Source organism: Salvia splendens, chromosome 17 (assembly GCF_004379255.2).
Source record: "Salvia splendens isolate huo1 chromosome 17, SspV2, whole genome shotgun sequence".
Taxonomy (NCBI): Eukaryota; Viridiplantae; Streptophyta; class Magnoliopsida; order Lamiales; family Lamiaceae; genus Salvia; species Salvia splendens.
This window is the reverse complement of record NC_056048.1, coordinates 7,415,301-7,487,389: the sequence shown is the minus strand read 5'-3', so window position 1 is coordinate 7,487,389 and position 72,089 is coordinate 7,415,301. Positions and strand designations below refer to the sequence as shown.

The 72,089-nt window shown below is 38.1% G+C and overlaps 1 long non-coding RNA gene and 1 pseudogene across 1 annotated transcript; one reads left to right on the top strand and one right to left on the bottom strand.

Annotated features, from left to right (window-relative positions):
• Nucleotides 1-11,888: 11,888 nt before the first annotated feature.
• On the bottom strand, nucleotides 11,889-14,071 carry LOC121773909. Its single transcript, XR_006044880.1, has 2 exons — nucleotides 13,925-14,071; nucleotides 11,889-13,022 (listed from the first exon to the last, which is right to left on the bottom strand). It is a non-coding gene; the product is annotated as an uncharacterized LOC121773909 (long non-coding RNA).
• Nucleotides 14,072-34,669: 20,598 nt separating this feature from the next.
• Nucleotides 34,670-62,849, top strand: LOC121774245 (annotated as a pseudogene).
• The last annotated feature ends 9,240 nt before the right edge of the window (nucleotides 62,850-72,089 follow it).

Below are 72,089 nucleotides of genomic sequence, written 5' to 3'. Positions count from 1 at the left end.
GCTCATTATTTCTTTTTCCTATGTCATGTCATGACTCATTTTTCAGTTCTTGAAATTTGTGCTTGTCTTTGTAACTTTGGACATCTTGATTAGTAGTCTTCTTTGATTAATCTTTTGTAAGGACAATATTTTGACTTTATGAACTTCCGCCTTTGAGCTTCATTTCTAAAGTTGTTTGCAGTTATGACTTTCAGTACGATCCCATTCCCAAACATGTTTCTTCAAAGGATGGAATATTCTTCTTGGAACTTTTGTACACCTTTTTATTTCGTAACTATGCATGCGGCAAGTTCTTCCTTGCAGAAGTGAAAATTTTTTTTAGCTCAGTTTCACTACACATATTGTTTCATGCTCAATGATTTTTTTTCTTCAACACCAAGTTAAGGCTATTGTGTCTCTTTTTCCTTAACGTGGTTGATCTAGCCGATCTTCCTAAAAAAAGTTCACTTCACGTTGGTTGCAACCCTGTGAATCTATTGATGTGACATCATTATTCAATAACATGATGTCGTCGAACCATGATCAGTGCTACCTCATGACATTTGTCTATGCTTCTAAATCCTCCCACGATTGATCATCTCGTGTCATGACATGTGTGAACCATCATTCATTGATTTTTGCAAATTTGATTTGACAATTGAAATATCTTATTTGGCAGCCTACTATGTAATTTGAGACCTGATTCAGTTTCATCCTGTTTTCAAGGCCTATCTCATATTCTTTCGAGCTCTCGTCAGAAGTAAAGTCTCAACCTTTATGAGTTTATTTGAAACCTTAATTTCCAGAATGAACATGATCAAGATCAATGAAACTTAGACCCTGCCTTACTTTTTCAAACCAATTTCTGCAAGTTGGTGATGAGATCTAAAAGAGTCGAACTAGAAGTGTTGTTCTTGTTTTCTTGATTAATTCTACAACCTTTCTGATTAAGACACCTTCAGCAGTGTTGCTACAATTTTGAATTCAGTTCATATCCAAGTAAGACTGCATGATCAATTTTCGAGTTCTTGATACTAGACTTGGAGAAAAGAGAGGGGTTGAGCTTTTCGAATGCACACGGGGGAATAAGTTTCTATACTCAGACATGCGTAAAAGTGATGCACCAGCCAGAGACAAATTTCTTTTCAAACCCCTGGCGACGAGCCGACTATTTTTGTAAGGGATTTCTTTAAATCGACAAACCTCTATAATCTCCGCATTGCAAGCAACCATGATGATAAGGAAAGGGCGTCTGGCGTATCTTGTGTACTTGAACGGAGAGGAAAGGAAGGAATTGAGAGTGGAAGAAGTGGCAGTAGTACTAGATTTTCTCGATGTGTTTTACAGAAGCTTTGTCTGGACCGCCAACCGACAGACAATTAGAGTTCACTATTGATTTGGAACCAGGGCCTGCGCCAGTATCGAAGGCGCCATACCGAATGGCCCCTAAAGAGTTGGCAGAGTTGAAGATTCAGTTGCAAGAATTGTTAGACTTAGGTTTTATCCGACCTAGTGTGACACCGTGGGGAGTGCCGGTGTTGTTCGTAAAGAAAAAAGGATGAAACGGTGAGAATGTGCATCGATTACCGTGAGCTCGACAAGATGACCTGAAGAATAAGTACCCACTGCCGAGGATTGATTATTTGTTTGACCAACTTCGAGGAGCGGGCATATTTTCAAAAAAAAAATGGACTTGAGGTCGGGATATCATCAACTAAAGGTCCGACGAGATGATGTACTTAAAACTGCTTTTCGCACTCGTTATGGCCATTATGAATTCGTAGTGATGCCATTTAGGCTGACCAACGCCCCGGCCGTCTTCATGGACTTGATGAACCAAGTTTTCCACGAGTATCTTGATAAGTTCGTGTTAGTCTTCTTCGACGATGTTTTAGTATACTCGAAGAACGAGGAGGAACATGGAGGGCATCTGCAAACTGTGTTGGAAACGTTACGAAGGGAGAAGCTTTATGCCAAGTTTAGTAAATATGAATTTTAGTTGACTCGAGTGAACTTTCTTGGTCATATCGTGACGGCAAATGAGATTTAAGTAGACCCCGCAAAGGTTTAGACTGTGCAAAATTTGAAATCGCAGAAAACGCCGAGTGAAATCCGCAGTTTCTTGGGATTGGCGGGATACTACCGATGCTTCATCGAGGGATTCTCTAAAATCGCGAGACCAATGACACAATTGTTGAAGAAAGGAATCAAAGAGGTTTGGACGCCGGAATGCAAGGCGAGTTTCCAACGATTGAAATAAAAGTTGACCACAACACTTGTTCTAACGGTGCCGGCAGCCAACAAGGACTTCGCCGTCTCTACTGATACATCAAAAGTAGGACTTGGATGCGTGTTGATGCAAGATGGGAAGGTGATAGCATATGCTTCCCGACAGTTGAGACCGAATGAGCTGAATTTTCCGACTCATGATTTGGAACTAGCAGCAGTAGTGCACGCACTAAAGATTTGGAGACACCATCTCTATGGAGTGTGATGTGAGATTTATACGGATCATAAGAGTCTCAAGTACTCGAGCAGAAGGAGCTAAACATGCGACAATGACGTTGGTTAGAAGTCGTGAAAGACTATGACTGTGGTATTCACTATCATCCGGGCAAGGCGAACGCAGTAGCCGATGCTTTGAGTAGGAAGAACCAACCGCAAATAGCTTATTTCCTAACGCCAGAGGAAGCGTTGATTCGCGAATTCGATAGAATGAGATTGGAAATAGTAAAAGAGCCCGAGACAGTAGGAGAAAGAATAACGACGCTAGTGATTGAGTCAGATTTGAGAACCAAGCTCATAGAAGCCCAACGACGTGATGAGAAGTTGGAAGAATTTCGTGTGAAGGTGAGAGCCGAGAAGCTCGATCATTATCGTGAGGAGGCGGGTAATGTTTTGACGTACGATGGACGATTGGGTGTGCCGAGCGATGAGGCGCTAAAAGATGAGATTATAAGTGAAGCACAATACGCCTTATACTGTTCACCTAGGAAGTACGAAGATGTATCGAGATTTGAAGCAACGTTTTTGGTGGAATGGGATGAAAGGAGACGTAGCGTCACATGTGGAACGATGTCTAGCGTGCCAACAAGTGAATGCCTTACACCAGCGGCCATATGAGAAGTTGCAACCACTCGAAATTCCCGAATGGAAGTGGGAGCATATAGCCATGGACTTCGTGATGAGTTTGCAAAAGTCACATAAGGGCAACACTGCGATTTGGGGTGATTATCGATCGACTGACTAAAAAGCGCGCACTTCTTACCGATTAAAGATTTCCTATGGATCGGAAAAATTAGCTAAGATCTACGTGAGTGAGATTGTACGTTTGCATGGAGTGCCAAAGACTTTTGTGTCCGACCGCGATACGAAAATCACATCAAAGTTTTGGATGAGTTTGCAACGAGATTTGGGCACGCAATTGAACTTCAGAACTGCTTATCACCCGCAATCGGATGGACAATCAGAGAGGACGATTCAAACGCTTGAGGATATGCTACGAGCCGTTGTCTTAGATTGAGGGGAAAGTTGGGAAACTGTTCTGCCGTTGGTTGAATTCACCTACAACAATAACTACCAAGCGACGATCGATATGGCTCCGTATGAAGCTTTATATGGCAGGAAGTGTCAATCCCCACTATATTGGGATGAAGTTGGCGAGAGGAAGATGTTAGGACCCAACGCTATAAAGGAGATGACCGAAATTGTGCATCAAATCCGCGCAAGGATCAAGAAAGCTCAAGATAGGCAAAAGTCGTATGCTGACGTGCGTCGAACGGAAATCAAATTCTACGTTGGTGATAAAGTGTTCTTGAAAGTACCCCCGACGAAAGAAGTTGTGAGGTTTGGAATGTAGGGCAAGTTGAAATCGCGCTTTGTAGGACCGTTCGAGTTTATCGATGAAGTAGGTCCTGTAGCGTACAGTTTGGCGTTACCTCCCAGTTTGGGAATGTACGTGTTTGACCCCAAGCATGTGATTCGTCAAGAAAAAGTGATCCTAACCCCCGACATGAGCTACGAGGAGAGGCCCGAATCAATCCTAGATCGGAAGGTGCAAGAGTTGCGAAACAAGTCGATAGCATCCATGAAGGTATTGTGGAAATACCATGGTTCCAAGGAAGCCACGTGGGAGTTAGAAGATGGAATTAAAGAAAAGTACCCCGAGTTGTTTATGTAAGACGATCAAATTTCGGGACGAAATTTCTATTAAGGTGGGTAGAATGTAACGACCCGTTAAATCGTTACCTACACGAAAGAATAAACCACGTATCAAATACACTTTCGACAACAAATCGAGACGAAAAGTTGGATAAGAATCGCGTCACATCAGGCACGTTTTCCAATTGGATAAGAATCGCGTCACATCAGGCACGTTTTTCAACGCTGCATTAATTACGCGTCACATCGAAACGAAAAGACGTGAATTTTTATCTTTTATGAAAATATTTTCTATAAATACAACCTCCTTTCATGTCATTTCATTTCTTTCGAAATCGAGAATCCGAGAGAGAGAAGAGAGAGGAGGAGCCGATGGCGGCGGATCCGCGACGGCGGATTCGTGGCCAGCGGTGAAGGGAGAGGGACGAATCGTGTCAACGTTTGTTTCTACCGTTCGTTTTCTTGATTCAAGAAGGTATATTGTTCACTTTCTATCATCCTACCCGTTTTGACCATGTTCTTGAGTCCTACATGCATGTAGAGGGTGTAGGTTTGATAGATCGCAAGTTTAACGGAGGGAAAGTGTGTTTGGTAAGAACTTGTTTGATTTTGCGCTGTTGATTGAAATCATGTGTGTTGGATTGAAATATTTGGTGAATAATATGAGTTTATGTGCAAATATGTGTATGAGGAACGTGTAAGCATGATTATGTGTTATCGAGCATGAAAAATCGGTTGTTTGTGTTGTGGAAGTTTTAAAAACCCTATTTTCGAACTTGAACCAGAAATCTGTGATGCACGACCAGTGACTTATGATCTGTATTTGACCCATCAAACGAACGAATTTTTCTATGAAATTTTTACTGAGTAAACTTCAAGTTGTTTTCTGTGTCTCGTATAAATTTCAGCCCTTTTTGTCGAAAAATGAATTTTTGAAAAATGTTTGAAGTTGACTGCGCAATTCTGCCAGTAACGTGTGTTCTCGGCCAGAATGTTTCGAAATCTGTTTGACCGACCAAATGACCTCCGATCGATGTGATTCTTGAACTAGATGAAAATTTGAAGTGTCTTCTGAGTCTTGTGAAAATTTCAGCCTTATTGGACATCGTATGAATTTACGGTGAATTTTTCAAATGAACTGCGCAGTGCTGCTAGAATTTTATGTTCCGATCAGAGAGTTGCATAAATATTTTGACTGACCAAATGATATGATTTCAGTGTGAAATTTTAACTGGGTGAACTTGAATGTATCTAATGTGTTGTGACCAAATTTTAGCGTCATATGAGGAAGGATGAATTTTTGGTGAATTTTTGAAGTTTACTGCGCAATACTGTCAGAAATTATATGTTCTGACCAGAGAGTTCAATATGTGAAATGACTGACTAAATGGCGTGATTTCGATATGAAAATTTTCATGGATGAACTTGAATGTGTCCTCTGTATTGTGACCAAAATTTAGCATCTTTTGAGGATGGGTGATTTTTATAGTAATTTTTACAAAACGGTCGCGCAATTCTGCCAGTTTTCTGCCTTATTAAAATGACACCTAGTTTCAAGATTTAAAAGTGTTATATGATGCATGTATGTCCAAGAAACGTGTTTAAATGTTGAAATCACTTGTGATCAGTTGAAATGTGTTACGCGTGTCTTACACCTATGTGACGTATGCTGGGTTTGGGAAATTGAGGAAAACGACGAGAGAGAAGCGATAGGACATGCATAGTAAGATGATGTTGTGTGAGGCTGACTTGTGTTGTCATTGACAAGGGTGTTGTGTACTCGTGAAGTCGAGGATCGAGAGTTGCTAAGTTGGGGGGTGTGAATTGCTAAGAGAACGAGGTGGGCTTTCTTTTACTAAACTCTTTTACGCTTTCAAAAGTATGATTATGGAGAAATAAGGGTGGTTTAAAGTGTTATGTCATGCCATGATGTTTGTTTATGAGATTGTTGCCTGATGCCTAGTTCGTCTGAGCTTGCTCCGTTAGGCTATATGGCTGTAATGAATGAATGAAACGAATTCGGGTCTGAGTAGGGCCGCAAAACCCTATCAGGCTGTGTACACAAGTGGGATCGTGAGCCGTCCTTGCTAGTCGGCCGGTCTCGTGGGCGAATAGTGGTGGCCACACTTTCGTCGCACTATGGAAAGAGAATGTGATTGAATGATTGATGAGAAAGTGGGGAGATTGATTGTCTGGCCAGACTTTGAAATATTTTGTGTTCTCGTGATATTTCTTAACTACATAAAACTCGAGATCACTGGTATGGATGACATAACTGTTTTTATAAAAATGTTTTTGGCATGAGCCCATTGAGTACAACAAGTACTCAGCCCTGCATGTGTTTTCCATATGTGCAGGTTGAGCGGGATGTTGCGGTGGATGTTGAGTCGGCATAGGGAATTTGGATGCGTTGTGTCTTCATACATAGGCGTCATCCTTGACTCTCTTTGAAACCTTATTTCCGCTGCTATATATATTTTTGAACTAAAATACTATTCTTTTAAGCTAATTGAGCATTTCTTATGAACTGTTATCCTTAAATGCTATACTTAAATGTTTGACCCTAGGTCACGATCGCCTTGTTTGTAACACCCCTAGTATGGGCGGTCGTGACAGAGTGGTATCAGAGCTTCGTTCTTTCGCTCTGGTCCGAGAGTCTTCTTTCACCTTAAGTCTAGATTAGTAAACCTTAAATTGGAGTGTCATGAAGGCTCAACATCCAAATCATCACGCTCAACCAAAGAAAGTGAGGTATGTTTTAAGTTGTTTAAAGAATGTGAGATAGATGTATGAAATTGATGATGATATGATGAGGATGTTTTGGCAAGTGTACGCATGTGAATGAATGTTATACGTGAAGCTGAATTTTGATGATATGATTATGTGGAATATGAGTACGATTGACATGAAAATTTAAGCACGTGTGGTATGTTGATCATGATATTGTTATGATGTGATTATATGGAGCATGAGCAAGACTAGTATGATGACTAAGTATGTTTTATATGTGTGAAAGTACTACGACGTGAGCATGTCAACATAGGATGATGGAGTGTTTTACATGAATGACGAAAGTTGATGAGTTGTTTTGAGAATGTTAAAATTTTTAGAAAATAAATGAGTAATCTAAGAATGTTGTTTCAAACATATATGTGAAGTGCATGAGTGTTTTGTTTGGAATACAAATGTGTTATGAGTTTTGAAAGATTTGCATGGTTTGATATGTAGAAAAAAAAATGGAAAAAGGATTTTGTGGTTGATGTTTGTAATATTAATGACTCGTTGTCTAGTGGAGTTGATTGAGGAAAAATGTATATGTTATGGAAAGTTGTTAAAAAAAATGAAAAAAAAAATTTGAAAAAAAAAAAAAATTTACAAAAAAAAAATTCCTTTTCGATTGGAAAATTTAGCTATGGAAGTGTGATGTTATATATGTTATGAGGTGCGAAGTATGAAGCGTTTTATTCTATGGAGTGTTTTATACGAGTGATGAAAGTGGATGTTCAAGTATGTTTTGAGTTTTGAGTCAAAACTTTTACTCTAAAGTTGAAAGTGAGATGTGAAAATTTTGATGAAAGTGTGAGAGTCTGAAGAAAATTTTATTTCAGAAGGTTTAAATGATAATGAGAAGTGTGAAAGTGTTTTGCTTTGAGATGTGAAAATGTCGTGTGTTATAGTACTTGTTGTGATATTTTGCTATCTACGAGATGATGAAATGTGTCGTGAACTTAGAGTGCCGAAGATGTAGACCTAGTTGACCACGCGGACCGTAGTTCTAATTTGAAAACTCACCTATTGCTTTCCCGAGCAATGAAAAACGAACGAGAATGAAAAGTGGGGCGAAATTTCCAAATTATCGAGATATGAGACTAGAGTATCGAGATAGAGGATGGAGACCAGTGGACCATGAAATTTTTCTATTTCTTGGAATGACGCTATGAACTTTGTATGCGAACATAGAGTGCCTAAGAAGTATGTTAGATTAAATGATATCGAATTTAGTTGTTGACAACTGCAATATCACTTTTCCGAGTGATAGGACAAATGGAAATATGTGGTGTGAACTCGAACTTTATCGAATGATTACAAATTCAGAATCGTTTTTTCCCTGAATGACGAGAACAAGGAGAATGCGAAAGGACGTAGCATATGATAAAGAGTTTAAGAAAAGAAGAAGTGCAAATTGAAGAGATGTTCCAAACGAGAAAATGTTCGAGGCAAGAAGAGATGCGAAATGATCCTACAACGGATGTAGAGATCATACCTGCGATCTAATAGATAAATCCGATCTTCGGTCAAAAGTAGCGATTCGGCGAAAACGACCGTTATAGCATGTTGAGAGCGCGAGTATAACTACAACGTTTTAAGAAAATGACGATTATCACGTGCAAGGAATATATGAAGATATGGCTTTCGACTACTGTTATTAGTTGTAACGACACGATGAATCTCAACTTGGAATCCGCAATTTAGTAGAACGATGTTACCATGTTCGGCCTCAGAAAGATGAACGAGAGAGTGTGACCCTCGTGGCTATAATGAATGATTTTAATCAGCAGTACTTACTTGGATCCTAAGAAATTCTTTCTACGTTCTTTCGATTAACTGGGAGCCCTGTTCAATTTAAGACTCTGTTTGACTCAAACCTTGCAAGTAATGCTCATTATTTCTTTTTCCTATGTCATGTCATGACTCATTTTTCAGTTCTTGAAATTTGTGCTTATCTTTGTAACTTTGGACATCTTGATTAGTAGTCTTCTTTGATTAATCTTTTGTAAGGACAATATTTTGACTTTATGAACTTCCGCCTTTGAGCTTCATTTCTAAAGTTGTTTGCAGTTATGACTTTCAGTACGATCCCATTCCCAAACATGTTTCTTCAAAGGATGGAATATTCTTCTTGGAACTTTTGTACACCTTTTTATTTCGTAACTATGCATGCGGCAAGTTCTTCCTTGCAGAAGTGAAAAAATTTTTTAGCTCAGTTTCACTACACATATTGTTTCATGCTCAATGATTTTTTTTCTGCAACACCAAGTTAAGGCTATTGTGTCTCTTTTCCTTAACGTGGTTGATCTAGCCGATCTTCCTAAAAAAAAGTTCACTTCACGTTGGTTGCAACCCTGTGAATCTATTGATGTGACATCATTATTCAATAACATGATGTCGTCGAACCATGATCAGTGCTACCTCATGACATTTGTCTATGCTTCTAAATCCTCCCACGATTGATCATCTCGTGTCATGACATGTGTGAACCATCATTCATTGATTTTTGCAAATTGATTTGACAATTGAAATATCTTATTTGGCAGCCTACTATGTAATTTGAGACCTGATTCAGTTTCATCCTGTTTTCAAGGCCTATCTCATATTCTTTCGAGCTCTCGTCAGAAGTAAAGTCTCAACCTTTATGAGTTTATTTGAAACCTTAATTTCCAGAATGAACATGATCAAGATCAATGAAACTTAGACCCTGCCTTACTTTTTCAAACCAATTTCTTGCAAGTTGGTGATGAGATCTAAAAGAGTCGAACTAGAAGTGTTGTTCTTGTTTTCTTGATTAATTCTACAACCTTTCTGATTAAGACACCTTCAGCAGTGTTTGCTACAATTTTGAATTCAGTTCATATCCAAGTAAGACTGCATGATCAATTTTCGAGTTCTTGATACTAGACTTGGAAAAAAGAGAGGGGTTGAGCTTTCGAATGCACACGGGGAATAAGTTTCTATACTCAGACATGCGTTAAAAGTGATTGCACCAGCCAGAGACAAATTTCTTTTCAAACCCCTGGCGACGAGCCGACTATTTTTTGTAAGGGATTCTTTAAATCGACAAACCTCTATAATCTCCGCATTGCAAGCAACCATGATGATAAGGAAAGGGCGTCCGGCGTATCTTGTGTACTTGAACGGAAAGGAAAGGAAGGAATTGAGAGTGGAAAGAAGTGGCAGTAGTAGTACTAGATTTTCTCGATGTGTTTTACAGAAGCTTTGTCTGGACCGCAACCGACAGACAATTAGAGTTCACTATTGATTTGGAACCAGGGCCTGCGCCAGTATCGAAGGCGCCATACCGAATGGCCCCTAAAGAGTTGGCAGAGTTGAAGATTCAGTTGCAAGAATTGTTAGACTTAGGTTTTTATCCGACCTAGTGTGACACCGTGGGGAGTGCCGGTGTGTTCGTAAAGAAAAAAGGATGAAACGGTGAGAATGTGCATCGATTACCGTGAGCTCGACAAGATGACCTGAAGAATAAGTACCCACTGCCGAGGATTGATTATTTGTTTGACCAACTTCGAGGAGCGGGCATATTTTCAAAAAAAAATGGACTTGAGGTCGGATATCATCAACTAAAGGTCCGACGAGAGGATGTACTTAAAACTGCTTTTCGCACTCGTTATGGCCATTATGAATTCGTAGTGATGCCATTTAGGCTGACCAACGCCCGTCCGTCTTCATGGACTGGATGAACCGAGTTTTCCACGAGTATCTGACAAGTTCGTGTTAGTCTTCTTCGACGATGTTTTAGTATACTCGAAGAATGAGGAGGAACATGGAGGGCATCTGCAAACTGTGTTGGAAACGTTACGAAGGGAGAAGCTTTATGCCAAGTTTAGTAAATATGAATTTTAGTGACTCGAGTGAACTTCTTGGTCATATCGTGACGGCAAATGAGATTTAAGTAGACCCCCGCCAAATGTTTAGACTGTTGCAAAATTTGAAATCGCAGAAAACGCCGAGTGAAATCCGCAGTTTCTTGGGATTGGCGGGGATACTACCGATGCTTCATCGAGGGATTCTCTAAAATCGGGCGAGACCAATGACACAATTGTTGAAGAAGGAATCAAGAGGTTTGGACGCCGGAATGCAAGGCGAGTTTCCACATTTGAAATAAAGTTGACCACAACACTTGTTCTAACGGTGGCCGGCAGCCAACAAGGACTTCGCCGTCTCTACTGATACATCAAAAGTAGGACTTGGATGCGTGTTACTGCAAGATGGGAAGGTTGATAGCATATGCTTCCCGACAGTTGAGACCGAATGAGCTGAATTTTCCGACTCATGATTTGGAACTAGCAGCAGTAGTGCACGCACTGAAAATTTGGAGACACCATCTCTATGGAGTGTGATGTGAGATTTATACGGATCATAAGAGTCTCAAGTACTCGAGCAGAAGGAGCTAAACATGCGACAATGACGTTGGTTAGAAGTCGTGAAAGACTATGACTGTGGTATTCACTATCATCCGGCAAGGCGAACGCAAGCCGATGCTTTGAGTAGGAAGAACCACCGCAATAGCTTATTTCCTAACGCCAGAGGAAGCGTTGTATTCGCGAATTCGATAGATGAGATTGGAAATAGTAAAAGAGCCCGAGACGTAGGAGAAAGATAACTACGCAGTGATTGAGTCAGAGTTTGAGAACCAAGCTCCTAGAAGCCAACGACGGTGAAAGTTTGGAAGCAATTTCGTTGTGAAGGTGAAGGCCGAGAAGCTCGATCATTTATCGTGAGAGGCGGGTAATGTTTTTGACGTACGATGCTATTTTTCCATATTAATTACCTCGAGCGGGACCTTTCAATATAATATCTCATTTCCTCCGCGTGAGGACCGATCGACAATCATATCATATATCATATATCATATTTCACAAATCACAGATCCTTATTCCCGAGTAATCAGATATTATTTTATCTTATCTTATTATATATCACAGATCACAAATTACAGATTCTTTATTCAGATGTCATCAGATATTATTTTATCTTATCTTATTATATATCACATATCACAAATTACAGATTCTTTATTTAGAAGTCATATGATATTATTTTATCCATCACATATCACAAATTCTTATTCAGAAGTCATCAGATATTATTTTATACATCACAGATTACAGATTCTTATTCAGAAGTCATCAGGTATTTCTTATATTATCTTATCATTTAGCCCCAATATCAACATGGTTTCAGGCAGGGTACACGGACCAGATCAGAAAAAGAATCAGATGCAGACGCGGATTTTGTCCTCGAGAGGACTCCGCACAGACCTCCCATAGGGTGCATAGCAGAAAGTCAGACCACCCATGAGGGTGCAGACAGATAATCAGACCACCCATTAGGGTGCAGACAGATAATCAGACCACCCATTAGGGTGCAGATCAGACAGATCAGATAGGGGCCCATCAGATAATAGACGATCCTCGCTTCGGTTATCCAGAAGACGAGTGTTCACAGATAATACAGCGCTGCTGTCCTATGGCATGCCAATTGTACCCAACACATATGACCAAGCAAATGGGGCTTTTATTTTATATTCTTCTTTCAAATCTCTTTTCTTTCACATTTATTCCATTTCCAAAAATCACTTTGGATAATCATTCTTATCGTATTCACAGACGTTCTTTTAGTATATACTCTATTAACATTTACACATCGTTCTCTTGTATTCATTTTATTCATGTTCTGCCAACCATATAACTTATTTTTCATATACATACGGATATCTCTTCATAATCTATTCAGACATATTTCACATTATTCAGATCTTCATAATTAATTACATTTCATTGCATATCATATCCAATGTCTTTTATTCATATTCGTACCATGATTTCCGAAGATCATTCAGATTAAAATTAATAAGTATAATAACAATCCACATATTAAATTATAAGCATATTTAAGCACATTGTTTAATTAACATCTCACAATTAATCACATTATAGCACACATCATCTAAACCAAAGGAATCGAAAACCATAGAGAGGATACGCTACCTCGTAGGCCTATGAACACAAGCCTTTATCACCTTTCGATGCTTCGCTACCTTCTAAGTCCATTCCTTAGTGACCTTCTTGTACTATAGATCTATACGCCTTTACACATTATATAAATATCAAACTATTAGTCATTTATTCACATACTTACGAACATATGTCTTATTATCTCATTCCTTAACCATTGCGCCCGTATTTTCAAATTGATCGGCTCTCGGCCCTCTACCGAATTTCTAAAATTCTCATAAATTCACATTAAACTTTATATCTATTCTAAATTATATTTCCATAATCAAATTATCAAAATTAAATCAATAACAATATTATCTATTAATGCCTTTTTTTCGATACGTTCGGTTGTAGGGTACCGACATCTGATTCACTTCTAACGACTTTACGTACATTCCTTACTCACCTCACTAATCAAGATTAGGAATCCCCAATTACCTTAGTTAATCTCTAATTATATAGACTTTCAAGTTGGGGATTTTTGGGAACAATCCCCAAAAAGTGAAAACTGTCGAAACGACGTCGGAAAATTCCCGAAAAATGACGTTGGCTCCAGTTTTCGACGTGGATTCTAAATACACTATCAAATTAACCAATAAAAATACACATCCCATAGATATTGAAGGTCCATATTTCGAACCCTTTCCATTATGATGCCTAAAGTCCGATTTTCTTTCGTTTTTTCGATTCTAAATGCGTTTCTACGTATCGTATAACCTATATCCATGTCCCTTTCAATCCATTAACCATTAAAATTAAACATTATATAACTTTGGTTTTGATCCCTTCTTCAACAACATACCATAGTATCTTATCCTTGATTTAAACTATCAAAACCTAACCTATGTCGCCTTACGATAGCACAAACGTCAATATTTCGAAAATTAAACGGTGCAAACTCCTCAACCCATATTGAACGAAATTTTCAGAATTCACACTCATTAATTCATCAAAATTCAATCTATAAAAATAATATAGAAATATGGAGATACCTTGATTTATCGGGGTTTACGCGATTGTACGTCCGATATGCCGAAAAACGGGGCTCAAATTTGCAATAAAAGCTTGAGATGTCTATGGCTATGGAGGAGCACGAAATTTTGAAGAAGAAATGAGGTTGGAGGTGCTAGAAGTGACTCCAATTGTCTAGAAGGTTCCTTATTTAAATTATGCCTAACTTTTATTTAATATTAATTAAGTTAAAATACTTTATCTTGTAACATTTTATTTCCCCATCAAATAAATTCATTTACAATGTTTCTTCTTACCGTCTCGTAGCATTTTAATACTAGTTTAATGTAAAATTATTCTCGTCCGAAACCTCAAATGTTTCGCCGATCGATTTTGCGAAAAACCGAAATAATCGGCGATAAAAATTCCAATTAACCTCAAACTTCCCAAATCAACTCCTCATATTATTTACATACATTTTAGGTCATTTTCCATAATTTATAAAATTATTAGCTTGAATTTTTGATTTACGATTTTACGCAGGCAACGAAAATCGTCGATAATCGGTTGAATCACTTCTCGTCTAAATTTTCTACCAAAGGGTCCGACTTAACTACTAATTCACTTCACATATTTAGACATTTTGATAAGCCCTACAATCCAGGATACTACACAAATCCTAATAATTTCCCAATTTAGTCATTGAACAGCCTTAATCGACGACTTTTCTCAAGAACGTACCAAAACTCTCTAAAACTCAATTCTTTGCTCACATATCTTTTCTAACACTTATTTAAGACTTATATTTCATCATCCCATGATTTATTGAATTATCAAATTTATTTTTTTATTTATTTCGAATTATTCGACGAAAACCCTAATTTCGACGATTTACAGCACCGGAAATTCACTTTTCCGTCTAAGGTGGGTTTTGGGGCATTACAACTCAATCCCCCCTAAAAAGAATTTCGTCCTCGAAATTCCATCGAATTTATTACTCCTAGAAGCGTCATGGTTTCTCTTATGCCATTTTATGGCATAACGTCATTTCCTATTCGTAGCGTATCCTCAGATTCAATAATACACATCAGTATACTTATCAAATTATGTCACATTATCATTTCTTTACATAGTAATTTCCATGTTATTTGCATCTTTTCTTTGCCCACATGGAGCGTACATATCATATTCATAACATATATGTTTAATTCACATACTCATCATATACCATATAGCCCTTATTCGGGCACATATAGCCCATAAAATGGTGCATTTCATTCTCCATATACAATCATAATATTTTCATTACGTTTCCATTCATTATCGTTCACAACACATCATACATTCTCGTTTTTCATTTTATTTATCACAACTTCGTATTAATTTATCTTATGGACTTCTGTCAAAATTTGGGCAGCATTTCCTCTATAACTACTACATCCCCAAAAACCAACAAGATACAATATTAATAATAGATTATCACATCAAACCAACAATTCACAACAAAGTTCAAATAACAAGTTAACATTCATCAATAACCATATTTATTTTCCAATCCCATCATGTATCGATCATAAACATTTTCGCTTTCTCATAGTTCGTTTCAAGCATATAATTCATATGAATTTGTTACTTTCAATCATATCATATTTCATCTCGTATGACTTACCTTCGATCACGTTCCTATATCACATGTAGCGCACAAATTTCTCATCATATCACACTATATGCTAATAGTTCATTTTTTAGCACCGTATAACCCATTTAGGGCACGCATTCACATATATCACTTCATCCGAAAACATCATATTATTCTATACATTCCTATGCATCATTAAATATCATCAGATATAGCGATTACTAAATAACCTCTCTACACTTAAGCTTATTTATTCAAGGTAACAAACATTGCCTAATAATTTCTACATAGGTCTCGATGAGCCATTTATCGCCTTCACTTGGGCACACATATCAATCATATCACATTTCACATGCATATAGCTAGATCTCAAGCACACAAATGTCGCGTTCAGAACATACATATCCAACTCATATCACATCACATATTCATATACTTCATCTTCAAGTACACATAGCTCATTTAGAGCACACACATAGTTCTCACGGAGTTTACATTTCCAATCGTATCACATTTCATATCACATAGCTTATTGTAATGCATGATTATTCAGTTCTTATTTCCATCACATCACGTTATATTTCATATCGTCCGATTCAGAATACACATATAATCCATATAGGGGCACACATGTTCAGATCATATCATTTATTTCTTATTCGTCGCATTTGCTCATTCGCACATTTATGGTTTTATTCGTATAATGCCTTATAGTTTCATACGTTTTCATTTCAATATTTATCATTTTGCCAAACACATTTCCTTTCACATATTTCTATACTTTTGTTTATCATTATAGGATATTACTTTATGACTCTTAATCCATCTTATATCAGACAATCCACATACCTTTGTGAATTTTCGTGTTACACTTTTATATCATGATGGTCACTTAGTCTATAACTTACTTTCTTTCCATATCATTCCTTTAACTCATTTTCTTCTCTTTTACTTATACTCTTTAATAATTTACATTTACTTATTAGTATATTTCATTAAGACACACTTTTCATCAACATTTCAAACATATCCTCCCTGTACTTTTTAAATCTTTTACACATATCGACGCTACCAAGGTTCGAACCCACCGAATAAGTGATGTTACGTTTCAGTATCGAAAACCCATGTTGAAAATTTTCTTTTTAATCTTTTGCTTGAAAGCACAATTAAAATCTATTACATGTAAAAACTTAACATTTGTCCAGTGGAAGATTAAAGATTCAACTATTACACAACATGCCACACTACTAAACCAGATTAACCAACAATGACTCGCCAAAGATGCAAAGCTACGCAACACCACTGACATAATATCAACTCTAATCTGCAGGGGGAAAAAGAGAGGGAGTGAGCTCGAAAGCCCAGTAGCAATATCCAAACTACAGAATTCAACTCTCTCAGCTAAGACAATAGTAACTATAATAAATACATTATTTCCATTTTAATCCTTTACTTGTTTTCATTTCAATTTCACAGATTTCCAAAATTTCTTACAATCTTATTATATCAAACTTATCTATATTTTCTTCATACAACTTTTCCATATATTCTTACTTATGTCTTTTCATAGATTTCATTCTCAATGTCATTTCCTAATCATCTTGATTTATTATTACAATATATATATAGGGATGTATTCATTTCCTTTTTGTATCTTTTGTTCTTTGTTCTTTTTAATCTCAGCCCCACAATTTTGTCATCCGACGGTTAGATTGGTGCCACGTGTCATTTAATAATGCAGATTTTCAGTTGAATAATGCACACCGACTAATAATGCACCATTATAGTGTAATAATGCAGATCATCTGAACCGTTGATGAATGAGATCTAACGGCCCATATTAAGAAGAATAAATGATCTAAGGGATGAATAGGAGAATAACGCTCCCCTATATATATATATATATATATAGGGTTGTGATCAATTGAGATTTTTTAGCATAACTGAGAAATGAGATGCATTATCAGCCACTCATTTTTATTAAATGAGTGGTCCAGAATTTGCCACATGGAAAATATTTTTAGTTTAATTAATTATGAAAGGGCGTAATGGTAATTTTATGTTTAAATTGGGTTTCTTCCGCTTGTGTTCTCCATCTCCTTCCCAAATCCCCGCCGCAAATTTCGATCTCAGCCCCTCCGCTTCTCCGCCGCCCCCAAAATCTCTGCCACAATCTCCGTCGCCGACAAGCTTCCTGACGCCACCCTATCCTACCTCGACGCCTCCGACGAGCTCCAGACCATCTCAATCGCCGACATCACCACGAATAAGAAGGCAATTTTGGTCGTGTCCTCCGTCGCCGCCTCCTTCATCCGCGCCATCAGCGACGCCGCCATAACCTCGCTCTCCTGAGCCAATCTCTGCCACATCAGCTTCCTCCTTCTCCATCCTCCTCACCCATTCCTCCAGGTCCATTTTCCTCCACCCGCTCTCGAGATCTCGTCGTCTCTCTGCTTCGGTAGAGACTGGATCTTTGAATCGTAACTCCTCACCAGGAGCGCCGTCTGCCGCCGCCGCCGCTCATATAGTGCGATTCTCAATCTGTCGTTCTGTTTCGGTTGACGAAATTGCAATTATTAATTACTCTGTTTTCTCTTCAATTTGACAGCAACAAATGGTTGTTTTGATTTACCTGTGTATTGAGGTAGTGTTCAATCTCGATTCGTTGTGATTGAGGATTGGCTAGTAGCAATTTTCCATTGACACGCTTCAAATCGTTGCTGGAGATCGTCTCCGACGAGATCTGCAACAAGGCGAGCTCGTGCGCGCTGAAGCTGCTGATCCAGATGCTGGAGGCGTCGAAGAAGTCGAGGCTGAAGGCGATCAAGGCCGGCGCGATCTGCATGTTGGTGGAGCTGCGGCCAGAATCGAGCAGATCTAAATGCGAGAGGATTATGCAATTGATCAATTTTGCTTTTGTTACAGTGTTTGTCAGTTGTTGACATTTTGATATATAAGCTGGTGACACTATGACAACTATGGTGCATATCGTGTCAACGGCACATACATGTCATGTCAACTACGGTACATATCGTGTCAACTACACATACAAGCCATGTCAACTGTGTTACAAGCCATGTCAACTACACGTACAACCATGTCAACTGCACATAGAAACCATGTCAACAACAATTATAAGTCATGTCAACTAGACATAAAAGCCATGTCAACAATCCGACACATTAAAACACGAAATGACACTTATACCCCCGTGTTGACATAATGTGATAGCTGTTGACATTTAGTTAATCTTGTGGATTAGTGGCTGATATTGCATCTCATTTCTCAATTTAGCTAAATAATCTCAACCTAACAGGACCATATATATATATATATATATATATATATATATATATATATATATATATATATTCCAAATTCTCATAATTTTCACACCAAAGCACACCTGTTCAGATACCCACACATATTCATCATATCTTTCTTGTTATATTTCTCTTATGGTCTCTTGATAACAAACTCACTTATTTCTTTCTATACTACAACATTTTCATTGTATCTTATAGCTTTGGTTTCTCAAGATTTCACATATCGTCATATATCATTTCGTATCACACATTTTTTTCCGTGTTACCATTTATTTTCATATACTATTTTTCCATATTAATTACCCCGAGCGGGGACCTTTCAACATAATATCTCATTTCCTCCGCTTGAGGACCGATCGACAATCATATCATATATTATATATCATATTTCACAAATCACAGATCCTTATTCCCAAGTATTCAGATATTATTTTATCTTATCTTATTATATATCACATATCACAAATTACAGATTCTTTATTGAGAAGTTTATTTTATCTTATTATATATCACTTATCACAAATTACAGATTCTTTATTCACAAGTCATCAGATATTATTTTATCCATCACATATCACAAATTCTTATTCAGAAGTCATTAGATATTATTTTATCCATCACAGATTACAGATTCTTATTCAGAAGTCATCAGATATTTCTTATATTAACTTATCATTTAGCCCAATATCTGCTTGGTTTCAGGCAGGGTACACGGAACAGATCAGAAACAGAATCAGATGCAGACGCGGATTTTGTCCTCGAGAGGACTCCACACAGACCACCCATAGGGTGCATAGCAGAAAATCAGACCACCCATGAGGGTGCAGACAGAAAATCAGACCACCCATTAGGGTGCAGATAGATAATCAGCCTTAATCGATGACTTTTCTCAAGAACGTATCAAAATTCTCTAAAACTCAATTCTTTGCTCACATATCTTTTCTAACACTTATTTAAGACTTAATTTCATCATCCCATGATTTATTGAATTATCAGAATTTATTTTATTATTTATTTCGAATTATTCGCCGAAAACCCTAATTTCGACGATTTACAACACCGGAAATTCACTTTTCCGTCTAAGGTGGGTTTTGGGGCATTACAACTCAACCCCCCTAATCTAATCGTGGGGCTGAGATTAAAAAGAACAAAGAACAAAAGATACAAAAAGGAAATGAATATATGGATGTATTCATTTCCTTTTTGTATCTTTTGTTCTTTGTTCTTTTTAATCTCAGCCCCACGATTTTGTCATCCGACGGTTAGATTGGTGCCACGTGTCATTTAATAATGAAGATTTTTACTTGAATAATGCACACCGACTAATAATGCACCATTATAGTGTAATAATGCAGATTTTCAGTTGAATAATGCACACCGACTAATAATGCACCATTATAGTGTAATAATGCAGATCATCTGGACCGTTGATGAATGAGATCTAACGGCCCATATTAAGAAGAATAAAGGATCTAAGGGATGAATAGGAGAATAACGCTCCCATATATATATATATATATATATATAGGATTGTGATCAAGGTAGAACCATTCTTAAACGTAGAACCATTCTTAAACGTAGAACCATTCTTAAACGTAGAACAAATGCCAAACGGAGGTCGTTAGATCTTTTAATCCAATGATGTTGATTTGCACAACAACTTCCCATTACAACCAAAACTATTATTAATGGGTGAATGCAGATAAGTGAAAAAATAAAGCATGCATGGACTCTTCTTCGTTTCATTCATTCTTCCATCAACATGTGAGTTTTTTCACATGTTGAGTCCGGAATGTCGTGAAAACATAGTCTAATATGTATGATTTTTAATCTTGACCGTCATTTTTTCCTCATCCAATGAATAAAATATGTAGAGTTCTAGGTTCTACACTTAAGAATGGTTCTATCTTTAACGCAACCCTATATATATATATATATATATATATATATATATATATATATATATATAGGGTTATGATCAATTGAGATTTTTTAGCCTAATTGATAATTGAGATGCATTATCAGCCACTCATTTTTATTAATTGAGTGGTCCAAAATTGCCACATGGAAAATATTTTAGATTTATTATTTATCAAATGACAGAATGGTAATTTTATGGTACATTTTATTCAATAAATAATTTTTTTCAAAATTAAAAAAATTAATTTTTAAAATTTTTATTTTTTTTCAACTACAAACTTGTAATGTCAACTACACACATATAATGTCAACTATGAGTACAATCCATGTCAACTACATATACAATTCATGTCAACTATATACATATAATGCCAACTACATATACAATTCATGTCAACTATACACATATAATGTCAACTATAAGTTGTTGACATTTGATGTGCAGGCTATTGACCATAATACCTCAAGTTGACATACTCTACTTGCAGTTGACATTTCGAAAATATTATGGATGAGTGACTGAAAATGCATCTTAATTAAGTTAAAAAATCTCAACATAACAGGACCCGATGGTTGTATGATGAAAGGAGGATATAACTAAAATTTAAAAATTAAAATATTAGAACTAAATATTTGGGAGGTGAAAATAATTAATATCGTACTACAAAATTTAGAAGTCGCATTAAATGGTTTTGTATATTTTGTATGGACAGATATGGTATGTTTGTTCGATTGTAGCATGTGAGTATGAGTGAGCCATTATATGACAATATTAGATGTTATCTTACTAAACCTTTTCGGAACATTTGAAAGTTTTGAGGTTATCTTTGGCCCCTAATTTATGTTTTTACTACTAACGAGGATTCCTGATTATATAATTAAAAGGGCATTATTTATAATTCCTTTTTCTTAATAAAACTAAATTATCAGACAAAAATCTGGATATTTGGAAATTAAGATATATTTCTGCAATCAATTAAGTTATGATTTTGTTGATCTTAATTTAGTTAAAAGGTGAATCCTTCTGGTTTGCTGCATAATTTGTGAAGTAGGTGGTCTTCCTTGGATAGGCCACACATTTCCCCAGGGTTGTAATCAATTGAGATTTTTTAGTCTAATTGAGAATTGATATCCATTATAGCAAAATGACATATTTACCCCCGCGCTTTTTTTTATGAAGTAAATCTAAGTTTGAATCTACACCACGTGATTTAAAAAATGTGTGGTCCAGATTTAGTTATAGGGTTATTACGAAAATTGGGGTTATCATTATAATGCACCACACACATATATATATATGGGTGCGTTATAATTAGGGCTGGCAATTTTCGACACGACACGATAATCTGACACGAATCCGCACGAAATTATTGGGTTGGGGTCAAGTCTTATTGGATCCATGTCCTTATCGGGTTGACCCATTAAGAACCCGATAATTCCGGGTTGGGTTCGGGTCGGATGCAGGTCGGATACGGGTAACCCATTAAGAAATAATATTATTATTTTTATTATTATTTAAATATATATATTACTTTAATTTTTTAATTTCTTATAAATTAGGTTTAAATAGTATAAAACGAATTTTAATTGTGTAAATTAGGTTAAAAATTAAGGTTTAATCGTGTAATATTAGGTTTTAATCGTGTAATATCAGGTTCGGGTTGTTATCGTGTCGTGTCAACCCATATTATATCGTGTCGATAACGGGTTCGTGTCGGGTGCGGGTCGTGTTCGGATTTGAAGGTAGCAGGTCGGGTTCGTGTTCGGATTTACAGTTTCCTTAACAGGTCGGGTTCAGGTTAGGCCTTATTGGGTTGGGTCATTATCAGGTTGACCCGATAACGACCCAATCCGCACGATTTGCCAGCCCTAGTTATAATGATAACTCATATTTATGTGATAACCCTATAACTAAATCTCCATCACACATTTTTGTTGGGAGCGCAATTTAGTGTTTTATGTGGATATAAATTATTTGTTGGGAGCGCAATTTAGTGTAGTTGTTATGCTCACGTTGAATGATAGGAAATTACAGATAAAAGTGTTTTGGCATTAACTTGGAATTTGGGGCTGCATCGTGGAGAAGAAGAGGCAAAACTGGTGGTTGTAATAGTAACTTATATGACTTGATAACTAGTGTTTTGTAATAGTGGTTTCGAATATAATCATCCAAGATTATCATTTTATCAGTCAGAAGTATCATTTTATCTGCTGCAAGTATCATTTTGTCATTTTATAGGTCAGAAGTATCATTTTATCTGCTGCGAGTATCATTTTGTCATTTTATAGGTCAGAAGTATCATTTTATCTGCTGCGAGTATCATTTTATCATTTTATAGGTCAGAAGTATCATTTTATCTACTGTGAGTATCATTTTATCATTTTATCATCCGACGGTTAGATTGATGTCACATGTCATTTAATAATGCAGAATTTCAGTTGAATAATGCACACCGACTAATAATGCACCATTATAGTGTAATAATGCAGATTTTCAATTGAATAATGCACACCGACTAATAATGCAAATTTTTCGTCAAATAATGCAAATCATCACAATCATCCAATTCAAGGATCCAAGGGTCGTGATTAAAAAGAACATTGGACTGAAAAGCTGCGAAGGACCTTAACACACCCATATATATATATATATATATATATATATATATATATATATATATATATATAGGGTTTTGATCCATACATAACCATTCTTAATACAAAAATGCAGAACCAAGCATACAAAAGTCATTTTTAGGTCATTGTAAGCTTATTTTTATGTCATTATAGTAAGGATGACATGAAATGATCTTAACATGACCTCAAACCCAAAGTTTATAATATGACCTAAAACTGCTTTACAATGACCCTCCGTGTTTTTGTTTATTTATTGACCATTGGATTGTCAAATCTCATGGTCAGGATTTGGTCTGGATTTTGTATTGAGATCAAGTTTTGTATTGATCATTTTCCTATATATATATATATATGGTTATGATCATATGATAACCCACAATTTGTGTGATAACCCTATAACCAAATCTTGACCACACATATTTTCTAATCACGTGGTTCAGATTCAAACTTAGCTTTCCTTCATAAAAAACGTGTAGAGTGTAAAACTGTCATTTCCCTCATTTAATTTCTGAATTTCGCTCCATTCTTCCCTCTCTCTCCGTTCGATTCTCGCAGCAGATAAAATGATAAAATGATACTCACAGCAGATAAAATGATACTTCTGGCCTATAAAATGACAAAATAATACTTGCAGCAGATAAAATGATACTTCTGACTGATAAAATGATAATCTTGGATGATTATATTCGAAACCACTATTACAAAATACTAGTATCAAGTCATACAAGTTACTATTACAACCACCAGTTTTGTCTCTTCTTCTTCTTCTTCTTCTCAACGATGCAGCCCCAAATCCCTCTCCCTCGATCTCACGCCAAGCCACCGCTGTTATCCCCTCCTTCATCAAATTCTGCGCCTCCGTCACCACCCTATCTTTCCCTCATCTCCTTCACAGCGCCGCTGCTGTCAAAGTGCTGCCGGCGTCGTTGTGCCGGGTCAGCCGCTGCTGATCTCTTCTCCAAGGCGTCGCTGCTGTCCGTTATTATGACGCGCTGCTGCTCGTGTGGTTGCATCAGCCGCCGTCTCATCTTCTCTCTCTTTCGTTGACTGCCGGCAATGCCATCATCGGCGTCAGAAACACCGTTGCTGCCATCCCCTTGTTCCGAAACCGCCCGGAACTACCGAACAGTTGCTGCTGCTCCGAGTCCAGCCAGTGCTGCCCACCCAATTTTATAACGAAATGACAATTTTTCCCTTAATATATCCGAAATATGATAGTTTTATTTGATTAAATCTAGACCACATATTTTAAAAAAGTGTGGTGTAGATTTAGTTATAGGGTTATCACATAAATATGGGTTATCATTATAACGCACTCACATATTATATATATATATATATACATATATATATATATATAGAGGTTAGTGATCAAAATATAACTAATATTAAGTGTATAACTAGAGAACAAATCTCAGCCACACATCTTAATGGAACAAATATTATTCATTTTAATAATACAAAATAGGCCAAGGGTATTTTTGGAATTATGAAATTTAAAGTTTATGCGGTTTCAATTCTCCTTCCAAATCTCCTTCTCCCCATCACCTTTCAAACAATGGCGTAGCAGGAGAAAAGATGATTGAATCAGTTATACACTAGCGAGGGCCTCGTTGCAAAGCGTGACGACGGCGTCGAGGAGGCAGTGCGGCGGAATTTGAAGCAGCAATTTGGAGGCGTTGCTAGCCCCGAAGACCCTGTGCACGGCGGCGTAGTGGGCCGCGCCTTGATCGGAGTCGAAATACTGTGCAAATACGCACCCTTTTACGCATTTGCGTCGAAGGAACTTGCACGCTCCACAAGGACCACCACCTCCCTCAACCACGCACTTGCATTGAACTTCTTATGTTTTTTCCTTAGATGCAATGCTTATTTTGGTGATTTCTACTGACAATTTTGATTTTTAAACCTTCAATGTTGATTCAAACGTTGGTATGTTCGATCTGATTTTGGGCGACGACATTTGGGGATTTTGATTCAAATTTCATTGGTTTACTCATAATCACTCTATTTGCCTCCGATTTATAGAATTGAGTCCACTTTACTAAATGAAATAACAGTGCATTTTCTTAATCCGTCATATTTATCAATGGAGTTTACTATTGAAACAAAATGTGTAAATTAATTATATTTATGTTTTACTCCCTATTTATGTTTTAGGAAATATTTTTTTACTTCACTATTGTTTACAAAACACATCACTCTTAGCATTATTTTATTTCACTCTTGTTTACAAAACACATCACTCTTAGCATGATTTTACTTCACTCTTGTTTACAAAACACATCACTCTTAGCATGATTTTACTTCACTCTTGTTTACAAAACACATCACTCTTATTATGATTTTACTTCACTATTGTTTACAAAACACATTACTCTTAGCATGATTTTACTTCACTCTTGTTTACAAAACACATCACTCTTAGCATAATTTTACTTCACTCTTATTTACAAAACACATCACTCTTATTATGATTTTACTTCACTCTTGTTTACAAAACACATCACTCTTAGCATGATTTTACTTCACTCTTGTTTATAAACACATCACTCTTATTAAGGTTTTACTTCACTCTTGTTTACAAAACACATCACTCTTAGCATGATTTTACTTCACTATTGTTTACAAAACACATCACTCTTATTATGATTTTACTTCACTCTTGTTTACAAAACACATCACTCTTATTATGATTTTACTTCACTTTTATTTACAAAACACATCACTCTTAGCATGATTTTACTTCACTGTTGTGAGAGAAGAGGGAACTTTTTTTCAAAAAGCAACAAAAAAACAGCTCATATAATTCACGACGTTGCAACTTAGCTTGCATATACATTCATACTATACTTGATAGTTAGATTCATCCACAATTATTTTAATCTACATAAATTAATTTGTAGTCCACTAATTAGTAGAGTTTCGCATTCGAGCCCCCCACGGCGATCTCTCCCTACAATTGCGTTGCTGTAGTTGGTCCAATTGTGACTCCCAACTGCTCCTCCACTCCACTTTTTCCTCCATTCCCTAACCAAACAAAACACACACTCATTTTGAATTATAGTACTAAATTAAGTAAGAAAAAATATGTATACTTGAGATAATAATTGACAGAGGTGTACATGGGGAGAGAAAGAAAAAGCAGCGCCGAAAGCCAAGACTCTGTCGTAGAGAGCTCTGGTTTGGGGATCAGAAAGTGTTTCATGTAAGATGAAGGGAGGAAATAGAATCGAACTGGGGTTGAAGATTTGTGTAAGCGAACAAACGATGGAGGTTGCAGAGATTGAGAGAAAGCCATGTTTCTGCTGAGAATTGAATTTGACGTAACCTAATTTTAGCTGGCAATGACCATTATACCCTCGCTTTGTTATTGTGCAGTAAATTTGTGAGAGAGAACTAATTTTTCCTTTAAATTCTAAAATTACATGTATTAATATTAGCCCTTGATTTTCCTGATCTTGTGGCTATGATTTGTTCTCTAGTTATAGGTTTAATGGACTCTTGCCCTAGATCACTACTCTCTCTCTCTATATATATATATATATATATATATATATATATATATATATATAGTAGTGATCTATGGCAAATGCTCCTTAACCAAATAACTAGAGAACAAATCATAGCCACAAGATCAAAAAAATCAAGGGCTAGTATTAATTTTCTAATTTAAGGAGATATTAGCTCCTTTAATCACAAATTTACTCTATAATAAAAATACAGGGGTATTATGGTCATTGCATACCAATTGAATTAATTCCAAATTCAGGGTAGCTCGAAAAATTGAATTCAATTGCAAACCGCGTCTTCATCCGAGCATTCTCTCTTCTCCTCTTCTCTGTTCTAGAAATTCACCTATTTCTGCTCCAGGTGAAAGTCGGAGGAGATCTCCGGCCACTCGCCGGAGGAGGTGGAGGGGAGCACGCTGTTAGGCGAAGAAATCGGACTATCCGTATCTGGATTTTCGGAAGTCGATGCTGCAGATGATTCTGGAGAAGGAGATTTGTCGCCATTTCAATATTGCATGTAAGGTTTTGTTACTGCATTTAGGCATCCTCACCCTGGCACCACACGCCCCGCAGAGAAGAAGCTGCGATCAGAACCAAAATCCACACCAGCAGCGATGCAACTCGAGAGGAATTTCTATAAGAGTGATGGTATTTTCAAAGTCAAAGTGGACATGTGTGAAGTTTTGTGTGGTCGTATGAGCGAGAGTCAGAATGTAGCCCGTTTATGGTTTGTAGCCTAGTGTTGTTGGTCTTGGTGATTTTGTTGGTAGTCACCCCTTGAGATCTCCAATAAAAATAAATATCGTGAAAGGATTGTCTATGCCAAATTAAACTTTTATTGATCTTCTTATTTTGCTTGTATTCGTTTATATTTCTTGCAACTCTTCAGCATTAGGGTGGATCTTTGCAGGTATGTTATTTCTTGATGTATAGTTCCTATTTTATATATCGAAACCATTTTCTTGTAACAAGTCTGTTAGTTGCGACGACTAACCACATCTCTTGGTAGGCAAAAGAGATATCGGTAATTAGTAAACCTTACAGGTTTGATCCTTACATTTCAAAAACAGAACAAGCATTTCATAACATGGCTGTGTAGAGTAATAACAGAGTGAGAGAGTGATGTGTTTTGTAAACAAGAGTGAAGTAAAAACATAACAAGAGTGATGTGTTTTGTAAACAAGAGTGAAGTAAAATCATAATAACAGTGATGTGTTTTGTAAACAAGAGTGAAGTAAAATCATGCTAAGAGTGATGTGTTTAGTAAACAAGAGTGATGTGTCTTGTAAACAAGAGTGTAGTAAAATCATAACAAGAGTGATGTGTTTTGTAAACAAGAGTGAAGTAAAATCAAGCTAAGAGTGATGTGTTTGTAAACAAGAGTGAAGTAAAAATCATGCTAAGAGTGATGTGTTTTGTAAACAAAAGTGAAGTAAAATCATGCTAATAGTGATGTGTTTTGTAAACAAGAGTGATGTGTTTTGTAAACAAGAGTGAAGTAAAATCATAATAAGAGTGGTGTGTTTTGTAAACAAGAGTAAAGTAAAATCATGCTAAGAGTGATGTGTTTTGTAAACAAGAGTGAAGTAATATCATAACAAGAGTGATGTGTTTTGTAAACAAGAGTGAAGTAAAATCAGAATAAGAGTGATGTGTTTTGTAAACAAGAGTGAAGTAAAATCAGAATAAGAGTGATGTGTTTTGTAAACAAGAGTGAAGTAAAATCAGAATAAGAGTGATGTGTTTTGTAAACAAGAGTGAAGTAAAATCATGCTAAGAGTGATGTGTTTTGTAAACAAGAATGAAGTAAAATCAGAATAAGAGTGATGTGTTTTATAAACAAGAGTGAACTAAAATCAGAATAAGAGTGATGTGTTTTGTAAACAAGAGTGAAGTAAAATCAGAATAAGAGTGATGTGTTTTGTAAACAAGAGTGAAGTAAAAGAGTGATGTGTTTTGTAAACAAGAGTGAAGTAAAATCAGAATAAGAGTAATGTGTTTTGTAAATAAGATTGAAGTAATATCAGAATAAGAGTGATTTGCTTTGTAAACAAGAGTGAAGTAAAAGAGTGATGTCTTTTGTAAACAAGAGTGAAGTAAAATCAGAATAAGAGTGATGTGTTTTTTAAATAAGAGTGAAGTAAAATCAGATAAGAGTGATTGTTAATTTTTAGCTATTCATATATTGAAAGCATCACATGTTTAGTGAATCTCAAGTCTCCGACCAAAACCTACAGTCTTTTCCTCTCTCACTCTCTCTTCTTCACTCACATATCCTCTCTCTCACTCACGTTTTCCGGCGGATAAACCGTCCAATCCGACGTTACAAAGCTCAATTTCTACAAAATATGATTCGAAGAGAATGACGAGTCGTCTTCGGCGCTTGATTTCGCCATGTCACTGTAGTCGTGCTCAGACTGCTTCTCTGACCTCCTCTGCGGCGAGGCCTCCGGTAGTATTAAGTAAGAAAAAATATGTATACTTGAGATAATAATTGACAGAGGTGTACATGGGGAGAGAAAGAAAAAGCAGCGCCGAAAGCCAAGACTCTGTCGTAGAGAGCTCTGGTTTGGGGATCAGAAAGTGTTTCATGTAAGATGAAGGGAGGAAATAGAATCGAACTGGGGTTGAAGATTTGTGTAAGCGAACAAACGATGGAGGTTGCAGAGATTGAGAGAAAGCCATGTTTCTGCTGAGAATTGAATTTGACGTAACCTAATTTTAGCTGGCAATGACCATTATACCCTCGCTTTGTTATTGTGCAGTAAATTTGTGAGAGAGAACTAATTTTTCCTTTAAATTCTAAAATTACATGTATTAATATTAGCCCTTGATTTTCCTGATCTTGTGGCTATGATTTGTTCTCTAGTTATAGGTTTAATGGACTCTTGCCCTAGATCACTACTCTCTCTCTCTCTCTATATATATATATATATATATATATATATATATATATATAGTAGTGATCTATGGCAAATGCTCCTTAACCAAATAACTAGAGAACAAATCATAGCCACAAGATCAAAAAAATCAAGGGCTAGTATTAATTTTCTAATTTAAGGAGATATTAGCTCCTTTAATCACAAATTTACTCTATAATAAAAATACAGGGGTATTATGGTCATTGCATACCAATTGAATTAATTCCAAATTCAGGGTAGCTCGAAAAATTGAATTCAATTGCAAACCGCGTCTTCATCCGAGCATTCTCTCTTCTCCTCTTCTCTGTTCTAGAAATTCACCTATTTCTGCTCCAGGTGAAAGTCGGAGGAGATCTCCGGCCACTCGCCGGAGGAGGTGGAGGGGAGCACGCTGTTAGGCGAAGAAATCGGACTATCCGTATCTGGATTTTCGGAAGTCGATGCTGCAGATGATTCTGGAGAAGGAGATTTGTCGCCATTTCAATATTGCATGTAAGGTTTTGTTACTGCATTTAGGCATCCTCACCCTGGCACCACACGCCCCGCAGAGAAGAAGCTGCGATCAGAACCAAAATCCACACCAGCAGCGATGCAACTCGAGAGGAATTTCTATAAGAGTGATGGTATTTTCAAAGTCAAAGTGGACATGTGTGAAGTTTTGTGTGGTCGTATGAGCGAGAGTCAGAATGTAGCCCGTTTATGGTTTGTAGCCTAGTGTTGTTGGTCTTGGTGATTTTGTTGGTAGTCACCCCTTGAGATCTCCAATAAAAATAAATATCGTGAAAGGATTGTCTATGCCAAATTAAACTTTTATTGATCTTCTTATTTTGCTTGTATTCGTTTATATTTCTTGCAACTCTTCAGCATTAGGGTGGATCTTTGCAGGTATGTTATTTCTTGATGTATAGTTCCTATTTTATATATCGAAACCATTTTCTTGTAACAAGTCTGTTAGTTGCGACGACTAACCACATCTCTTGGTAGGCAAAAGAGATATCGGTAATTAGTAAACCTTACAGGTTTGATCCTTACATTTCAAAAACAGAACAAGCATTTCATAACATGGCTGTGTAGAGTAATAACAGAGTGAGAGAGTGATGTGTTTTGTAAACAAGAGTGAAGTAAAAACATAACAAGAGTGATGTGTTTTGTAAACAAGAGTGAAGTAAAATCATAATAACAGTGATGTGTTTTGTAAACAAGAGTGAAGTAAAATCATGCTAAGAGTGATGTGTTTTGTAAACAAGAGTGATGTGTCTTGTAAACAAGAGTGTAGTAAAATCATAACAAGAGTGATGTGTTTTGTAAACAAGAGTGAAGTAAAATCAAGCTAAGAGTGATGTGTTTGTAAACAAGAGTGAAGTAAAAATCATGCTAAGAGTGATGTGTTTTGTAAACAAAAGTGAAGTAAAATCATGCTAATAGTGATGTGTTTTGTAAACAAGAGTGAAGTAAAATCATAACAAGAGTGATGTGTTTTGTAAACAAGAGTGAAGTAAAATCATAATAAGAGTGATGTGTTTTGTAAACAAGAGTGAAGTAAAATCATGCTAAGAGTGATGTGTTTTGTAAACAAGAGTGAAGTAATATCATAACAAGAGTGATGTGTTTTGTAAACAAGAGTGAAGTAAAATCAGAATAAGAGTGATGTGTTTTGTAAACAAGAGTGAAGTAAAATCAGAATAAGAGTGATGTGTTTTGTAAACAAGAGTGAAGTGAAATCAGAATAAGAGTGATGTGTTTTGTAAACAAGAGTGAAGTGAAATCAGAATAAGAGTGATGTGTTTTGTAAACAAGAGTGAAGTGAAATCAGAATAAGAGTGATGTGTTTTGTAAACAAGAGTGAACTAAAATCAGAATAAGAGTGATGTGTTTTGCAAAACAAGAGTGAAGTAAAATCAGAATAAGAGTGATGTGTTTTGTAAACACGAGTGAAGTAAAAGAGTGATGTGTTTTGTAAACAAGAGTGAAGTAAAATCAGAATAAGAGTAATGTGTTTTGTAAATAAGATTGAAGTAATATCAGAATAAGAGTGATTTGCTTTGTAAACAAGAGTGAAGTAAAAGAGTGATGTCTTTTGTAAACAAGAGTGAAGTAAAATCAGAATAAGAGTGATGTGTTTTTTAAATAAGAGTGAAGTAAAATCAGATAAGAGTGATTGTTAATTTTTAGCTATTCATATATTGAAAGCATCACATGTTTAGTGAATCTCAAGTCTCCGACCAAAACCTACAGTCTTTTCCTCTCTCACTCTCTCTTCTTCACTCACATATCCTCTCTCTCACTCACGTTTTCCGGCGGATAAACCGTCCAATCCGACGTTACAAAGCTCAATTTCTACAAAATATGATTCGAAGAGAATGACGAGTCGTCTTCGGCGCTTGATTTCGCCATGTCACTGTAGTCGTGCTCAGACTGCTTCTCTGACCTCCTCTGCGGCGAGGCCTCCGGTAGTATTATCTCCTCCGGTGGAGGATATTTCTCACCGGAATACTCATCGAACTTCGATTCTCAGGCATCGGACGCCGCGGAGTACATCTCCGGGCTGTTGGAAAACGAGAGAGATCTAGCCGGAATCGGTATTTGCCGCGCCCTCGATCAGCCGATCTCAATCAGTAGCTGTTTTCGACAAATTACCACTTCTCAAAAATGGCACATCAGCAAAATCGAAAGTCGACCTCGAGCATACTCCCGCACACAACGCCATCAAAATCAATTCAAACGCAAACACTCGTCAACTGCTTAAAACCACATATTGTGCTGAAGCAGTAAATTCTCAGCTCAAAACACAATCAATTCAATAGCTCAATACTTAATTACACAAACCGAACAAAAAATAATTCAAATTCTACTGCGTAAGGAAACCAATAGCTCAACTAGACAGAGAAAGAAAGGAAACCGCGTAATTGATCGCAGATTTAAATTTCATAATGTAATTTCCATAAATACCCTTTGCATATTCTATATTATTAAAATAAATAATATTTGTTCCATTAAGATGTATGGCTGAGATTTGTTCTCTAGTTATACACTTAAGATTAGTTATATGTTGATCACTCCATATATATATATATATATATATAGGGTTTTTATCCATGCAAAACCATTCTTAATACAAAAATGCAGAACCAAGCATACAAAAGTCATATTTAGGTCATTGTAAGCTTATTTTTACGTCATTATAGTAAGGATGACATGAAATGATCTTAACATGACCTCAAACCCAAAGTTTATAATATGACCTAAAACTGCTTTACAATGACCCTCCGTGTTTTTGTTTAATTATTGACCATTGGATTGTCAAATCTCATGGTCAGGATTTGGTCTGGATTTTGTATTGAGATCAAGTTTTGTATTGATCATTTTCCTATATATATATATATATATATATATATAGGGATGTATAAGTGTATGATCAAATACTAACTTTTTACAATAATAACTAATAACTAAATATCAATATTGTATGTTAAAAATATTAACACAAAGATATAAATTTATCAATCTTTACATTTTGTACATCTCTCTCCTATTTTGACCTCTCAAACTTCATGAATATTACTCCACAATATTAATTCTATTTAAACTAATGAGATTTGTTTTGTAAATTAATCTTACTTAATAAACTATTTTATGTGTAGGGATTGTAAATCCAATTCACATACTCGTCTTATTTAAGATGTCCATATTATTGAGTGACACGAGATTTTAAGAAGAATTGTTAAGTGGAGTAAGTAGAGAGAAAAATATAGAATGATGAAAGAGGAGAGAGATTTATTTCCAAATATAGAAAGTGAACATTTTTAGTGGGACAGTACCTCCATCCAACAAGAATATTCACTTTGAATTAGACATGAGTTTTAATGCATACTAAGAAAAGTAAGAGAGAAATAGAAAGAAAAAATAATTAAATATTATTAGATAATAATAAGTCCTACATCAGTGAAGATTTTTTAAAATTAGAAACTGCATATTCTGGGACAGAGTAAAAAGGAAAAACTACATACTCTAATGGGACGAAGGGAGTAAACCGGATTGGTAACATCATGAGTTTTAAGAAATAAGGAAATTGAATTAAAAAAATTATGCAAATAAATTTTATTTAAATATATTAATTCTAAATAACATAAATTAATGGAACATGAGTCTCCATTCTACTGCCATTTATAATAAAGTAAATTTCATATATGGAGATTAGGAAATAAAGAGTAGGAATATCGCACAGAAAAAAAAATGGATTCTTTTATTGAAATTGGAACTAAATAGAATAGGAAAATACTAGCAAAAAAAGGAAACAATTGAGATTAGGGCAAGACTATTAGTAAAATCGAATGAAATTCTTTAATTGAGTTTTTTTATAAACATAAATAACTGCACCCAATCCGTGCGCTCCCGCCACCCACCGGCACCCCTGAATCCCTCGCCCCGGCCGTGATTTTGGTAATTAACTTTATTTCTCATCTGTTCACGTTGATAGAATATAGATTTTAATTCAGTTTACTTGCTCTAATCAACTGGTTTAGTGCAAGATGAGTTAGTGATTGGGTCGCTGATGGTTGGACCTTGGGTAGAAGTTTCAGTTAGGGAGGGTTGTGCATTATGTCAAATTGATTCGAATAGAATCGAACTGAGAAAATAGGATACTCAATGCTGAACCGGATTGGTTGATTTGGTTTAGATTTTTAACCAAGCTTATGGAGTTCATATGAAATAGTTTTGAAATAGCTAGATGCCCATCAGTGTTATCCCTATGATTTATTTGATGAATGTTTGCTTTAATGCAGATAAGTAATTAAGAGAGCCGTAGTCGGAAAAGTTCAACCAAGTAGATATGGGGGTTTGTGCTGACAGGAAAGGGAGAACCCCTAAAGAGTCGTCTCCTGGTCAAGAAAAAGAGCATAAGAGCATCCACAACCGTGCTCTTGCCAGCGGTACGGTTATGGGCCCGGACGGTACTATTCATGCCTGCTCTCTGGCAAGAGCACAACACCCACAACTGTGCTCTTCCGCAAGGACGAGCACAATTAATATAAAATTCAATTAAACAAAAACATTTCCATAATATTAAAATCCATTTAAAAAAAAACAATAAATATTACAAAATTACAAATAAAATTAAAAAATACATAATTAAAATCCTAAAAATTAAAAATTACATAATTAAACTCCTTAAAATTAAAAATTACATAATTAAAATCTTAAAAATTAAAAATTACATAATTAAACTCCTAATAAGACTACGCATCCGGCGGGATCAACCCCAATTGTTTTTGGAGACCTTTTATCATGGTCTCGTGTGTTTCATGTTGCGTGGGGGTCATAGATGACCTATCGGCCATATTGAGTTGGCTTAAGAGCATCCACAGCGAGTTGTTCGGGGTGGAGGTGGCACATAGGGAGCGGGAGCGGCTTTGGGAGCGGCTTCGGGAGTGGCTTCGGGAGTCGAGCCGCGACGACGGTTGGCCGCCGCCTTCTTCCTTCCTTGGGGGCGGCGTTGGGAACCGCTCGGTCCGGCGTCGGGGCTACCCAAGTTAGCTCCGGCGAGTTGGCTAGCCACTTCTTCCGAGCCGGAGTCGGATAGGGCTACCGACCTTGATCGTTTGGAGGAGCCGCTAGAGGAGGATGTTATGCCTCCCTTATACTTCGGGTGCGTCCGCGTCTCCTGCCAAACGTTAAGATATTTGAACGACTTACCGTTCATGGATTGGTAGGTGCTCAGTGCGGCGGTGATGATGTCGACCTCGCTTCGGCCGCTCCCGGCATTCCGGGACACCTGGATGAAATAGCCGTTGAACTTGCCAATTTCTTCGTTGGCTCGGCCGATGCAGTTGCGCACCATACTCTCGTTGCGCTCGATCGTTCCCGGTGGCCGGTTTGCATTGTACCGGCTAGATACGCGCCACCAAAAGTGATCGCCAGATTGGTTCGTTCCAACCACCACATCTTCGGAGATTTCCAAGTACGCCTTGAATAATCTTTCCATCTCCCTGGTTGGCCATTTCCCTTGGGTTGCCTTCCAACAGTGGTTTCTCTTCTGGTATTGGTCCCTCTATGGTGCCTTTCTCCTCGTCACTACTCGTGCCTAGGTCAGACAAGGTGGTCGACAGGCCAGAACGAGTGGTTACGAGTATGGATCCTCGCTGAAGTATCTTCGGCCTCCCCTGGTCAGGAGCCGAGCTGCTGCTCATAAACTGAAATGAAAAGAAAAAGGAAAATTATACACAATATATACACCAAAGTATCACACACAAAAGTAACTAGTAACGCCATCCATCCCCGGCAACGGCGCCATTTGAAAGGACCTCAGAGGTGCGTAGGTGTCGTTCAAGCAAGGATATATCCTACTGGTCAGGATAGAGATCCTAACTAAGCCTAGACCCTGGTTTCAAAGATTCCTCAACCCACTCCTACTGATCAGTATAGTGAAGGTAGGGGTCGAATCCCACAGAGATGGTGACAGTTGGAACTATTGTGGTGATATTCTGGATGGTTTGGTTAGCTACCACGCTTGGGTTGAGTCTCTACATAGGCGAAAATTAAAGGTAAACTCCTACTGACTAGAGTGGGAGAGAAGTATAGAGGTGCAGCTGTGTACGTGGGAATGGGGAGACATTTTTGTAACAGAAAATATTTAGAAGGTACGAGTTTCTAGTGGTAGTTATGGTGACTAGGCTGACAGATCTGCAGGGTACAAACTAAAGGTGAAGGACAAAAGGCAAAAAGCATCTAAAAAGCAAAAGTGGTCCCCAACTATTGACATGGACATCATCTTCTTTAACAAACACATCCAAGATTCAGATAATAAATCCAGATTCAACACGGAAAACACAGATTATCGACTCGCGAACACAGATCCACAAATAAGAACACCAAATCTGAAATCAAAACACAGAAACTGCAACTCCACATACTGGTCAACAGAAAACGAAACGAACTCAAACTAGACTTCACATGCAGCGATTCACTCACGATCAAACAGTTCTACGTTTAACTAAGGAAAATGCGACAGCAACAGGGACCAATAATTTCACGCTGAAAACAACTAGAAACACTAGATCTAAGCTAACTAGGCAGAATGGGAAAGAACCAACATGACAAACTGAACAGAAATCGACTTCATAGCATTAAGCAAGTTCGGATCTTAAAAAAAACAAGTACTTCAAAGCAACGAAAACCAAAAGCGATAGAAATCCAACGTAAAAGCGGTAAAACTAAATTAACTACGAAAGCGATTTAAAGATTGTTTTGCCACTCCGGGCGATGAAACTTCTAAACTAAGATCTGGCTGGCTGGAAGGAAGGTTTGGAACTCCGAGAACATCTAAATCTTCAAGTGACCATGGCAGTGGCGAGGAACGAGATTCTGGGCTGGGCTGAAGGACTGATCTCCGAGAGAATTCTACCTAAGAGTGATGATGATGAATAGTCCCTTTTTCTCTCTCCAAGTGGCTTCCTTTTATAGGGAGGCTTACCCTTGATTTTTAGGGTAAGACCTTGCGGTGAAATGACTTATTTTCCCTTAATTGTGATTGATCAGTCCCAGCTATCCTCCTTCTCCATCTCGAGCCATTTTTGCATGTATACTGGTCAGTACGTGATCGTCCTGACGCCCTTTTCACCTGAAGTATCTGAAACTTTGCCTACTGGCTAGAACGCTTACCATGTACGCTTAAGCAACTAGTTTTGCAGATATAATTCAATTATGCACATCATACTGACCCGTAACCTAGGCCTAGAATACGACTTATCAAACTGCTCACACTTACCACATGCTTGTCCTCAAGCGTGAAGAACAAACAAAAAGAAATAAGTCGAATTCTAGCCTGGTTACTCCCCTGACCGACTCTACCTAAACTAGACTCTATACTACAACGACGCAAAGAAAAACACTTGAACAAACACAGAAAAACACACAAACACAAATAAAAACTAAAACACAAAGATTGGGCTATATTTTCAACCATCCCTTACCTCGGGATCCGGTGCAATCCGGCCTTAGACAGCCTTGAACTTCTGCCGCCCCCCCATTCCTTCCTGGTCAGTACATCCGTTTGTCAAGATCGCCCAAACTCTCGGCCAAACACTAGATTCACTCGGTCTCTCATACCTCACCAGGAATGTTAGGACCGCATTCTCTCAATATGCTCAACCCCACTTGCTTCGGACTTAGATCTCACGTGCAGCTACTGAAGGACTTAAAGGCTTGTAATGGGGCTATTGGGTTGCAGTGTTTTGGGGTAGATGTTCCTAAGGCTCTAAGTTTTCAAAATTTCTATTTTATCGATGCGAGAGAACTGTGTGATGTAGGCTTTTGATCAGTTACTTTTTAGTTGGCGCTTCTGGCTTGGGTCTCCAACTGTTCAGTATCATCTTGTGGCTTTGCCACCCTTATTCCTTCTCTTTTTTTGTGGTCAAGTTTCTGACCATTTTTCTCCACATTCTTCTCTCTTTTTTTTTCCTTTGTGGCTTCGCCACCCTTATACCTTCTTCTTCTCCTTTTTTTTTTCTTTTTTGTGGACCCGGGATAACTCCCTGATCGATTTTCTTCCAAACTTTCTTGCCCAGCTGTAGTCTGCTTTCTTGTACATCTTTCTGGCCAGTAAGCTTCATTCGCCTCATGCCTTGCACACACACAGTCCCAGTGGCTAGGGGTATTTATCTGGGTAAAAGAGTTAGGAAAAGAGGTTCTAAAGGTGGTTTTTTTTTTTCAGATGGGGGGGTTTCCTACTGCCTTCAGTGTTTGCTACCCGTAGTCACTTCATCCTAGGCAAATTGTGGCAGCCTCTCCTTCTTTTCACTTTATGTGGAAAGTGGTTCCACTTTAAGCTTATAACTCACATCTTATTATAACTCACATCTTAAGAGGGCTTTCGCGTTTGGCTCTAAGTATGGACTTTTCTCTCATACTCACATCATCTATCCTGACTAGGAGGTACTAGGGAGGGTGGTTTTGGTTTTCCAGCATGTCTTATTTCCCTCAGTTCCCTTCACCGTCAGCTCAGAACAGTTGAGTTTTAAGCCCAATCAAAACAAAAAAAGAAAAAAAAAAAAACTAGACCAAACAAGACACTAACACACGCACAAACACAAAGACTACACATATATACATACTCATCATCATACTGGTCATTGCGTCCCCCCTCCCACTTCACAAGTGTCTGCCCTCAGATAGGGCTGTGAAGTGGAAAAGGTAATGGTCACTATGATGGACACATAGACAGCAGACAAAAACAACAAATCAAAACTAAAACTTCTCACACTTAGACTATGGAATAGGCTAAATGGGAGAGGTTGAAAACCTAAACAAAAAACAACAAACAAAACACACATATATACAAAACTCCTCACACTTAGGCCATTCCATAGTCTAAGTGTGAGCCAACATGCTTACGAAAAAGAAAACAGAAAACACAAACACATGCGCCAAAAAGACAAACCCTTAACTTCTCACACTTAGACTATAGAATAGGCTAAGTGTTATGAATGGGTTTGCGCACAAACAAAAATTATACTACCTAAACATACAAAACACAATTAAAAACGAAAAGCTAAAAAAACGAGAAAATAAAAAGAAAAACTAACTGGTCAGGTGGGGGTGGTGGTCACTTGTTCCTCCTGCTCCTTCGCGGGGCAGGTTGTGGTGCAGGTGGTTCTACCGGTTTCTCCTCCTCATTCTCGGATTGCTTGTTCCCAGATTCTGCTGATTCTTCGGCTTCTCCTTCCTCGTGTTCCTTCTCTGCTTCCTTTGTCTCGGGTAATACCTCCTCGGATACTCGTGGTTCATTAGCTCGGCCTCCATGGCCCCTTGGTTCAACAGCTTCCTCTTGGCCTCGTTGCGTTAACTCCATCAATATCTCGTCTATTACGGACGCCATCCTGGCCATTTCTGTTATCAGCCGTCGGTTTTCGTCCCCTAGCCTGGTAACAACAGTCTCCAAAGCTCTTTGCTTCTGACTCTGCCTCGTCTGTCCTGCCGATTCCTTCAGGATTCCTTCCATCACTGATGCTAGCCGTGTCATTTCTGATCTCATCTGTCTGTTTTCCTCCGCGACTTCGGACACAGTCTTCTCTAGCTTTTCCTGTCTCTGCTCCTGATCCTGTATTCCTGGATGTGCTGCAGACCTCCCAGTCGGTATTGCTTCTTCTCCCATTGCGTAGTAGTGGGGTTTTGTAAACGGAGAAACTCCGCCATTGCGTCTAGAGATATCATCGGTGGGGCTTGCTGAGTTGGTGCTGAAGGTTGAGGGTTTGGCGGTGGTTGCGTGCCAGGGTTTTCTTCCCGGTTTTCTTCACGGCGAGACGAAGGTGGTTTAATCTTAGTAGCGAACGCCTTTTTCCCCATGGTTTCAGTGGTGATTTGGTGGTGGGGTCTTGGATTTTGATTTCTGGGAGAGAGTTGGGTTTGAGGATGATGTTTCTGTGAGAGAGATGGACGAGAATTTCTTGAAAGGGAATTTGAAAATGAGGGTTTGTGAGGGAGAAGGGTTGGGACGGTGGGTATAATTTGGGTGAGAGATTGCAGTTGCAGGTGGTTGCAACCGGGTATTAGGGGTAGCCGGTCGCAACGCTTCAGATGGGAGGCGGTTGAGGTTGCTGGCTTCTGATTGGTCAGCGTGTACTTTCTCTCTGCTCACGCGCCATATTTTCCTGCTGCCTACCTGCAAAAGCTGCACAAGCCTTAATTCAAAATTCCCACTTAATCAATTCCCCCTAAATTTTCCCAAACTAGAAAGAAAAAGAAAAGCGGGCATATAAATTAAAAAGGGAGTTTCACTAAATAGTTAGTTGGTGAGTCAATACGTATTCCCAATTAAAACTTGGACCCGAAAATATTTTTGGTTTTTTTCCTAAAAACATTGAAGGTTTAAAAGATTTAACTATTACGTAATTACAATATTTACACTTCTTAGGCAATTTGGAACTCTACTCGGCCACGCATGTAAGTTTAAAGAAGGATTAGCCTAGTGGAATTCCAAATTCTTGTATTACTGGTCAGTGGGAAGATAAGACACCGGGCTGTAGTGGGATCTCATCCACTACACCCACTTCACTGTTTTCCCTAAAGATCTTCAGCCTATGGCCATTCACAATAAAAGGTTCAGAGTTAGGGAAACTCCCTGAAATTTCTACAGCTCCATTAGATAGGAGTGCAGTGATGGTATACGGTCCTGTCCATTTGGACTTGAGTTTCCCTGGCATAAGCTTCACTCTTGACTGGAAGAGTAGTACTTTCTGGCCAACATGGAGCTCCTTAGTTCTCAGATTTCGATCATGCCACAATTTAGTTCGCTCTTTGTGCCACATGGCTGAGTCGAATGACTCCAATCTAAGTTCCTCAAGCTCCTGCAGTTGCAGCTTCCTTTCCTCTTCACAGGCTGTAGCATCCATATTCACTTTCTGTACTGCCCAGTATGCTCGATGCTCGATCCCAACCGGTAAGTGGCACATCTTCCCAAAAACAATCCGGTAAGGGGACATGCCTATGGGGGTTTTGTAGGCTGTTCGATACGCCCAGAGAGCATCCTATAACCCTACACTCCAATCCTTCCTAGAAGTGTTCACAGTCTTCTCCAAAATTTTCTTTATCTCGCGGTTAGAAATCTCTGCTTGACCATTTGCTTGCGGGTGGTAAGGGATGGATAGTCTATGGTGCACACCGTATTTCTTCATTAAGACTTCGATTGTGCGATTATAGAAGTGCGTACCTTGATCGGATATGATTGCCCTGGGTACACCGAATCGGCTGAAGATATGACTCTTTAAGAACTTGGCCACCTCCTTGGCTTCACACGTGCATGTGGCCTTGGCTTCTACCCATTTGGAGATGTAGTCTACAACAACTAGGATGTACAGATTCCCATAGGATGAAGGAAAAGGCCCCATGAAATCCATTCCCCATATGTCGAATAGCTCGCAAACTATTACGGGTACCTGCGGCATTTCATCCCGGGCAGATATTCCACCGGTCAGTTGGCAACGCTCACAGCTCCTGCAGAACTCGTACGCATCTTTGTTGAGAGTGGGCCAGTAAAAACCGCTATCCAGAATCTTCCTTGCCGTCTTCTTGGACCCGAAGTGCCCTCCACATGCTAACGAATGGCAGTGGGTTAAAACATCCCGCTGCTCCCAGTCAGGAATGCACCTCCTTATCACTTGATCGGACCCTACTTTCCACAGATAGGGGTCGTCCCAAAAGTAGTATTTTGCTTCACTCTTGATCTTCATTCTTTGGGCTTTGGTAACACTCGGTACTTCTGGAAGCTCTCCAGTTACTAGGTAGTTGGCCAGGTCCGCATACCACGGCTCTTGCCCTACCTTCTCTTTTCCTTTCGCTGTATCATCCTGACCAGTAAGTTTCCACACTTCTTCCCAATCAATTTTACTGGGCGCAAAAATCACCTCACACAAATGTTCATCTGGAAATTTATCATGCACTTCGTCACCGTTTCCATCTTGCATTATTCTGCTCAAATGGTCTGCCACCTTGTTCTCGACTCCCTTCTTATCTTCCACCTCCCAATCAAATTCTTGTAACAAAAGCACCCATCGGATCAGGCGTGGTTTTGATTCCTTCTTGGCAATCAGATACTTAATCGCTGCATGGTCAGTATACACTATGACCCTGGATCCCAACAAATACGGCCGGAACTTCTCGAAAGAATACACTACTGCCAACATCTCTTTTTCAGTGGTATCGTAATTCCGCTGGGCTTGATTCAGAGCCTTGGACGCATAAAAAATTATGTATCTCTTCCCGTCGATCCTCTGACCCAGCACGGCTCCCACTGCATAGTCGCTGGCGTCGCACATTACTTCGAAAGGATGGTTCCAGTCAGGAGCCCTTATGATATGTGCGGATATCAGCTTTTCCTTGAGAAGGTTGAAAGCAGCCTTGCATTGCTCATCAAAAATGAATTCCACATCATTCTGAAGTAATCTGGTAAGGGGTTGGGCGATCTTGGAGAAATCCTTGATAAATCTTCGATAAAATCCAGCGTGCCCCAGAAAACCCCTTATTCCCTTCTGATCAGTAGGGAATGGTAATTTGGCTATAACATCCACCTTGGCTCGATCCACTTGGATACCTCTTTCTGAGACCACGTGTCCTAAAACTATCCCTTCGGTGACCATAAAATGACACTTCTCAAAGTTCAAAACCAAACTCTTTGCTTGACACCTTTCCAAAAATATATTCAAATGGTGAAGGCAAGAGTCGAACGAGTCTCCGTAAACCGTGAAGTCATCCATGAATATCTCTATGTAATCCTCAATCAAATCGGAAAATATGCTCATCATACATCGTTGAAACGTACCTGGAGCGTTGCATAGGCCGAAGGGCATGAGACGGTATGCATAGGTTCCAAACGGGCAAGTGAAAGTGGTCTTGTCCTGGTCCTCAGGATCTACGTAAATTTGGAAATACCCGCTGTACCCATCTAGAAAGCAGAAGAACTTCTTCCCAGCTAATCTCTCCAACATTTGGTCGATGAATGGCAGGGGAAAATGGTCCTTCCTGGTCGCATTGTTCAGCTTACGGTAATCGATGCACATTTGCCAACCCGTGACTAGCCTCGTTGGGATCAGTTCATTCCTCTCATTCTGAACTACTTGGATGCCCGACTTCTTTGGGACCATGTGGATCGGGCTGACCCACTCACTATCCGGTACTGAATAGATAATTCCTAGTGACAACAACTTCAAGATTTCCTTCAATATTTCTTCTCGCATGTTAGGGTTTACCTTCCTTTGAGCATCTCGATGTGCCTTCGCTCCTTCCTCCAACCTAATATGGTGCATGCAGACGTCGGGGCTAATTCCAACTAAATCTGTGAGACTCCATCCAATCGCCTTCTTGTTCTTGCTCAGCACGGTCAGTAGCCTAGCTTCTTGTTCCTTCGTAAGGCTGCTACTGATGATCACTGGATATGAGTTCTCCTCTCCAAGGAAGGCATACTTCAAATTCGGCGGCAACTTCTTCAGCTCAACTTGGGGTGGAAGTGTGTCTTCGGGTAGAGGGTTTTTCTCGGCCTCTCCTCTGTTCTCTAATTCTCCCTCTGATGGTTCTTCTATACTGACTGGTAGCTGAGCCCCTGCGGCTCCAATGAACTCCGATTTCCGACAGAATTCCTTGATCGCTACTTCTATTTCTTCATCAGTCAGCCCTTGGCTACTGATCACACCATGCAGCAGCTTCTATGTCAGCCTGTTCATAAACGTCTAAAGCTTGGAGTTTCTCCTGCAATAGTTCGGTCTCAAGAAAATCTTGGACTAGGGGGTCAATCAAATCAACATAGCATAGATTTTCAGAATCGATGGGTTTCTTCATGGCATCATTTATATCGAAGGTAAACTTCTCCCCATGAAAATCAATACAAATAGTTCCCTCAGCCATATCTACTATTGTCTTGGCCGTTCTCAGAAAAGGTCTCCCTAACAAAACTCCACTAGACTCCCTCGCTTCATGCTCACTCATTTTGATCACATAAAAATCAGCGGGGTAGGTAAAATCATGTACCCTAAACAACACATTTTCTAAAACTCCCTCAGGGCTTATGCACGACCTATCAGCCAGTTGGATCAACACCCTAGTATTTGACAGCCTCACTCCTTTCAACCGGTTATAGATAGACAATGGCATGACATTAATAGAAGCTCCAAAATCACACATTGCATGTTCGACCTTCACATCTCCTACAGTTATGGGCAGGGTGAACATACCTGGGTCGGCTCTCTTGGGTGTTAACTTCTCTTGCACTATCGCTGACGCTATCCCTTCCACCATAATCTTGCCATCCTTCTGGGCTCTCCCGGCTATGAAGTCCTTTATGAATTTCCTGAGACCAGGTAGCTTCACGGCTTGGAGGAATGGTATGGTGACATCCAATTTCCCAAAAATCGACGAGTAGTCAACCTGGTTCTCTTTCTTCCTCTTTGTAACAAATCGGAATGGGAATGGTTTCTCCCCTTTTTTCTCCTCTACTGGTCCCTCAGCAACCTTCCTGGAGCCTTTCTTGGGTAGTTCCTGGGTCTGGGCCTCCATTCTTGGCTCTTCCTCTTGAGGAGGTTCCTTCCTGGTCAGTAGGGTGTCGGGTTCACCTCTTACACTTGGTGTATCATCCAAGAAGAATGGATCCTGCATTCGAGGCATGGGTTTCTGGAGCTCTTCCATTGAAACAGTATCACCCGTCTTCTTCGTCCCACTGGGTTCTCCGTCGGCCTTCTTCAGTTGAGGTCCTTCATAGGTAGTACCGGACCGTAGTGTGATCTTGCTCACGTTCGCCTTTTCAGGCACATGGACTGTGGACGGGAGTTTCCCTGAGTTTCCTTTCATTTCACCCATCGAACTGGCCAGTTGGGCTAACTGCCGGTTCATCATATCCATGTTCGCTTTATGCTCCTTCTGGGCGTTTTGCATCCCCTGCACCACTTCGTTATGAGATTGTAACTCACCCTTTATACCCTGCTGTGAAGCGAGCAATTCACCCATCATGTCCTCCATAGATCTCCTGGACTTGCTAGGGTATTGGGATTGATTCGGCCCTTGGTGCTGGTTATACTGGGAATTTTGGTTGGGCTGGAAATGTTGGAAATTTTGCTGGTTCGGGTTAGGTGGGTATTGGTTATACTGGCCAGGAGGGTTATACTGGTCAGTATGATATTGGTTCTGGTTCTGGAACTGGGTTGGGTTTTGCTGAGGTGGTGGTCCTTGGTTAGGTTGACTCTGATAATTTTGAAAGTTCCTCTGGTGGGGTGGTACATAGACAGGGTTCGGGTTTTGGTTCTGTGGGTTCTGGTTGTGGGATTGCTGACTGTGGGGTTGTTGGTTCCTTCCTGCCCAGTTGAACTGACTATTGGGATTTTCTGGACCACGGCTAAAATTCTGATTCGGGTGGGGGTTGTATTGGTTTTGACCTTGACCTTGGTATTGATTTTGGCTCCCATCCCCCCATCGAAAGTTCGGATGATCTCTCCATGGTGCATCCCGTTGTCTCCCTTGGATCCAGTGCCCACTAGAGTTGAAATACCCAGCAGCATTGACTTGCTCCATATTCGGGAAGTCATTGGGCTGATCATAACTCGGTCCTTGATTTCCCTGCTCCGTACCCTTGTAGCCCCCAGCTGGGGTAATTGGTGGCTTGCTCTTCTCGATCGCGCTCAGGAGCGTCTTTTTCAGTTCTTCCATTTTCAAATCCAGCTTTTGCTCTATCTTCTGCTCCTGGTCAGTAGATGCGGCGCTGGCGATCCTTTCTCTGCTGTAACCATCTCTGGAATTGTCGTACTCCTTTTTTGCACTCAAAAGCTTTCCTAGAACCCTCTTCGCTTCACTGACTCTTAATTGTGTGAAACTTCCTCCCGACGAGGAGTTCGCTAGATCCTTGGTTGCTCTGTTCATCCCTTCATAAAAGACATGGTGTACTTCAATATCCGCCATGCGATGGTTGGGACACGCATCCAAGAGACCCTAACTAAGCCTAGACCCTGGTTTCAAAGATTCCTCAACCCACTCCTACTGATCAGTATAGTGGTGATAAGGGTCGAATCCCACAGAGATGGTGCGTTAAAACTATTGTGGTGATATTCTGGATGGTTTGGTTAGCTACCACGCTTGGGTTGAGTCTCTACCTAGGCGAAAATTAAAGGTAAACTCCTACTGACTAGAGTGGGAGAGAAGTATAGAGGTGCAGCTGTGTACGTGGGAATGGGGAGACATTTTTGTAACAGAAAATATTTAGAAGGTACGGGTTTCTATTTTGGGCTAAACAGAATATTCAGAGGGTAGTGGTAGTTATGTTGACTAGGCTGACAGATCTGCAGGGTACAAACTAAAGGTGAAGGACAAAAGGCAAAAAGCATCTAAAAAGCAAAAGTGGTCCCCAACTATTGACATGGACATCATCTTCTTTAACAAACACATCCAAGATTCAGATAATAAATCCAGATTCAACACGGAAAACACAGATTATCGACTCGCGAACACAGATCCACAAATAAGAACACCAAATCTGAAATCAAAACACAGAAACTGCAACTCCACATACTGGTCAACAGAAAACGAAATGAACTCAAACTAAACTTCACATGCAGCGATTCACTCACGATCAAACAGTTCTACGTTTAATTAATGAAAATGCGACAGCAACAGGGACAAATAATTTCACGCTGAAAACAACTAGAAACACTAGATCTAAGCTAACTAGGCAGAATGGGAAAGAACCAACATGACAAACTGAACAGAAATCGACTTCATAGCATTAAGCAAGTTCGGATCTTAAAAAAAACAAGTACTTCAAAGCAACGAAAACCAAAAGCGACAGAAATCCAACGTAAAAGCGGTAAAACTAAATTAACTATGAAAGCGATTTAAAGATTGTTTTGCCACAGTTCATGGTTCATGGTTCCCTTGAGGTACTTGAATAGCCTCCTCACTGCCTGCCAGTGATGTATGCTTGGATTATGAGTAAACCTGCTCAACCTTCCAACAGCAAATGCTATATCAGGCCTAGTTAGGCATGCACAAGGGTCGTAAACCGCCGGTTCCGGGCCCGAACCGGCGGTTCAAGGGTCGAGAAATTGCCGAACCTGAACCGGCCCGCCTAGCTTCCGGCGGTTCCGGTTCAAAAAACCGGCGGGTTACGCGGCGGTTCAAAACCGCCGGTTTTCGGCTTGAACCGCCGGTTCCGGGCCGGTTCGGCGGTTCGACGAATTTTTTTTTTTTTTTTTTTGCATTTTTCAATTTTTCAATTTTAATCAAATTAAATTACACTTTTCAAGTTTGTTTTTGTATGCAATGTGAGTAAATAAAATTGAAAAAAATACGGCTAAAGTTGCAATTTTATTAAAATTGCATGTTTACAAATTACACGTTACAAGTTACAACAATTACAAATTGAAAACATATGGCGGTCTTGAAGTCTTAAACAAAATTTAAATACAAATGAGACTACTAGTGAAGAACTAATTACAAATGACAAGAAATGACGTTGAAGTTCTTAAACGTATAAGTGTATTATATATATACTCTTAACCGGCGAAGAAGATCGTTCTACATAACTAAATTAAGGACACCTTTAGCAATTCAACTTTAAATGTTGAGATTCGTCTAACAATCAACAATTATAGTAGAATTGTCAAAAGTTTCCCTCATTTAGCCGTATAGAGAAATATACTTCATCGACTAGAGTATATACAAATACAATTATGTAATTGTATTTGCATATTTTTAAAGTAGGAATTAATGGGAAAAAAAAGAAATAAAAGAAAAAGGACTTGAGCTCAACTTAAATTAAAAAATTTAAGTTGAGGTGCCTACGTATCCCAATTGCTCATTTGCATTAGGGAATCAAAGTCCACGTAGTTCTCTTACCTTACTTACCTATTTGGCTTGGCCGGCGGCGGTTGACGGTTGGCCTAATCTTCATCCCCGGTGAATTCATCTTGTGATCCCTCTTGACGATCATTCCAATCATTTTCTTGTTCTCGGACGTCAGCTTTGGCCCAATCATCAAGTAACATCACGGCTTCCATATTTTTCGCCGAGAGCTTACTTCTTGATTCATCCAAAACGCGCGAGCAAACACTAATAGCGGACTCGACGGCGACGGTGGAAGCCGGAACAGAAAAAATCTCCTTGGCCATTGAAGCAAGGATGGGAAAATCTTTCTCGTGGGTTCCCCACCAATCGAGGACGTCGATTTGGGCGGGAGGAGTAGGACCTTCATCACCAAAGGAAAAGAGTGATTCAAAATATAAATCTAATTCACTGACCATACCTGAGGACCTTCCGCCGGTGCTGTAGTTGTATAGGTCGTCTAGTTGGGATTGCGCGTCGGGGTCATCATAATCGGCTTGAAATGCAAAGCCATAGTTATGTTGTGGAGGAGGTGGTCTTCTGACTTGATGAGTGGTGTTATACTTGGTTTCATATTCGGTGTAGAGAGAGCGCAAGTTATACTCGAGGTTTTGTTGCACAACTGACCGGTCCGGGAGGTTTATTTGAAAGGTTTCTGAGAGGTCGACTCCAAATTCGTCACTGGTATCCGATTGGATTGCTTGAAGGGGACCAAGATCAATTGAACTCAAATTGTTATAATAAAAATCTAAAATTCTAGAGGTACCTGCTAATTTCCATTTTGGATCCAATACCTTTGCAATCAAAAACACGTTAGGAATCTCACTGAAATACTTGAGCCATTTTTCAATCATATAATACAAAACGCACATTAACTCGGGAGAAGAGGAAACATTTTTTATTGCAGTTTTAAAACCAAGGGATATGTACATGCAATGCTCCAAAACACGAACAACAGTGCAATAATAAACACCCGACAATTCAACAGTAGCATTTTTGAAATATTTGAACAATTTAAATAAAGCCAAACTGTTATCCCAACAACTATGCGAAAGATATAAATCACGGTAGGGGTTAGTTCTATAAAAATCACATAAAGCATCTTTATGTGTCAAGGTAGAATTCAGACAATCATATGTCGAATTCCATCTATGAGACACATCCATAGTAAAATTCGTGTAGAATTAAACTTGCGCAATTAGAGAGAATGAGGAGAGAATAGAGAAATGGAGATTGAGAATGAAATCCTTGTTAACACAAGAATGGGGTAACGAAATATGAAGGAGAAGTGGGGTATTTATAGGAGTAAAATTGGAAGAAATAAAAAAAAAATTCAAATTTCAAATTTTCAAATTTTCGGCCGAACCGTCGGTTTACCGCCTGAACCGGCGGTTCAACCACAAAACCGGAGGTTTTTTCCACAAAACCGGCGGGTTGGTCCACGGTTTTCCGACACAAACCGCCGGTTTCTGACCTCACCTAGCCCCTACGCCTGAAAAGCTTCCGGAACCGGCGGAAACTGGTCGGAACCACCGGTTCAAACCGGCAGTTTTCGTCCAAAACCGGCGGTTTTCGCCCAAAACCGGCGAACCGCCGGTTCATACCAATCCCTACTTTGAAACCCTACGAACCCCTACGAACCCTATGCCGTTCGACCCTTTGAACCGGCGGTTCGAACCGCCGAACCGCCGGTTCACGGTTCAAGATATTGCCGAACCTGAACCGACCCTTATGACCCTGCGACCCTTCTGCCGGTTCAACCCGCCGATTCCGGGCCCGGTTCCGGTTCATGAACCGGCGGTTCCGAACCGCCGGTTAACCGCCGGGCCGGGTCGGTTTGTGCATGCCTAGGCCTAGTGCTGATCACAGCATACATCAGGCATCCAATTGCTTTAGAGTATTCCAATTGGGAAACTGAGTTTTACATTAGGATCTATGGGAGTACTTACAGAAGTACAATTTCCATAATTGAACTTCTTCAATACTTTCTCAATGTAATGAGATTGTGTAATAGAAATCCTGTTAGGTGCTTCTCTTTTGATCCTAATCCCCAATATGACTTCAGCCTCACCTAAGTCTTTCATAGAAAACTTGGATGATAAAAACTCCTTTGCTTCATCTATTTGGTCTTGACAAGTACCAAATATAAGCATATCATCCACATAAAGACAAATAATGACTCCTTTACCAAATTTATCAAACTTTGAATAAACACACTTATCAGCCTGATTGAGAAGAAAACCATTTGATAAAATAATATCATCAAACTTTTGATGCCATTGCTTGGGTGCTTGTTTCAAACCATATAATGACTTGATCAACCTGCACAACTTGCACACCTTGTGTTCAAACCATATAATGGAGAGTATGGGAGGAAAAGAGGTAGATACAACAGGTCTACGAGAACATCTGGTATGCATTGTTCTCTATTTTCACTGTATATTACATTTTAATATATTATATCTATTTTCTGAGATGTCTGAAATATAATCTGTTGGGGAATATTTTGGTTAAATAGAATTAGGAAATCCTATTAGAATGACTGGGATAACTTAGAATCGTGTAGAACACTTTCAGATCAAGTATTTTGAGTGTATCAAAATCAATGATCGGTTAAGACTAAGTTCTTAGATTGTGTTACTGATTTCTGTCATCTATTTTAACCATAACAAAACAGTTAATTAACTGTTTTAAACTGCCAAAGCAGTTGCCACCAAAATCCAAATTCTGATCCAAAACAGTTAATAACTGTTTTAAACTGCCAAAGTAGTTGTCACCAAAATCAGAATAAAATAGGAAAAGGTTCAACCGAATCAACCGAATTAATTCACCAGAATTAAAGTGTTAATACACTAAAATTCCAACATTCCTCCCCTATTTTAGTGTATATATAAGCATGATCAAATAAACAAAACAGAAAACAAAGTTATGCATAAATGAAAATATCACAAGGATTGAATTTCCATTTTAGTATATTAATGTACAAATATTCGAATTATAAGAGTGGTCTAAGACTTGAACTCTTACAATTTCTTTGAATATCAGTCTTAAGATACACATAACTTTCCAACTAATCAATCTAAACCTGACATCTTAATAACAAGTCTAGTGTCCATATCCTTCAATAAACATTTATAAGGCTAAGTCCAGAGCTTTATTGGAACAACTTGGATTCAATGTTTATATAGGTAGCTTTTCATCTTGTCCTGCCAAAACAATTTGTCAAAAAACTATTAAGAAGCAAAGCTTCAACCTCTTTTAAACTGACAGAATAATACACATACCTCGGATGGTTTGAACATGTGTCTATCTCACATGTTTAGGCTTTCCACATTGAATTCCACATCTAACATCAAGTTAGAAGGGAATTGGGTATCCCAAACAGATAAGATTTGATGGACTTAAGCCCCACCCTTTTAGCAGATTTGATAACTAAATCTTTTGCCAAGCCTTTGGTTAGATGGTCTGCCAGGTTTTGTTGTGTCCCAACAAATTCAACTAAAATGACCCCATGAGTGATCAGCATCTAACCATGCTATGTCTGACACCTAAATGTCTAGACTTCCCATTGTAAACTTGGCTATACACTTTAGCCAAAGTTGCAGCACTGTCACATCTCGTTGAGATAGGTGATATAGGCTTAGGCCATAAAGGAATTTCATATATCAAATTCCTAAGCCATTCTGCCTCCTTTCCAGCTGCAGCAAGTGCCACAAATTCTGATTCCATTGTAGAATTTATGATACAAGTCTGTTTCTTTGAAGCCCATGAGATGGCTCCACCTCCCAGCAAGTAAATCCAACCACTAGTAGAGGAATGGTCCTCTAGATTGGTTATCCAACTTGCATCCGAATATCCTTCCAAAATTGAAGGAAAATCAGAATAACACAAACCATAGTTCATGGTTCCCTTGAGGTACTTGAATAGCCTCCTCACTGTCTGCCAGTGATGTATGCTTGGATTATGAGTAAACCTGCTCAACCTTCCAACAGCAAATGCTATATCAGGCCTAGTGGTGATCATAGCATACATCAGGCATCCAATTGCTTTAGAGTATTCCAATTGGGAAACTGAGTTTTACATTAGGATCTATGGGAGTACTTACAGAAGTACAATTTCCATAATTGAACTTCTTCAATACTTTCTCAATGTAATGAGATTGTGTAATAGAAATCCTGTTAGGTGCTTCTCTTTTGATCCTAATCCCCAATATGACTTCAGCCTCACCTAAGTCTTTCATAGAAAACTTGGATGATAAGAACTCCTTTGTTTCATCTATTTGGTCTTGACAAGTACCAAATATAAGCATATCATCCACATAAAGACAAATAATGACTCATTTACCAAATTTATCAAACTTTGAATAAACACACTTATCAGCCTGATTGAGAAGAAAACCATTTGATAAAATAATATCATCAAACTTTTGATGCCATTGCTTGGGTGCTTGTTTCAAACCATATAATGACTTGATCAACTTGCACAACTTGCACACCTTGTGTTCAAACCATATAATGGAGAGTATGGGAGGAAAAGAGGTAGATACAACAGGTCTACGAGAACATCTGGTATGCATTGTTCTCTATTTTCACTGTATATTACATTTTAATATATTATATCTATTTTCTGAGATGTCTGAAATATAATCTGTTGGGGAATATTTTGGTTAAATAGAATTAGGAAATCCTATTAGAATGACTGGGATAACTTAGAATCGTGTAGAACACTTTCAGATCAAGTATTTTGAGTGTATCAAAATCAATGATCGGTTAAGACTAAGTTCTTAGATTGTGTTACTGATTTCTGTCATCTATTTTAACCATAACAAAACAGTTAATTAACTGTTTTAAACTGCCAAAGCAGTTGCCACCAAAATCCAAATTCTGATCCAAAACAGTTAATAATTGTTTTAAACTGCCAAAGTAGTTGTCACCAAAATCAGAATAAAATAGGAAAAGGTTCAACCGAATCAACCGAATTAATTCACCAGAATTAAAGTGTTAATACACTAAAATTCCAACATTCCTCCCCTATTTTAGTGTATATATAAGCATGATCAAATAAACAAAACAGAAAACAAAGTTATGCATAAATGAAAATATCACAAGGATTGAATTTCCATTTTAGTATATTAATGTACAAATATTCGAATTATAAGAGTGGTCTAAGACTTGAACTCTTACAATTTCTTTGAATATCAGTCTTAAGATACACATAACTTTCCAACTAATCAATCTAAACCTGACATCTTAATAACAAGTCTAGTGTCCATATCCTTCAATAAACATTTATAAGGCTAAGTCCAGAGCTTTATTGGAACAACTTGGATTCAATGTTTATATAGGTAGCTTTTCATCTTGTCCTGCCAAAACAATTTGTCAAAAAACTATTAAGAAGCAAAGCTTCAACCTCTTTTAAACTGACAGAATAATACACATACCTCGGATGGTTTGAACATGTGTCTATCTCACATGTTTAGGCTTTCCACATTGAATTCCACATCTAACATCAAGTTAGAAGGGAATTGGGTATCCCAAACAGATAAGATTTGATGGACTTAAGCCCCACCCTTTTAGCAGATTTGATAACTAAATCTTTTGCCAAGCCTTTGGTTAGATGGTCTGCCAGATTTTGTTGTGTCCCAACAAATTCAACTAAAATGACCCCATGAGTGATCAGCATCTAACCATGCTATGTCTGACACCTAAATGTCTAGACTTCCCATTGTAAACTTGGCTATACACTTTAGCCAAAGTTGCAGCACTGTCACATCTCGTTGAGATAGGTGATATAGGCTTAGGCCATAAAGGAATTTCATATATCAAATTCCTAAGCCATTCTGCCTCCTTTCCAGCTGCAGCAAGTGCCACAAATTCTGATTCCATTGTAGAATTTATGATACAAGTCTGTTTCTTTGAAGCCCATGAGATGGCTCCACCTCCCAGCAAGTAAATCCAACCACTAGTAGAGGAATGGTCCTCTAGATTGGTTATCCAACTTGCATCCGAATATCCTTCCAAAATTGAAGGAAAATCAGAATAACACAAACCATAGTTCATGGTTCCCTTGAGGTACTTGAATAGCCTCCTCACTGTCTGCCAGTGATGTATGCTTGGATTATGAGTAAACCTGCTCAACCTTCCAACAGCAAATGCTATATCAGGCCTAGTGCTGATCATAGCATACATCAGGCATCCAATTGCTTTAGAGTATTCCAATTGGGAAACTGAGTTTTACATTAGGATCTATGGGAGTACTTACAGAAGTACAATTTCCATAATTGAACTTCTTCAATACTTTCTCAATGTAATGAGATTGTGTAATAGAAATCCTGTTAGGTGCTTCTCTTTTGATCCTAATCCCCAATATGACTTCAGCCTCACCTAAGTCTTTCATAGAAAACTTGGATGATAAGAACTCCTTTGTTTCATCTATTTGGTCTTGACAAGTACCAAATATAAGCATATCATCCACATAAAGACAAATAATGACTCATTTACCAAATTTATCAAACTTTGAATAAACACACTTATCAGCCTGATTGAGAAGAAAACCATTTGATAAAATAATATCATCAAACTTTTGATGCCATTGCTTGGGTGCTTGTTTCAAACCATATAATGACTTGATCAACTTGCACACCTTGTGTTCATTTCCTGGTAAGGTGTATCCCTCAGGCTGCTTCATATAAATTTCCTCATCCAAATCACCATTCAAGAAGGCTGTCTTGACATCCATTTGGTGAATAATGAGTTTATGAATAGAAGCCATAGCCACTAGTAATCTGATAGTGGATATTCTAGCCACAGGTGCATAGGTATCAAAATAGTCTATGCCCTCTTTTTGTCTAAATCCTTGAATGACAAGCCTAGCTTTGAACTTGTCTATGGATCCAACAACTTTCATCTTTCTTTTAAATATCCATCTACACCCCAATGTTTTGCAACCAGGGGGTAAATCAGTTAACTCCCAAGTGTTATTTTGGAGTATATAATCCATTTCATCATCTATAGCTTATTTCCAAAAAGAGACATCCCTCGATGACATGGCTTCTTTGAAAGTCTTAGGATCCTCTTCAATAATAAAACAATAGGGGTATTGGAATTGTAACTTATCCCTTGATCCTTCAATGAGATGGATTTGAAATCCCTCATCCAGGTTACTATGAGTCCTAGGCCTAACTCTCCTTCTAACCCAATGTTGGGTTGAGGGTTCCTCTGATTGTTGTTCAGAGCTTACCAATCGGTTTTCAGAATTTGAAACCAAATCCTTAGGCCTTGAGATAGATGTGAATCTATTCTCATCAAAGATTGCATCCCTGGACTCTATTACAGAGTTCACAGAAACAGATTTATTAGGTTCTAGAACATAAAACCTATAAGCCTTGGAATGACTTGCATATCCAATGAAAATGCAGTCAATTCCTTTTTCACCCAATGTCCTTCTTTTAGGATCATTAAGTCTTACCACTGCTCTGCAGCCTCATACCTTAAGATAGTTCAAGTTTGGAGGTTTTCCAAACCACAACTCATAGGGTGTTGTTTTACTTTTCTTATTTGGGACTCTATTCAAAAGATAACAAGCAGTTAACATAGCTTCCCCCCAAAATCCCTCATTTAGTCCTGAATATGAGAGCATAGAGTTAACCATTTCTTTCAAAACTCTATTCTTTCTCTCTGATATTCCATTCTGTTGTGGTGTGTAAGGGGCAGTAGTCTGGTGAATTATTCCTACTGATTCAAAGTAATGAGGATCATAATACTCACCTCCCCTATCTGACCTAAAGACTTTTATACATTCACCCTTTTGTACCTCAACTTCTGTTTTGTACACTTTGAATTTCTCTAAGGCTTCATCCTTAGAATTCAACAAATATACATAACAAAATCTAGTTGAGTCATCAATAAAAGTAATGACATACTTTCTATTTCCAATTGATGGGGTTGAATGAAAGTCACAGAGGTCACTGTGAATCAACTCCAGTAGTTTTGATTCTCTCACAACATCACTAAATGGTTGCCTTGTTATCTTTGTTAACATACATGTTTTACATTTATCTTTGCTAACATTAAAGGCAGGGATTAGGCTACTTTTAGACATTTCAATAAGTCTTCTATAATGAACATGTCCTAACCTCTCATGCCACAGATTTGAAGTTGATTGTTCATTAGTGGTGATCACATAAACAGATTTATCCTCAAATGGTGATTCAATGTTTAATCTTAACATTCCATTACATAAATAACCAAAACCAACAAACACACCATGTTAAGATAAAACATATTTATTTGCTTCAATTACTTGTTTGTAGCCTAGGTTATTTATTACAGTACCACTCATTAGATTCTTTCTAATAGTGGGAACATACAATACATCTAATAGCAACAATTGTTTTCCAGAAGTAAAAACAAGTCTAACATTTCCTATTCCTTCTACTGATTCACTAGAGCTATTCCCCATCCTGATCACTGATCCATCAGAAATCATCTGCAAAGATGTAAACCATCTTTTATCCTTGCATACATGGTTTGTAGCCCCAGAATCCACCCACCAAGTGAGTTCATCATCTTGTACATAGAATGAACTTGGTGTTTCAGAAACATAATTCTGAATAGAAATGTTAGAATTAAGTATATTCATACCTTGAGGTACATTGGGATCCTTAGATCCACCAGTTCCAGGATTGGAGCCACTGGTACTTGTCCCAGTCTTGAACCCTTTCTTTCCAGACCTACAATCTTTCTTGAAGTGGCCTGGTTTCCCACACTTCCAGCAGACATACTTTTGTTTCTTGTTGGCAAAGGATTCTTCTTGGTTCATTTTCCTTTTCCCTTTAAACTTCTTTCCATTTTCTATCATGTTGACAGAAGATGAAATAGCAACACCCTTTTCCTTGTTCTTTTCCATTTCTTGAGTTCTTAAAGACTCTTCTATCCGGAGATGAGAACCAAGTTGCACCAAGGAAAGTTCTTTCTTTTGATGCTTTAGAGTGTGTTTGAAGTCTTTCCAAGAGGGGGGTAATTTATCAATGACACTAGAAACTGAAATGGATTCATCCATATGCATCTGGTGTTGTTGAAATTGTCCAAGAATCCTTAGCAATTCATTGTATTGTTCCATCACTGGCCTAGAGTCTAACATCTTATAATTATTGAAATTACTAACAAGAAATTTCTTGCTAGAGGCATCCTCTGCCATATATTTAGACTCTAGAGAATCCCAAAGTTCTTTGGATGATTCAACATTTTGATAAATATCGAAAAGAGAATCTGTCATACCATTAAGGATGTGCCCTCTGCACACATAGTCATCATTTTCTCATTTCTGCCTTCTTCTTGTCTTGTCTGTTCTAGGGATTTATCCTCTGCAGATTCAGGCATGGTGGTGGTGAGAACATGAACAACCTTCAGGGTGGTAAGCAAGAAGTGCATCTTCTTTCTCCATCTTCGAAAATCCACTCCTTCAAACTTCTCCAATTTTGTGAATTTTGCAGTCATATCTCTAACAGAATCATGTCCAATCATCTTCTAATACTTGATCTTTGTTGGGGAATATTTTGGTTAAATAGAATTAGGAAATCCTATTAGAATGACTGGGATAACTTAGAATCGTGTAGAACACTTTCAGATCAAGTATTTTGAGCGTATCAAAATCAATGATCGGATAAGACTAAGTTCTTAGATTGTGTTACTGATTTCTGTCATCTATTTAACCATAACAAAACAGTTAATTAACTGTTTTAAACTGCCAAAGCAGTTGCCACCAAAATTCGAATTCTGATCCAAAACAGTTAATAACTGTTTTAAACTGCCAAAGCAGTTGTCACCAAAATCAGAATAAAATAGGAAAAGGTTCAACCGAATCAACCGAATTAATTCACCAGAATTAAAGTGTTAATACACTAAAATTCCAACATAATCTAGTTCACTTCTTCAAATCCTTGCATCGAATTTAAAATGAACTATTTAAGACTAAGTTTTTTCCAACATAATGTGATGCATATCATTGTAGGCATGTCTGATTGGGATGATGGAAGATGGGAGTGGGAAGAATCCCCACGTCGTGATGGTCATGATTCTAGTAGCAGACGTTGTCGGCCTACTCCACCCCTATGCTTGTTGGGGCCTCGGCTGATGCACGGCTTGTTTCTCCATGGTTGGGAGGGCGTACTCCCAATTCTTCAGGTAAATCCTATAATCCTCTCATAACTCATATGCTGAAATTTGGAATTGTCTTGTATAGTACTTGAGCTAACCTTTTCTGCATGCACTGCAACAGCTGCGTCTCCTTGGGATAGCTATGCTCCTTGCCCTACTCTAATTCGGGCACGTGGGGTGTGTTTTAGGTCTGCAAGTTCCCAGTAGAATGAAAAAGTAATTAAAGTATGGTTAGTGGATAATCATTCCCACCTTAAGAGAGAGAAAAGAGTTTTCAAAATTAGAAAGTGCGTATTCTTGTGATACGGACTAAAAAGGAAAGAGTGCATATTCTTATGGGATGGAGGGAGTATAAATTACCATGAGAGCATTGTGTTTCCGCCTAGTAGTTTTTAGTTTGCCAATCGCTCTATGGGATTTTGTTGTATTCAGGTTGCTTCATACATAATCTGGATGTTTCTCATAGCAAATGAATCATGTCTGCAGGTATGATCGAGAAGAAGGCAGCAGTGTTTATGATGCTGATGGCTCCTCTGCCTTTCTTGGTGACGAGGCATCTTTCCATAAAAAAGAAGCAGAGTTGGCTAAGAGACTGGTATAGTTCATAATGGCTTTGATCCTAAACATGTGAACAGTTTTTTGGCTTTTGTGTGTGTATGTGTGTGTGTCTAATGTAACTCAATCCTTTTTGGCCTATGTTTTAAGGGCAATAAACTTGAAAGTACTATGTGCTCATGTAATGTGGATAAGTTTAGAACTAGTATAAGTACTAATGTAGTTTTTTTCTAATTTCTTATGCTTCTGTTGAATCCAACGGATTCTGCTTGGGATTGTAGGTGAGAAGAGATGGGACTAAGATGACTCTTGCACAGAGCAAAAAACTTTCGCAGCTCACTGCTGATAATGCTCAGTGGGAGGATAGACAACTTTTGAGATCAGGTGCTGTCAGAGGAACTGAGGTGCAGACTGAGTTTGATGATGAGGAAGAACCAAAGGTTATTCTTCTTGTGCATGGTATGCCTGAATCTTACACTTGGATGGTCTATGATGTCCTCATTTTCACTTTGAAGCAAAGCTGTTATATTTGTTATTCACATTCTAAATATTTTGTTTAACAGATACAAAACCCCCTTTTCTCGATGGGTGGATTGCTTTCACGAATCAAGCTGAGCCAGTTGTGCCATTGAAAGACCCTACGTCAGATATGGCTATAATATCACGGAAGGGCTCCAATCTGGTTAAGGAAATTCGTGAAAAACAAAGCATGAACAAGTCCAGACAACGGTTTTGGGAGCTTGCTGGCTCTAATCTTGGCAATATTCTTGGTGTTGAGAAAACTGCAGATCAGGTATGCAACATTCAGAATTTAAATAATTTATTTCTTGGTCTTTTGGCATTAACCATTGAAGCTCTGAACTCTTTTTGCATTGTTTACTAGATTGACACAGATACTGCTAAAGTTGGCGATCAAGGTGAAATTGATTTCAAACAGGAAGCAAAATTTGCACAACATTTGAAAAGAGGAGAGGGAGTCAGCAATTTTGCTAAATAAAAAACATTTGCCCAACAGCGACAATATTTGCCCATCTTCTCTATACGAGAAGAATTACTGCAGGTATGAGTTGTTTGTTGAGCTCTTTTCTAATACTTAATTGATTGATGTAGAAACATTAAAGCATTCCCCAATACATGAAGCTTTGAATGGAAACTAAGATTGGTGTTCTGTAATTTTACTGGATTTTCAGTTTTGGCTCATAAACCATTTGTTCTGCAGTGACGTGGTAAATAGTTCTGACCCAAATTTACCCTAATTTCTTTCTTGCTTGTTTTTGGGTCATTTGAGATAGAGTTGTGCATTTCAGCATTTTCCAAATTTGATTTCCCTGCCAAGCATAATGGTATCATAATGGTTTTCTGGAGAAATCCACATTTTGATAGTTTTTGGAGTATTTGTTATTCAATCTCATCTTTTATAAATACAGGTAATCCGAGAAAATCAAGTGATCGTAGTGGTTGGTGAAACTGGTTCAGGAAAGACAACACAATTAACACAGGTATGTTCAGAGTCGTATTTATAAAAAGATTTGTCGGAATTTGTGTCTGTATATCCTGAAGACATTGTTTGAATCATAAAAATACTTTCCCTGCACAGTATCTTCATGAAGATGGGTACACAAACAATGGCATTGTTGGCTGCACACAACCAAGGCGTGTGGCCACCATGAGTATTCCAAAAAGAGTGAGCGAAGAGATGGAAACTGAACTTGGTGATAAAGTTGGATATGCCATACGTTTTGAAGATGTCACTGGGCCTAACACTGTTATTAAGGTAGTGACTTCTTGTCCCATCCTCATTTGTACTCAATTTTATACTTTTGTTGATTTTCTTGGCTAATAGTATTTGTTTGATGTGAGAGTATATTCTCTACAAGTACTTCAATTTCTAGTTCACTTATGAACACCAGCTGCACTGTGCACAAACTGCTGCAACTGGTGGTGCGTATGAGTGGATTGTCCATCTATTGGCTTGATCTGCGAGTACATTTGTCTAGAAACTGGAATATTCTGTTCAAGTCTCTAATTCTCAGTTAACAGTTCTCAAACAAGCTATATGTTCTCTTGCAGTACATGACTGATGGTGTGTTGCTGAGGGAGACTCTAAAAGATTCAGACCTGGAAAAATATCGGTATGCATTTCATGAATTTAAGGTTGTTCTGAGCAGTGCTTGCTGTGACAATAGTTGTGTTGACTCTTTTTCATCTTCGTCATGTAGCATCATTGTGATGTCCCTAAGCACAGATGTACTTTTTGGTATCCTCAAGAAAGTCGTGGCCAGACGTCGTGATTTCAAGCTCATTGTGACTTCTGCTACTCTAAATGCTCAAAAGTTGTCAGATTTTTTTGGAAACGTACCTATATTTCACATCCCTGGGAGGACATTCCCGGTTCAGACATTGTACAGTAAGACACCTTGTGAAGATTACGTCGAGGGTGCAGTAAAGCAGGCTATGGCGATTCACATCACTAGTGCTCCTGGCGACATCCTAATCTTCATGACTGGTCAAGATGAGATTGAGGCGACATGTTATGCTCTTCAAGAACGTATGGAACAACTCGCTTCCAAAAAGGAAGCTCCAAAGCTGTTAATCCTTCCCATATACTCCCAGCTTCCTGCTGACTTGCAAGCAAAGATTTTTGAGAATGCTGAAGATGGAGCTCGCAAGTGTATTGTTGCTACAAATATTGCTGAGACATCGTTGACTGTGGATGGGATCTTATATGTCATTGACACGGGTTATGGTAAGATAAAAGTCTATAACCCCCGTATGGGTTTGGATGCTCTCCAAGTGTTTCCAGTTAGTCGTGCTAATGCTGATCAGCGTGCTGGACGAGCTGGAAGAACTGGGCCGGGGACTTGCTACCGGCTTTATACAGAGAGCGCTTATCTGAACGAAATGCTACCCAGTCCAGTCCCAGAAATCCAGAGAAGCAACGTGGGAAATGTGGTTTTGCTGCTCAAGAGTTTAAAAGTCGACAACCTATTAGATTTTGACTTCATGGATCCTCCTCCACAAGAAAACATCCTCAACTCCATGTACCAGCTGTGGGTGTTGGGTGCTCTGAACAACGTTGGGGATCTGACAGATATAGGTTGGAAGATGGTTGAGTTTCCCTTGGATCCCCCATTGGCCAAGATGCTCCTAATGGGCAAGCAGCTCGGATGCATTGACGAGGTTCTAACAATTGTGTCCATGCTTTCAGTGCCCTCCGTTTTCTTTCGACCCAAGGACCGTGTGGAAGAGAGCGATGCCGCAAGGGAAAAGTTCTTTGTCCCGGAATCTGACCACCTCACGCTCCTAAACGTGTACCAACAATGGGAGTCTAACCACTGCCGGGGGGATTGGTGCAACGACCATTTCCTGCATGTGAAAGGTTTGCGCAAGGCTAGAGAGGTACGATCCCAGTTGCTCGACATTCTTCAGACACTCAGGATCCCACTCATGTCGTGTGGGCTCGACTGGGATGTAGTGAGGATGGCCATATGCTCCGCATACTTCCACAACTCGGCTCGCCTCAAGGGTGTCGGGGAGTATGTCAACTGCAGAAATGGGATGCCTTGCCACTTCCATCCGAGCAGCGCCTTGTACGGCTTGGGGTACACTCCAGACTACGTCGTTTATCATGAGCCGATCCTCACGGCGAAAGAATACATGCAGTGTGCCACGTCTGTTGAGCCGCAGTGGCTGGCTGTGCTCGGGCCCATGTTCTTCTCCGTGAAGGACTCGGATATGTCGACGATCGAGCACAAGAAGAAGCAGAAGCAGGAGAAGACTGCCATGGAGGAGGAGATGGAGAGTTTGAGAAAGGTTCAAGAAGATAAGGGGAGAGCGAGGAAAGAGAATGAGAAGAAGAGGCAGAAGGAGCAACAGCAAGTTTCCTTGCCTGGATTGAAGTTGAAGAGAGGGGCTTCAACGTATCTCAGACCCAAAAGGCTTGGGCTGTAATTTCATTTTCGAGATTATAGATATTACTAATAATGTAATATTATACATTTGATTTTGTGGTCCTAATTAAATATTTATGCTAGCTAATGATGAATATAAAATCAAAATATCAATCTTCCTCACCTTTCCTTTCCAAATCTACAGTTAGTTCACTTTATATTATGTGAAAATATTTTTTATTAGAAAATAATTCATTAAATTTTAATGGGAGGCAGTGAATTGTAATTAATTAAATGACAATTATTAACATATTGTTTTTCTTTACCCTAAGTTTAAATACTAAACGTTTCTTTATAAAAATATTTAACATTTTCTTGTACACAAGTAACGCATCTTATTTTCCATTTCTGATCATAAGGAGTATGAAAATATTTTTTATTAGAAAATCATTAAATTTTAGTGGGAGGCTGTGGATCAGACTAATTTGACAATTATTTACATATTGTTTTTCCAAAAGTAGAAAAAGGTTATTGTGATTAGAATATTATAAAAAATATATAGACATCTCCATAGTTGTTAAAATTTAATTGAATTTATTTTTTAATTATACCAATGGCATGATCATGCATTGGTAGACAAACTAAAAAGAAAACTAGTGACAAGTAAAGATGAATGGCGTATTTTGATCACAACCGCACTTTTTAAAAGTAGAATATACAGTTGACTGTGACTAAGGGAGGATTAAAGAAGCGAAGAATAAAAGGAAAAATGAAACAACTTGAATATATCTTGAATAAAATTAGAGTATCATCTTGACAAGTACATAACCTTGACTTTAATAGTGTCTCATTTAGGGCTGTCAATTTTTGGCACGACACGAACCCGCACGAAATTAATGAGTATATGTCAAAGCTTATTGGGTTCGTGTCCTTGTCGTGTCGACACGATAACGACACGAAAATTTCGTGTCGTGTTCGTATTACACGTTAAGAAATAATATTAATATATTATAATAACATTATTTTTTTATTTAATTTTAAAATTTAAATTTAAATTTTAATATTAGAAATAATATTAATATATTATAATATTATTATTATAGTGTCGTTATTGTGTCATGTCGTATATGTGTTGTTATCGTGTCGTGTTGACTCGAAGTGGTTCGTGTCGTGTTCGTGTTTGAGGGTAGCGGGTCGTGTTCTTATTCATATTTGAAGTTTTCTTAACGGGTCGTGTTCGTGTTTGTTGTTATCGTGTCGGTCGTTATCGTGTTGTGTCAACACGATAACGACACAACACGCACGATTCGTCACCCCTAGTCTCATCAATAAGTGAACTAAAAAGAAAACTATTATTTTAGTGGAAGCGTTCAAGAGCGAATAAGATCATGTATGAAGACACAATATTCAAGCATTGTTTTAGTATCATCTCTGCTCAACACCCTCCATCGTTGTTGCCATTCAACTTAAATATTTTTGAAAAGATTTGTAAGGCTAAATACTTGATATACTCAGTGGTTACATGCCAAAATGTTTTTATAACAACTGGTTTTGTCAAGCCATCACCGAGTGAACTATGAGTTTTACCTTTAAAAAAACTCGAGTACACTAAAAACTTTTTTTTAAGCTGTGACACCTCCGATCTATTTTCCTAAGCATCTACTACCATATTTGTCCTACTAGTTCCAGATCCGAAAAGTCGAGTCTCGGCCGCATTGAGATAAGAAAATGCCATATGGGAGGTTTGCCTGTTATACAGAGGCAGGGGCGGAGCCAGGAATTTTAGGAAAGGGGGCAAATTTAATTATGAAGAAAATTTAAAAATTTGAGGAGGGGCATTTGTCGGAAAAATTAAAAGATAGTATAAATTTTAAACATACAATATATATATATATATGAAGAAAAAATTTGAGGTGGGCAAATGCCCCTCCTAACCCTTTACTAATACGCCCCTGTACAGAGGAGATGTGTTGAGTTTCATGAAGTTCTTCCTATTTGACCCGAAACCGATCGATCTAGCCATGAGTAGGACCGTGGAAGGTGGCCACCTTCCACGGTCACAATGACCGATCAACGCGCTCAATGACTTACTGTCCTTGGTGTATACTAACATGAGTAGGGACGCTCCCCACAACTAGACCTAAGTCTCCTTACTAGACAAACAAATAGACATTGCAAAAAACATAAAAAGAAAAAACATATTTGAAATTTAAATAACTGAAATCAGGGTTCTCTTCTATTGCTTATAGCATCATAATCCAAAATTAAGACTAAATCTATACCCTTAGATTTTAAAATAAGTGAATGAGATCAAATCTTTCGAATTTCAATAAATACTAGATAAACTATAAACAAAGGGGTAAGATCGATATTCTGTTATTATATCATAATTTTCGTATTTTTTATTTATATCAACATAGTGTATTACAAATATCAATACAATGATATGAATATTTCAACACAAGTACACGAAAATACCAACACAGTTTTATTGAGATTTTACACGGTTTTATTGAGATTTTATATGCATTATATTGAAATTTTTTGATGTATTTGTTGATAAAAATCTGCTTATCAAAATATACGAAAACTAACATAAAAATTGTCAAATTTCATCATCCGAACGTCGTTGGAACATATGCAATTGAGACGTCGTTAGAATCCTTATAAAATTATCTTTAGTTTAATATATTTTTGCGAAAAAATAATTTAAATCGAAAGAGTTACGTAAATTTAAATTTTTTGAATAATTTTAATAAGAGAGAATTAACATTAATACCAATTAATTTTATTTAATGATTATTTAAATTTAAATTTTAATTCGTTTGACATTATATCTACCACTAGATCTCCTAATCAACCACTACCTCTTCTTTTATTTAAGTTGGACCAGTTTTAGAAATTAATACTCAGCCCATCATAGAAATAATATATGGATAAGTCATGGGCATTGGCGTGGAATTATAAAGGGCCGCAACGGATAAGACATTTCTTGTGGTTGGTTTTACAAAAAAGTCTAATGACTAATGTGGAGAGGTGTCGACGACATTGCTCAAATGATGCTGCTTGCATCGCTTGTGGAGCTGCCCAAGAGAACTTAAATCACATTCTTAGAGGGTGCCCAAATGCGGTTAAAGTGTGGGAATCTATCGTCCCTCGAGGTAAATTAAATCAGTTTTTTACGATGAATTTGGATAACTGGTTGATGGATAACTTGAATTGCAATGATATTACTGGTGAGATATGTTGGAGCACTATTTTCGGTATGATTTGTTGGAGGTTATGGAAAAATAGAAATCAGCTAGTGTTCCAAGGAGAGATTGTGTCATCCTACGCCACAATTGCACAATGTAGAGCTTGGGCGAGATCTGTCCATGGTAATGAACTAAAGCTAGCTAAATCGATAAATAAGGTGTTGAAGCAGGTACAATGGCATGCTCCCCCGGATGGGTTTTGTAAATTAAACTGTGATGGGGCAGTGAAATATGATTCTGAACGTGCGGCTTCAGGAGGGGTATTGCGAGACTCAGCAGGAGAGTGGGTGTTGGGTTACACAAGGCACCTGGGAACATGCTCAGTAGTGCAAACTGAATTGTGGGCAGTATATGATGGGCTTAAGTTGGCGTGGCAACGAGGGATTAGAAATATACTTGTGGAAAGCGACAATATGGCAGTTGTCCATGTGCTTAATGACAGGAAATCGGATGTTAGCGCCTTATCACTCGTTAGAAGTATAAAAGGTATCATGCAAAGAGAGTGGAATGTGAAGATCGCTCATGTGTTTAGGGAAAGCAATCAAGTTGCAGACTTTATGGCAAATTTGGGTGTGAATATGCAGCCTGGGCTAGTGTTGTTTGACGAGGCGCCGATTGAGACGATGAATTTATTACTGAATGACCGGCTGGGTATAACCCATGGCCGTATGTGCCCAATGTAGGGGCGGTGTTTGAACTTTAGGGTGATTCCCTCTTCTTGTTTAAAAAAAAAAAAAAAGAGGTGGTAGCTCAAGTGCTCAACTATACGAAGAATTAAGAAAAAAAGTAATTTAAAATTAATTAGTTTTGAGAATTTTAAAATACAAAATACTATTAATAAATATGAAATAATATTAGATAAAAATACTATTAAAAATAAAACTAATTGGCCCGAAACAGTCAATTGAAACTTAAATCCGTAGGCTCATTAACAAATTTATGAAAGACCCAAATAATAAAATGTTTTAGCCCATTACTCGGAGACATGGCAGATTGATCTCCAAGTGCAGTTTAAAATAAAATTGAACTATGTAACGACCTGCTAAGCCGATATTATTAGAAACAATATTATTAGCTTGATTACTTATATAAGTAACTTTTATGCGATTAAATCCGAGCCACGATAAATTGTCGTTGTTGTTTTGATGTTAGACAAGTGAATAGAAAATATAGATATATTACACCTATAAGAATATAATATTTAAATAAATGAATAAATAAGATCCCAAAACTTAATTTTGTTATGTCCGATACATCCAACGAAGTCAAACGAAAATTTCATCTATACATCGTATGTCTTAAGAAAGCGAACACTTCAACGTGAACGGCCGCGAACATAAGCCGATTATACCTACACCAAATTAAATAAACCAGTAAATAACTAAATAATTAAATGACTAATAAATAATAATAAAAAAAATCTCTCAAAAAGGGGAGGGCAGATTCAGACGCTCTAATATAACATTTAATGCTGCAATCAAAATTTTCTAAAGAGAAATCATTCTTCTGACAGTATTTAATGCTGCATTAAATGGCATGTTACAAAAGAATATTTGAGGGGATTTTATCAGATCACTTGCTGTACTATTATATACTTACCAACCAACCATTGCCCCACCTCCAACCAAACAATACATCCAAATCATTTCCAACGAAGCAGAAAAGAGAGAGAACGTACACATCAGTGGAGAGTTGCAGTAAAGCTTTTTCCTAACACATAAAAAGGTAACTAATAACAACACAAGTTTTTTTTTCTTCTTTCTTCTTCTTTCCACAACATGCATATGTCAAGATTTTAGCACCAACGAATATTAGCAAATTGCATCTATAGCAAAGAAAATATAGAAATAACAATCTCTAGCAAAGAACATAGTGACTTAATTTAGGGACGAAAATCTGCTACCCCCATCACCAAATTAGCATGATATGGATTTCATATAGATATCTTAGCACCTTAAGGACATAGAAGCCATAGCATCCCAAGAATCTAAAAAAAAAAAAAACATCCTTCCTTTTCTTTCCATGAATCTGGAAATCTTGGATTGAAATTAACAAATTTTATTATCAAAAGGTATTTAAAATATAATCTAAAGAAAAAAAAATAAATAAAAGAGAGGGGATGGAGAAAACGGCCACCTACCTGTCGGAAACGGCGTCGGCCGCTGGAGGGAAGGTCCTCAGTGACGGCGGGGCGCGAACCCGCGGCCACGGCATACCCGCAGCGGTGGTGGTGGTGCGACGAATCTGGACCAGCCGAGAGGCTGGCGGCGCTGAGTCTAGGCGAGAGAGAGAAAAGGAGAGAAAAGGAGAGAGAAGGAGAGAAGAGAGAGGAGGCGGAGGCGCGGTGGGCGGTGGTGCTGAGGGTGGCGACGGCGGGGAAGCGACGATGAGGCTGGCGGCGGTAGCAAAATGGGAGAAGGGAGGCTACCGAGCATTTGTGAAATGAGGGAGAAGGAGCTGCTGTGAATTTGGGGAAATGAGGGAAGAAGACGTTAGTAGAGTAGTTTTGTAGGTGGGTTTCCTATTGGGCTCATGAATTATTTAAATGGGTGTTATAATTGAGCCCAACTACAATTAGAGCCCAACTACTTCAAAATTAATTTGAAACTTCAAGGCATAGTATTGTGAGGCCCATTCCAAAATTAAATTAATTTGGGCCTAAGAATAAATGGTAAAGTAAGCCAAAATAACTAGTTGTGACCCAAATTATTTTTTTTTTGAATAATTAGTAAAGTATAGAACATCAAATTTTAGTTGGAACCGGACTAGCAAACGAGGTAGTAAATAGTGTAAGTTTTGGAAATTTCTTTAATAATAATAATACTAATAATAGTACTAATGTTAAGTATAATAATCATAAAATAATAATATTAATAGATTAGTAAACCTTGAGTTTTCTTTCTTATTTAATTAGATTAGTTTAAAACTAAATTAGTATTTTCCTATTGTGTTGTTTCAAAAGGTTAGCTCCGCAAGTAAAGTCGGAGTAAGAGATTCAAGTAAGGAAAGTAAGCAATCAAGGTGAACTTTCTTATCCTACATACTAATGTGGATAAAAATGCAAATTATTTTGAGGTGATATTATATGAAAACTCGAACACATGTTCGTGATTTTTAAAGATGTTGTTATGCCATAAATATTTTGTGTATGATGCCTATCTGTTGGCTACGGCCAAGTGAATTATGAATGATGATATAAATCGAATTCGGGTCCCAGTGAGGGTGGTATCCCCGCTCGGACTAGTGTACACAAGCTACCTCTGACATGTTGGGCAGAGCAGGTGACCGTGGAAGGTGGCCACCTTTCCCGGCACATGTATGTAAGGTGACCGTGCGAGAACACCATCTCGACGGCACAATGTGATCAGATATGGCTAAGTACAGGAAAAAGGGCCCGATGTGAATATTTTTAGTAAGCTTGGGTCTTTTCAATAAAACCCCGAGTATTACTGTGATGGTGGCTTGGCAATATTTTCAAATGTATATATGTAATTATTCGGCAATGTGTTCACTGAGTACTTTTGTACTCAGCCCTGCATATATTTCTAAATGCGCAGGTTGAGTCGTGAAAAGGGGGAGGAACAAGTGCTGTGGAGAGCAATCTAGTAACTAACTATGAATAAAACTCTCGGAGGTTCATGTCTCCATACATGGACCGCGTTCTTTTGTTTCCACTGTGCCGGTAAAGAGGCAGTGTCTATTTTACTTTTGACTCTGATAATCAGAACTTGTATGAACGGTCACTCGATTCTGCATGATCGAGTGTATTTTATTATAAGTATTTCCCTATATGAGTTTATTATATGCGTCTCGTTCTGCTTTGGCTTTATTTTCCCCTAAATTCTATCTCCGCTTCTTATAATCCCTCCTTAGTCACGGTTCCCCGGGTTATGCTATCCTTAGCTAACTGCGGTCGTGACAAACTATGTGTGGCATCTCATTTGTAAGAAATCTTTCTAGTCCCCGGCCATTAATCCACGATCGGAGGTGAGCCCATTTATCTGAATAGGATGTCAATGTAGCTCGCAACCCGTGGGCTAGCCCGAATAGCCCGTCAAATTTATAGGGTTAGGGATGGAAATTTCTAGCCCGATAAAATTAAAACCCGATTAGCCCGCACCCGATTAACCCGCGTGCCGTTAGTGCCAGACCCGAAAACCCGATAAAATTTCTATTATTCTATTTTTTTCTCCAATTTCGACACTTCATTGATTAATTTTATAATACAGATAACTAAAAAAATAACTTTCAATTTTATATTAAATATACAAATTATATATTGAATTTTTATTAATATAATAATTGATAAATAAATTAAAAACTTTAAATTCACCTAAAAAATTATTTAAATTTCTAAAACATGCATTAAAATTTCATGAAATATCTCAAATATTAGTATTTGATCCTGTTTATGATTGAGTTTTACCATATATCTCAAATTTATCATAATTAAATATTTTACATTTTGTGAATATAACTAATTTTCATCATTATTTATTAGATTGATCGCAAGTTAATCTTATCGGTAGCAACCCGATTAACCCGTTGGGCTAGCCTGAAACTCGAGTTTTTAGGGTTAGGGTTGAACTTTTACCGCCCGAAAATTTCACAACCCGATTAGCCTGCACCCGATTGACCCGTAACCCGAGTAGGGCCGGCCCAAAACCCGATGGGCTGGCCCGATTGACATCCATAGATCTGAATATGAGACCAAAGAGAATTTTTACTTCGCCTTGTACCCCTATATTTAATGTCATCCCATGGAATCAATCTAAGGCGGCGAAGAGAAAAGCCAAGGAAAAAGAATCTGAGCACCGAAATCTCATTTATGCACAATACTAGACCTAGATACGACATCGATGCCTGATCTTGTGTTGGAGACGCATAAAGAGGTGGTAGATCAAGTGCTCAACTATTTGAAGAATTAAGAAAAAAAGTAATTTAGAATTAATTAGTTTTGAGAATTTTAAAATACAAAATATACTATTAATAAATATGAAATAATATTAATAAATTAAATAAAGCTAAAAAGAAAATAATACAGTCGGAAAGAAGGATTTGAATTGAAGTATGAGGAGTATGGGATGCACTGGCGGAGCTAGGTAAGGTTGAGGGGGTTCGTCAACCCTGCCATTGGTCCTAGTGTGCCACTGGTAAAGGTTTTCGGTCAACCTCCGACCTCACAGCTTTCGCGCCTAAATGCCCTTATCTAACCAGAGGTTGATCCCCTTTCGTACAAGCGATTAGAGATCACAAGAGCATTTCAAATTAGATTTAATAGGCCCAATTTTACTTACTACTCCCTCCGTCCCGCTTTAAGAGTCCCGATTGATCAATTTCGGGCATCCCGCTTTAGGAGTCCCGGTTGGGATAAACTAATAAAAAATACCTATAAAGTAAGTAAAAAAATGTTAAAAGTGGGTTCCAACATCCACTACAACATTTATTTATTATACATTCAATTAAAACTGAGTCTCAACATCCACTACAATATTTATTTATTACGCAGTCAAACACTTTCTTTAAACATGTGTGTGATTCAACCGGGACTCCTAAAGCAGGACGGAGGGAGTAATATGTTCTATCCTTTTATTCTTTCTTCCTCGTATAAATAATTATGCAATTAAAATTTACAATATATCGCAAAATTATTTATAAAAAATGTTCACAGAAATCCATGTGGGATTCTAACTCATGATGAAGCAAGATAGCACTAAATTCCTTCAACCAAAACACATGGACAAACGATCAACAGCATTTATTAGTCATATATTTTTCGAAACATGTTAATTTAATCGCACTAATCGAATTGACGTTTTGAAGGACGTCAATGTTGTTGCTTGTAATGATAAATTGTTGCATTGTAAAAAAATAGAAATGACAATCCGATGTATACATGGGCGGATAAAAAAAAATGCACTAGGGGTTGCACTACACTATATATACATATAAACTTTTTTTTTGTCTAAGAATTATTGTCTCTTATTTTCTCGTTCTTATGGAAAAATAATCTCATTTATCCTTTTTATTACTTGTGGTAAGTGGAC